The sequence below is a fragment of the Bos taurus genome, chromosome 16 (assembly GCF_002263795.3).
Source record: "Bos taurus isolate L1 Dominette 01449 registration number 42190680 breed Hereford chromosome 16, ARS-UCD2.0, whole genome shotgun sequence".
In the NCBI taxonomy this organism is placed as follows: Eukaryota; Metazoa; Chordata; class Mammalia; order Artiodactyla; family Bovidae; genus Bos; species Bos taurus.
This window is the reverse complement of record NC_037343.1, coordinates 22,634,212-22,706,300: the sequence shown is the minus strand read 5'-3', so window position 1 is coordinate 22,706,300 and position 72,089 is coordinate 22,634,212. Positions and strand designations below refer to the sequence as shown.

Genomic DNA, 72,089 nt, shown 5'->3' with positions numbered 1-72,089 from the left:
ACATCCATCGAGTCAGTGATGGCATCCAGCGATCTCATCCTCTGTTGTCCCCTTCTCTTGCTCCCAATCCTTCCCAGCATCAGAGTCTTTTCCAATGAGTCAACTCTTCACATGAGGTGGCCAAAGTACTGGAGTTTCAGCTTCAGCATCATTCCTTCCAAAGAAATCCCAGGGCTGATTTCCTTCAGAATGGACTGGTTGGATCTCCTTGCAGTCCAAGGGACTCTCATACATAAGTATATATACATATACCTAAATACAGTTATTAATGTGTGTATGTATATACATAAATTCATCCCCAGTTCTTTCCACTAGGTCCTGAAAACAAATATCCTAAAGAATGAGTCTACTCAGTGTTCAGATCTTCTTGGTTTCTGGATTTTATGTTACACTAAATCAGAACCAGGAGTCTTTGGAGAAATAATTGATTTGGTGGCTTGGGCAAGAAAAATACAGGATGTGCCTGATACATCTTTTGTGAGCTGTAAAATAACACAATGTTCAAAGAAGGAAAGGAACTTGTGAAAAGAACATTGAGGCCAACTCAAAAAGGCACTCACTGGCCAATTCTGGGAAAATTTTCAATATCCAAAGGAAATGACAGCATCATATTACAACCCACCGAATAATATAGGAAGCCATGATTTGATTTTAATATAAGCAAATAAACTAATTAAAACTTTGATGAAGAATAATACATTGTCATGGTTTCATATTACCTCTTCCACAAAATACTTATTAATTGCAAAATGTACAAAAGCGTTGGACTGTGAAGAAAGCTGAGTGCCAAAGAATTGATGCTTTTGAACTGTGGTGTTGGAGAAGACTCTTGAGAGTCCCTTGGACTGCAAGGAGATCCAACAAGTCCATTCTAAAGGAGATCAGTCCTGGGTGTTCTTTGGAAGGACTGATGCTAAAGCTGAAACTCCAGTACTTTGGCCACCTCATGCGAAGAGTTGACTCATTGGAAAAGACTCTCATGCTGGGAGGGATTGGGGGCAGGAGGAGAAGGGGACAACAAAGGATGAGGTGGCTAGATGGCATCACTGACTCAATGGGCGTGAGTTTGAGTGAACTCCGGGAGTTGGTGATGGACAGGGAGGCCTGGCGTGCTGCAATTCATGGGGTCACGAAGAGTCAGACATGACTGAGTGACTGAACTGAACTGAACTGAACCTTATAGTGAATAATACTTAAGTCACCCTACTGATAAAATGATCAAAATAAACATATCTAAATATGGGCTATATTGAAACCATTAGCCATTTGATAAGATACAATGAGGAGTAAACATTGACAATTGTATATTTCTGCATAAGAGTAATTAGCCCAAATGTAATTGTGAGGAAACATCAGAATAACTCAGTTTACAAGAATAACTGGCCTATGGCAACCCACTCTGTTCTATGAAATCCCATGGACAGAAGAGACGGGTGGGCTACAGTCCATGGGGTAGCCAGAGTCAGACTTAGCAACTAAACCAGCCAGGAACAGGGCTGAAGACCAAGACCAATCAAAAGCTTCAAGAGTATCAAAGTGTCAGAAGTCAAGGAAGTCATAGGAACTTCTCCAGGACAAAGGCAATTAAAAAGACATAGTGACTAAATGTAATGAGTTATCTGGTGTGGATTTTTTTTTTCACTATAAAGGATATAATTGAACACTTCATGAAACTTGAATGGGTACCTAATCTAATGAGAATTAAATAGAAGTAATGTATTATTTTGAACTTCTCAATTAATATGGTTATATGAAATTCTTGATTATTATGGATCTGCAGAATGTTTTTGTTTGTAGAAAATATACACCAAAGTATTGGAAATGATGGGGCATCTTGTTGGCAGCTTACTCTCAAATAGTTCAGGAAAAAAGTTATTTGCATGGTACTTGCAACTGTTTTTTATATAAATTTAATATACACTGATCTGTCCTACCTTCCTAATTGTTATAACTCAATCAGAAGACACTAAATTAGTTTTCCAAGTTAACTACTTCTTCGTATACAAAATTTTAACTGAACAAAACTCTTCCTTATTTATTACTTAAATGTTTTTCCTAGTTAACTCAATTCCTTATGTGTGTTTTTTTTTCTTATATCAACCATCCAAAGTAGTTTGGAAATTGCCTACTTGATGATTGAATAGATAAAATGAGGGGGAAATAGTTCGGTAACGAATAGTCACTAAAAGAAGGATACCTGTTGAATATCTACGTCATGCAAGACACCACACAAAATATATCACATGGATTTCGGAGTTGTTAGCCACGAAGCTGGACCAGGATTTCAGTTCAACCTGTATTCAGTTCACCCTGTATTTTTTAACTCCATATCAGCTCCATATCAGCTGCCAACATATTCAGGATATAGTGGCTCCTCGGAGTGCTGTGTCCAGAAGGGGGAAGAAGCTACCTGGCTTCTCAGGGAAAAATGCCTCGCCTGATGGTCCATGTCTGCTGGGGTGGGGTGGAGAGGAGAATGCAAGCAGTATATATTTACCAACATTTTGACTGTAAAATGTTGTCTTCCTAAAAATTAAATCTAACCTCATGAGAAACTAATGTTAAAGAAAGGACCATATCCCTGAATCCTTAGTCTTTTTGGCCATGCTGTGCACCTTATGCGGTCTTAGTTCTGGATGAGGAATCAAACCTAGGTTCTCGGCAGTGAGAGTAGGGAGTCTTAACCACAGGACTGCCAGGGAATTCCCACTAAGTTCTTATAAATAAATGGAAAAGGACATCCAAAGAAATCTAACACTTAAAGAAGCCAGCAGGAAATGGTAATTATGTTATCAGCCATTTATATTGCTTTTCTGTTGTCTGTTCTTTTTCTATTGCCAGTCACTTTACTAGGTGTGAAAGTCACTCAGTTGTGTCTGACTCATTGTGACCCCATGGACTGCAGCCCTCCAGGCTCCTTTGTCCATGGGATTTCCCAGGCAAGAATACTGGAATGGGTTGCCATTTCCTTCTCCAAGGGCTCTTCCTGACCTAGGGATCGAACTTAGATCTACTGCATTGTAGGCAGATTCTTTACTGTCTGAGCCACCAGGGAAGTACTGAAGAAGAAGAAGAAAAAAAAATACCCCTTGCCTTTGAGTTCAAAATTCACAGTTGGTGGGACCAACATACAACAAATAAATACAGAAATATGCAGAACACAACACGTTCTTCTATCAAAGACAAGTGGGCAAGGATTGGGCCACTCAAAATCTGTGTCTTAAGTGTTAAGAGTTTGTCAGTTGAAGGAGGAGGAGAGAGTACTCCAAGTGGAGGTAAGAATACGCTAAAGGTAAAGCTGTGCTAAAGGTAATAGGTAAAGGAAAAGTTGAACTGTGGTGTTGGAGAAGACTCTTGAAAGTCCTTTGGACTGTAGGGAGATCCAACCAGTCCATCCTAAAGAAAATCAGTCCTGAATATTCATTGGAAGGACTGATGCTGAAGCCGAAGCTCCAGTACTCTGGCCACCTGATGTGAAGAACTGACTTATTTGAAAAGACCCTGATGCTGGGAAAGATTGAAGGCGGGAGGAGAAGGGAATGACAGAAGATGACATGGTTGGATGGCATCACTGACTCAATGGACCTGAGTTTGAGTAAACTCCGGGTATTGGTGATGGACAGGGAGGCCTGGCATGCTGCAGTCCACGGGGTCACAAAGAGTAGAACACAACTGAGCGACTGAACTGAACCAAAGTTGTGAAAAGGTTTGGTGTGTTTAAGGAATTTTGGTGTGGCAGAAATATCGTGTGTGAGTGTGTGTGTCTGTGTCTGTGTGTATTCACATGCCCTGTGACTTGGGAGAAAGGAAGGGCAGGAGATAACACTGAAATAGTAGCTAGGTACTATATTGTAAAGTTAAATGAACAGGGTGACAATATATAGCCTTGACGAACTCCTTTGCCTATTTGTAACCAGTCTGTTGTTCTATGTCCAGTTCTAACTGTTGCTTCCTGACCTGCATACAAATTTCTCAAGAGGCAGGTCAGGTGGTCTGGTATTCCCATCTCTTTCAGAATTTTCCACAGTTTATTGTGAGCCACACAGTCAAAGGCTTTGGCATAGTCAATAAAGCAGAAATAGATGTTTTTCTGGAACTCTCTTGCTTTTTCCATGATCCAGCGGATGTTGGCCATTTGATCTCTGGTTCCTCTGCCTTTTCTAAAACCAGCTTGAACATCAGGAAGTTCACGGTTCACATATTGCTGAAGCCTGGCTTGGAGAATTTTGAGCTTTACTTTACTAGCGTGTGAGATGAGTGCAATTGTGCGGTAGTTTGAGCATTGTTTGGCGTTGCCTTTCTTTGGGATTGGAATGAAAATTGAACTTTTGCAGTCCTGTGGCCACTGCTGAGTTTTCCAAATTTTCTGGCATATTGAGTGCAGCATTTTCACAGCATCATCTTTAAGGATTTGGAATATCCTCAACTGGAATTCCATCACCTCCACTAGCTTTGTTCATAGTGATGCTTTCTAAGGCCCACTTGACTTCACATTCCAGGATGTCTGGCTCTAGGTCAGTGATCACACCATCGAGATTATCTGGGTCGTGAAGATCTTTTTTGTACAGTTCTTCTGTGTATTCTTGCCATCTCTTCTTAATATCTTCTGCTTCTGTTAGGTCCATACCATTTCTGTCCTTTATCGAGCCCATCTTTGCATGAAATGTTCCTTTGGTATCTCTGATTTTCTTGAAGAGATCCCTAGTCTTTCCCATTCTGTTGTTTCCCTCTATTTCTTTGCATTGATCCCTGAAGAAGGCTTTCTTATCTCTTCTTGCTATACCCTGTTTATTTAACTTCTATGCAGAGTACATCATGAGAAACACTGGACTGGAAGAAACACAAGCTGGAATCAAGATTGCCGGGAGAAATATCAATAACCTCAGATATGCAGATGACACCACCCTTATGGCAGAAAGCGAAGAGGAACTCAAAAGCCTCTTGATGAAAGTGAAAGTGGAGAGTGAAAAAGTTGGCTTAAAGCTCAACATTCAGAAAATGAAGATCATGGCATCTGGTCCCATCACTTCATGGGAAATAGATGGGGAAACAGTGGAAACAGTGTCAGACTTTATTTTTTTGGGCTCCAAAATCACTGCAGGTGGTGACTGCAGCCATGAAATTAAAAGACACTTACTCCTTGGAAGGAAAGTTATGACCAACCTAGATAGCATATTCAAAAGCAGAGACATTACTTTGCCAACAAAGGTTCGTCTAGTCAAGGCTATGGTTTTTCCTGTGGTCATGTATGGATGTGAGAGTTGGACTGTGAAGAAGGCTGAGCACCGAAGAATTGATGCCTTTGAACTGTGGTGTTGGAGAAGACTCTTGAGAGTCCCTTGGACTGCAAGGAGATCCAACCAGTCCATTCTGAAGGAGATCAGCTCTGGGATTTCTTTGGAAGGACTGATGCTAAAGCTGAAACTCCAGTACTTTGGCCACCTCATGCAAAGAGTTGACTCATTGGAAAAGACCCTGATGCTGGGAGGGATTGGGTGCTGGAGGAGAAGGGGACGACAGAGGATGAGATGGCTGGATGGCATCACTGACTCGATGGAAGTGAGTCTCAGTGAACTCCAGGAGTTGGTGATGGACAGGGAGGCCTGGCATGCTGCGATTCATGGGGTTGCAAAGAGTCGGACACGACTGAGTGACTGATCTGATCTGATGTTGTAAAGGGATTTACTGCTTAGATAAAAAAAAAAAAAAAAACTTTAATTTTTCTCTAAATACAGTGGGAAGCCTGCCCAAACAGCGGGGTTGTTAGGTAGAAGAGGTGGCCATTAACTCCGACGGCATGCTGGAGAATGAACAGACAAAAGAGACCAGAGGCAGACTGATCACCAGAACTAAGGCAGAGATGATGAGGTTGGTTTAGAGGCCAAAACGGAAACATCTCTCATTGATATAACATCAGAAGGCTTTGTTAATTGACTTGATGAAAAGATGAGAGAGGGGGAAGAGTAGGGATGACACAAAGATATTATTATGCAGAAGGAAGGTCATGGAAAGCAGATCACGACAGAAGTAGGTTCTAGAGTGGACAACAAAGTAATAATTTTCCACTTGCTGTGCTGGGCTCTTTACATATAATCTAACAAATCCATTTACAGGTGAGGGAACAGAAACTTGGAGATATTTTTTTTTTAATTCAAATCACATTTGGAAAGTGTGAAAATTTTGCAATGTTTTGAAAATACAAGATGTATCTTGGCTGTCTGACAACCAGGTGGGAAACTCCAGCAGGAAGTGTAAAACACAGATGTGGAGTGACAATGAGAGCCTGGGACCAGAGGTGTAGCTATGGAGCCAGCTTTTCAAAGCCATAAAAGTAGAAGATCACCCAGAGAGAGAATACAGTCTTCAGGCTGGAAGACTTGAGTCACCAGAATCAGGGGTTAATCAAAGTGTCACGTTCTATGAAGATATCAAATAAGATAAAGACTGGAGTCAGTTATGGGATTCGGAAATTAGAACTCTGATAGAAATGGCTCTGATGTAAAGATAGAAGTCATTACAAAGTCTTAAATCTGTGCCAGTACTTAAAAATGAGGCTGAGTCTGCTATTACACTGAGGCAGAGACCACTACATTCATTTAGCAAAATGGTAGAAATGGGGCCAAAAGGAGCCTGAATAGGAAATGTCTACAAAGGAAGGAAAATGACTCTGAAGCTAAACTGTTTGAAATTTATGTGAATATTTAGCTATACCTTCTGGATATAATGTGGCATAATGAAAGTTTCGGTCCTGCTTATTCAGGACTATGTGTACATCACTGACTGTCTCTGGATCTGTTTCAGTATGTGTAAAACCATCATCTCTGAATTCCCTCCAGCACAGTAAAAACTCCTTGAGGCTATGGCAGAACCAAGACAATGTTAACTGGCTGCCTTAAAACTCACTTGATGTTTTATAGGATAATTAAGAAATGTTAATTAATTAAGTTAAACTTAATTAATTAAATGTTAATTAAGTGAAACTTAATTAATTAAATGTTAATTAAGGAAAAAAAAGAATTTTAGCTACTACTTGAAATCAGTATATTTTTTCATTTGTCATTTAAAAATTCTGGTTTGAAATTTGACTAGAGATTTATTGCTGTTGAAGTGAAATTTTTAAAGAGAACCATTTATTTGCTTCTACAAATTGCATGCTGTGAACTTAGGTTTTAAAACTTCTCTCTTGCTATATGATAGAGAAAATGGCTTAATACTTAATGCCCAAGGGAAAGACTTCTGTTGCTCAGAAACACCCGCACCCAATTTTTAAATAATTTCATTGGCAAAAGAAAGCATACCAGAAGTGGCCAAAATTAATATGTCAAGTAACTAATATGTCAAATGTTTCTATAATTTCTATTGGACAAACCATCAACTGACTAGAAAAAAATTGAAGTGGGAAGAAAGAAACAGAAAATGAAAACAGAGTGAATTTTTAGTTAAAATAATACTATGGCCTTAAGAGTAGGTAGTGAAATGCCAAAATAAAACAAACAAATAAGTATGAATTTTTTAATAATAACAAAAACTGAAATAACAAGCTGTTTTGAAATCAGCTCTAAAGTGAATTCAAAATAGAATAAAAAAGCATCAAACTTTCTCATCATTTCTTAAAAAAAAAAAAAAAAAAAAACGAAAGAAAGATCCCAGAGGCTCTGAACTAAACTATTGGCAAAAACATGTCTCTTATGGGCATTTTGCCCAAAATATGATTTCTTCAAAACAGGATGTCCACTATTCATCATAGACCCATTAATTCTATTCCCAATATAAAAATCACATATGGCTTTGCAACCAATCCAGGACTAAAAGGTCCAAATCATATCACAAAGGTAATGTATATAAGCACAAAGAAAGTGTATTTTAAAATATTTTACATTTTAGTAAAATATCCACCCAATATTTCAAATCAAATTTCACTCATTTTCTAGAAAGGAAAGAACAAAGCTTTGCAGGGTGGTGAGCAGAATTTGAGGGAAGTCCAAGGGAAATGGCAGCAAACACACTGAACAAATTGTATGGTCAAATGGTCTTCCAGTTTAGTTGCTCTGGACAAGGAGAAATTACATAATAGAGAGGAACAAACCTGACTCCATATTGGATCTAGTCTTCTTCCTGTGCCGAGTCATGCTGGCTCTGCACCACTGTTGCCTATACCCTGAACTATAGAGGACAGTCTATTCTCAGGGCTCTGACCTCTGTTTACAGAGATAAAAAAGTTGCAGAGCAGAGAGTAACAGTTGTCTTGTTGGAGATTTATAGGAACATACTGACCTGACCTACATGGGCAGCTGCAAGAACAGAGGATTCCTACACCAAGAAGTTTGCCACAACTAACCACACCCCTCCCTCACCTTGCCTTTAAAAGTGTTTTGCTGAAACCCTTCAAAGAGTTTGGAGTTCTTTGGCCACAAGCCACCTGTCTCCTTGCATGGCTCTGCAATAATGAATGGGATCCAGACAACTATCCAATTGGTACCCTGTTCATCGCTAATTCTCCTCCAGTGGAAGGACCTTGGTCAATCTCAGTCGTGGGCCCACCCCTTTAGAATAACTGATACTAACATTCATTCTGTACGAGCAGAAGGATCTTTTCTCTTTCAGATAACAGTTACAGAGACAAGTACCTGCCTTGAATATAAAAGGAGTGAAATTCACAGTTCCTTTGAGGAGATTTCAGGCAAGTCTTTAGAATGTTCTCTGGTTCATCTGGTAGATGGGGAGGATCCTGCACGGATGCTCCCTAGGGAGGAAGAGAACAGCTGGGCTGGCTTATGGCTCAGACCGTCTTGCAGTCTCTTATGCCAAACTTAGATCTATTTGAAGAAAGGAGTAAAAGGCCTTGGAGCTTTGTTTTACTTTTTTGCAGTGGGCCCTGCCTGCTTTCAGGGAGCTTTGGCCCTCTGGGAAAATTTCTCTGAGACTATTTCCCATTGGAAACCACAGATAGGTCATTGACTGCTATTCAGGCTTCTATTGTCTTACACTTGGTTGACAATGCTAATGAGGTTGATCCCCTAAAGACCAAGAAACAGACTCCAACAATCTAAATTAATTATTGCACGCCTCCCAAAACTGAAACGTGACTTCTTGACTGCTACTGCGTGGAGTCAGTCTCCCTCATCACACCCCTGTGACCCTCCTATCTCCTTTCACTCAGCTGATTTAAGGAGCAAGACGGTTAGGGGCTAGGTAACATTGCTGTGTTCCCAAAAAGGATGAGAAGTCACAATCTATCAAATAGGTTAGGGAATGTCAGGAAGAGAAGCAATTCAAACTTTTGTGGCTCTAGTGGATACTGGCAACTACCTTACCATTCAACTGGGTCCCATCAGTGAGTGTATGGCCAAATTCAACTGCTGGGGTTTGGACAGAGTTCACAGTAACAAAGGGAAGTTAATATGACCCACAGAGTGGAGTCCTCTGTGTTGATTCAATGTATTATTGAATGTATTCAATGTATTATTATCTGGCTTCCACTGCTGAATGTGTAATTGGTATTTATGTTTTACATGCTTATATTGTAAATGCCGATAAGATTCAAAAGGGGTTCTTCCTGTTTGGGAAGAGCTCCATGTTGAGAGGTGCTGATACTTCCAGGGCCCTACATCTTCAATGATCCCTTTGAGCTACAAGTCTCTGTGACTGATGCTGCTGCTAACAGGAGCTTCCAGCAAAGGGAGGTGGCCTCCACGTGGAGGTGCCCCTTAGGGGTGAGATTCATTGCCTCCCAGACACAGCTACCAGCTTTATCTCTTCTGAAAGCAACTGCCAGCTTACTGTTGAGCTCTTATTGAAACTGAGTGCCTGACCCCTGGAGGAACTGTGATTCTCTGTCCTGGTGTTTCCATTTTGGGATAGATCGACAGACTCGGTGACTAACAAAGTGAAAAGGATCCAGTAATGGAAATGGTACCTTCGAACATGCAGCCAGCCTGGCCCCAGAAGCATCTTGGCACGACATGAAAAAATGGCAGCTATTCCACTCCCCACCTGTAGCAAAGTTGCTGGCTCAACAGCACCCTTGATTCACAGAGGTTCCCCATAATGTCTGGGCCTGCTTCACTGATGGTTTGGCTAAGCTGACATGTGGTGATGTCCACTGGGCAGCTGCAAACGGTCAGGCTCAGGGCCAGCTTATTCAGAATTCAAAGTGGACAGGGTCATTCTGCTCAAGAAACTCAAGGTCATGATTATAGCTCTGGCAAATACGACACTTGATAAATCTCATTATATTTTTACTGATTCTTGGGTTGTGGCCATGGCCTGATTATTTGGACTGTCACTTGGAAAAACCACAGACTGGAAGATTCAAGACAAACCCCTTTGGCACTGCTAACCTAGGAAACAAATAGTGCCTGCTGATTGAACTGTCTGAGTCATGCATGTAGGGGGACCCATTTGCTGCTGAAACTGACTGGAATCAAGCTGCTGGTTGAGCCTGCACTGCCAGACTGTCAGCGTTGCTTACTTGAACCGTCATTAGACGAGACAGGTGACACATCAACCATTATGTTGGACACAAAGTAAAAGAACTTATGTTTTTGATCCACAGGCTACCCTTGCATGCCAAACTTCTGAGTCCTGACTAAAGCTGACCTAGTTATCTGACAGCAGAGGCAACCACATGGCCAGGGCATCGCCCAAACTTGGTCCTGACACACTGATTATAGCTGACCTTTGACCTCTTCTTGGGGTTATCGGTGGTGCCTCACTGCTTACTAATACTTCTTTAGCCTATGTGTTACCGTTTCAGTGGGTCATGAAACTAATTTGTTTTATTTTGGCTTATATTTCTGGATGACTTTCAGTCTGGCAATGGGGTGCCTTTTGTTGCAAAACAATTCAACAATGGGCTGGTAGTCAGGTATTCGGCAGGCTTTGAACACTCCCTGCAGTTCAGTGGGATTTGGTACTGTTGAGAATTCAGGGATTCTTTCTTGTCAAAAATTGACTCAAAAGATGTCTGGCTCTGCCTCCTTCATTTTCTTCTGGTCCATACACCTTGGTAAGGCAGTCTGGTCAAGGAACACAGTTGTCCTCAAAAAGGGACCATCTCCTCTCAGCTGTTTCCTGGGTAAAGAATAAAGGGTCAGAACAAAAGTGTTGGGAGATTATATAAAGCTCTTTTGAGATCCTGAAGTTCTTCTTGACCACTGAGTGTGATGCTTCCTCTTTTCCCTATTGGCAATCAGGCAAGTCTGGTTGGTAAACCTTCTGGAGGCAGCATGTAAAAGCAGACAGGGAATTCAAATTACTCTGGTTTACAAAAATGGGTTTATTTCGATGACATGATCTTAGATAAATATGACTAATTGGCTGAGCACAGTGTTTGCTGAGTCCCTCTGTAGTGGGGAGCCAAAGAGGGGGGCATGACGGGTCTCCGTAGGTTTTATAAAAATACCTTTGTCCTGCTTGTACCCAACCTGCCTGGATGAAAGGTCTGGGTGCAAGTAATGGTCAGCTAGCGAAAAGATGAAGTTACAGCTGCTGGAATAGGATATATATTATGAATAAATGGAGAGAAAGCAACAGGAAAGAGCATGTTTAACTCCAGGAACTTATGGGGATGAAAGGGACATTGATTATTGTCTTTCAGGACTACCCCTGGAGCTTTCCTCAAGCTTAAAAACACCCTGGTGAGGTTTCCCAAACTGTTACAAGCATCTCAAATTCAACTGACTGCTGGGCCTGCCACCTGTCTATCTCCTGCCACCTTCTTGAACCTCACAGAAGATTCAAGACTTGCTTACCAGTCTTCTTTACCAGTCAATCCTAAAGGAAATCAACCCTGAATATTCACTGGAAGGACTGATGTTGAAATTCCAATACTTTGGGCACCTGATGCAAAGAGCCAATTCATTGAAAAAGACCCCGATACTGGCTAAGACTGAAGGCAAAAGGAGAAAGGGGCAGCAGAGGATTAGATTAGATAGCATCGCTGACTCAATGGTCATGAATCTGAGCAAACTCTGGGAGACAGTGAAGGAGAGAGGGGACTGGCATGCTGCAGTCCATGGGGTCACAAAGAGCTGGACATGACTCAGTGACTGAACAACTTCTTAACCTTACTAAGTCTGTGAAAACAGCAAAGGATGGCCCCCAGATCCTGAAGAAATCCTTCCTTAACAAAAAACACCTGTCAGCATACCCCAGGCTTCAAGTTCTCTCTCCTACACCCCTTCTCCTAACTGTCCCTTTTTCATTTGTGGTATGGACAAATGCCACACACCCGGTGGTGTGGATAAAGGGCACAGGCTGGGTGACTTCCCTCGGGGCATTTTCTGCAAAAACAAGGACTAAACTCAATTGTTAAACTGAACTGAGAACTCAGGCTTCTCAGCTGCCCAGAAGGTCATGCTGGAGACACTGTTATCTGTGCCGTTGGCTGATGGAGGTCCCATTTGAAAGGCCTAACAATTGTAATGTAGGTATTAACTTGTATTGCTGGAAAACAGAGTGACTTTCACCTGGCATAATAGGCTTTCAAGTGCATTAGGAAATACCACAAATAGCTCATGCAGGTCTAGGATGATTGGAGCTTGCTCCAAGATGAAGCTACCGTGATTATTTGGGTGTGCTTACTAGAGAGATGATAACCAATTTGTTATTTACATACAGCCTAAGGGATGTGACCTTACAATGGAAACCATCCACCTTGAAAAACTGGTATGAAATTTGTGCCTATCTTGAGCTAAAATGATCAATGATACTATTTCTTTCCTGCAAGTTTCAGGTCCACTTAAATTCACGTGGAGGATACACTGTCCGAGATTGTGGCCTCACAGGCCAAGGTGGAGTCTGTGCAATTGCTCCTGGAATGCCTGGGTGAATGCTTCAGTCTGAGTAGGAGGGTTAATGCAGAACCATAAGGACAGCTGGCCTCCTGAGGCACATCCTTACTATGTCACATGATTTGTCTGGCTGGATTGGACCACAGCCCTGGGATGCACAGCTGAGAGCAGTGCTGCAGGTTGACTTCATTCTGGTATTTGGAATCTTGTTCACAGTAGTCTTAATGCAATGCTGTATGAAACTCACTGAGCTGATGTGGTTGCAGCTAAGTGGCAGAATTTAACAAAAATGACACAGATAACACATGTGGGGGTGTGCATCTTATCCTCAGTGTAGGAATATGCTGAAGCTACACTTCCCTTCAGAAGACTATACCCGTGTATACCCACAGAAACTATTTCTAAAGGGTAAATTATAAAGTAGAATCAAAATATACATTAACAGTACATTTGTTCTCTGTAAATATAATTTTAGCTTTTCTCATGTTAAAATTGTATACAAAGTTTTGTGAAGCAGCTGTCTTTGTGTATTATATAAACTGAGTTTTCTTGAAATGGTTGGATGGCTTTGGTAATTCTGTTCTCCTTTTGTGTATCAAGAAATTCCTTTTATATGATAAAGACTTATGGTTTAGGCAAATTCTGGCTGAGTGATATCTGGATATTTTATTTTACATATCAAAGTACCATAAACTGTCAACAGCCAAATTGCTGGTATGCTTCATGCTTCATATTTTGTTCTTAGTACATTTTGCCATATTTTAACTGAAGTAATTAACTTCCTAGAAAGAAAATATTTAACTTTCTAACCACTGATGGCGAGCCTTCCTGTTTAGTCTTTAGTTGAGAAAAAATGCCATTAATAAACATTTCACTTCAAGGATTAAAAAACCAATAAAGCCCATTATAAAAATTCAAACATAAGAAATACAGAGTAAAAAGTGAATGTCTTCCTTCACTTACATACTAGCTTTCTCTCTCCTCTTTTGCAGAATTCCAATCTCTCCAACAGATAAACACATATAATTTACTTTGATACTGATTTATGCTTTCCTCTTGCTGCCATTCTTCCTCTCCCAGGTAAGAAAGTATCAAGACTATTTCAACTCTATCGCCTTAGGGGATGTTTATGTGGGTGAAGCAGCAGAACAGGAAGAAAATGGCTGAGTAGTTTTAAGAGACCACTTGGCTTTAAGAGACCACCGTATGGGTAATAGTTATCTCAAGGTGGGTGAGCACTGGATACTGGAGGACTCCCCTGAAGATACTGCTCTATGCAAGGGGCCCCAGACTGGCATAATTTGGAATGAGGTGAAACAGTAAAAGATAACTAAGGCTGAATATCCTATCAGCCTAATGGGCAGGGGAATAGAACTGGATGGAAGACTATCTATATAAAATATTTAGATATATCTTCTACGTGTAGATCAAACTGTGAAGACAGATTTATAACCATTACATGCACACATCCCTCTACCTCTGGTAAAACAAGTCTAGCAATACCTTCTTTCTCTAACTTTTTTAAAGGTTTTTACATACGCTATAAAACTTGATCCTCAAACACTTTTACAAAGGAGTATACTGTGGCAGAGGCTGAGATTTATTCCAGAATATATAATTAATAAGGGTTTCCCAGGTGGTACAGGAGGTAAAGAACCCGCCTGCCAACGCAGGAGACGTAAAGATACGTGGGTTCAATACCTGAGTCGGGAAGATCCTCTGGAGGAGGGCACAGCAACCCACTCCAGTATTTTTGCCTGGTAAATCCCTTGGACAGAGGAACCTGGTGGGCCACAGTTCATAGGGCTGCAAAGAGTCAACACAACTGAAGCGACTTAGTACACATGCACATAATTAAGTTCTAGGACAAACATTCACCAAAAAAAAATCTAGATTCCTTTCTTTTATACTGTATTTGGTATGTATATACTCAACATATATAAGCCTGACACCCTTATCTATGACAGGTACATACGTTACTCTTAGGGCAAACTGCAGCCATAAGGGCTTTCAACATGAGAACATGAGTGATACCATGTATATTCAAGGCAGACCATTTAAAATTTCAAGAAGCTGAAGTTCATTAAAGGCTTAAGATAATTAAAACACTGCAGAGTCTTCTCTGAGGGGATTTTGGACTTCTCAGTCTCAGTCTCCCTTCTCTCCTTCCGTTTCTTCCTCGATCCCTCCCTCTTCAAATGTACAGTTTATAGCTTCAAATATAAGGAGAATAAGGGACTTCTGCTTATAACTAAGATAGCCAAGATGGAGTAAGAGGGACCAGGTTTAGTTTTTGACCTGAAACAACTAAGAAGCGGGGCCACATTTGTATTTTCAGATACTGGGCACTGGTACTACAGAACAGTCATCTTTTAGGAAGGATTAAGTGCCCAGATTAATGTGAAGAGTTTTTTAGGCCACAGCGTGGAGAGGAGACTCAGAGGGAGCTGAGGGAGTCCAGAAGATGGAGAGGCTTAGAGTTACAGGACAGAGTATTAGAGAGTTCCAAGATTGCCAGGGCTCTGCAGAAGGCCCTCTCAAATCTTTAGCAGAGTGTTTACCATCAGATATGTGTAGGAAAAGTAAGAGCCACCTAAAAGGAACAAGCACTGGGGCGCAGAGAGGGCTGGGAAAAGGCTGAGTTCCCACTAGTCAGTGTGTAAACCTCACAATCCAGTATCAGCTAGGGTCTAAAGGAAGCTAGAGGGGCTATAACAATATCACACAGTGAATATTTCAGAGCCCCCTCCCCCTCAAAAAAATCTATCAGGGATAAAGACGATCATTTCATAAAGAAAAAGAGGCCAATTCATCAGAGGAACATAATCGTCTTACATGTTTATGCATTTAATAACACAGTCTCAAAATACATAAAGCAAAACCTGAAGCAATTGCCAAGTGAAACAAATTCACAGTTACAGTTGGAACTTTCAATCCTCCTCTCTCAATAATTTATAAAATAAAGAGGCAGAAAATAGGTAAGGATACAGTATATTTGAACAAAAATATCAACCAACTTGACCTGACTGATATGTATAGCACATGCCACCTAACATGAGCAGCATGCGTGGTTTTCAGGGGTACACAAAACATTTTTTAAAGTCACAATAAATTTAAAAGGTTTCAATTCATATAAAGAATACTTTATTAACCATACATTAGAAATGAACAGCAAAGATCTTTAGAAAATTCCCAGTATATTGAAACAAAATAATACAATTTTGAACAACCCAAAGGTTAAAGAAGAAATCAAAAGGGAATTTAGAAAGATTTGACCTGAATGAAAGTGAAAAGACAAAATATAAAAATTGTGGGATGCTTCTAATATAAAACTTGGAAGATTTATAGCACTAAAGGAGTGTTTTAGTTGAAGAAAATATGAGAAAATTTTAATGACCTTGGCTTTCTTAAGATTGCTTAAATATGACTTCAAAAGCAGAGTATAAATTTAAAAAAATGAATAAACTGGACTTCATCAAATTAAAAACTTCTGCTCTTTGAATTACACTCTAAAGAAAATAAGGCAAGCCATGGATTAAGAAAATATTGGTAGAACATCTATCTAACAAAGGATTTTTACCCAGCATATATAAACAGCTCTTACAATGCAATAAGAAAAACAGCCTAATAAAACACACATGAAATATTTGAACAAAGATATCATCAAAGAATTTATATAGATTGCAAATGAGCATATAAAAATTGCTTTAAGAAAAAGCAAATTAGAAACACAAAGTGTTATACTATATACCCACTAGAATGGACAAAATTTTTAAAAAAAGACTGGCCATGCTGAGTACTGACTAGGATCTGGAGAGCAACTGGAACCCTAAAATTGGAGCAGAGTAGCAGTCTGGGTTCATAGAATGGGAGCTCTGCTGGGACCAGACAGCCTGGATTTTAGTCTTCACTCTTGAGGCTTTGGGAAAGTCTGTATTCCTTCTGTCACTATTATCAAATACCAGTAAAAACTGGTTCTGTTTACTTCATCAAGCTCTAGTGATGATCAGGTGAGATAATGGGAAACCATTTTGTAAACATGGGGTACAAGGTTATTTGGGCTTTCCTGTTGGCTCAGTGGTAAAAAATCTGCCTGCCAATGCAGGAGCTATGGGTTCAATCCCTGGGTTGGGAAGAGTCCCTGGAGGAAGAAATGGCAACTCGCTCCAGTATTCTTGCCTGGAGAATCCCATAAGCATGACAAAGAGCTGGACACAACTGATTGACTGAGCACACACGCACTAATGTTATTCTTTCAAAAATAAAATTAATGTGAATACATACATAAACATATTTTTAAAAAGGCAATTTAAAGAAAACAATAATGAAAATATCATGCTAAAATATTTTCATGATTTCTCATTGCTGTTAAGCTAGTTTAATTATTGTAAAATTTCAATATTCAATTACTTACAAGGCCTACAAATATTTACAAAGAATTTAAAAAATAATACACAGATGTTTGACTAAATTAATGTTGACCATTAATAAGATCACACTACTATCTATGGTGCTCAGTATGTCAAAAACAAGTAAGTCAGTAAACTGTTGATATTTCTTAATATTTTAATAATTATTCATCAAATCAGAACTAGACAGTAAAAAACACTTTTTATAAAGACATTACTTGCATATTAACACATCAATCTTGATTTAGTCCGGTAGCTTTGTAAGAATCCATGACTTTAGTTTCTCTAGTTCCGCTTTGCTTAACTCATGGTAAACACCTGGGAAACTATGAAACTTTGTGCTCACTCCTAGAGATTTTAACATTGAATTTGTCTCTTCACCCCAAGAATGAAGAACTAACTCATCTGCAGTACCATGACACTGAAATAATTCAGGAAGAACACCGTCACTTTTCTGAAGAGCCTAGAGAAGAGGATATAAACATGGAGAAGTTTAAGAAATTCATTTAAGAACAGTGTACGTTCTTGGAAGTCAGGGAGGGCAGAAAAATGTCAATTTAACCAAAGCTTCAGGGGAAAAAGCAGTAGTGGCAGTGATGTCCGAGGTATATATTGATGGACTAAGCTCAGGAACTTAGCTGGTTGATAGCACTGCAGGAACTGCAGTTGTGTGGGACCTGCATTTACTCTGAAGAGGGCTGTTTCAAAAACAGTCAAAGCATTTCCTGAAGAAACCTTGTGTCTTGGGAAGACAACCCTTTTCACATAGAGTGGAGAGAGGGAGGAACACAAGGGAAAAATGGCATTCTTGTTCTCGTTTCTGTACCTGCTGGTTCTACTCCTGGTAATGAGGGTGTATCACTATTATATTCCATTCATAAATTAGGAATAATGCTGCAAAATAGGTGTCAGCCATATAACTTATCCTTTGGTTTGATTAAGTCATAATTAGCAAACCTAGCTATAATCATCTACATTTTTAATATGTATACAGGATGCATATATATTATATACATATTTTTTATCCTTTCCCCTTTGAGACTTTGATTAACAATACTCTTTGTACAAAGCATTTCCTAAACAAGAATGACCAGGTGGGATTAATCAATATAGCTCATTTGCCCATGAATTCCCAGGAATGCTCTGTGAAGCAACCGTTATTGTGTAATTATCAATGTTGTTTTAGTTTCAATGTGTGAATGCCTTATTTTTTTTCTTCTGTTTTGCTTTTAAAATCTGAAACTTACCTGGTAAACAGCAGATGCTTTATTCAGAAAACTAGACAGAGCAAATACTCCTGCCACATCTTGATGATTTCTATATGCTAAATGCATTGCCATGCACCCTCCCATAGAAAATCCTCCTACAAGAAGCAAAAATTCACTTATCAGTAAAATCAGAATAATGCTAATTTGGAACAAGATATAGCTATGCCAATCTTCCATAAATATCTGGAGACCTAAAAGAGATACAATGCAAAAGAAAAATTTAGTCTACTTTACATCTTACCAAAAAAGACCTGCCATGAGTAAATAACACTATTCCATCTACGTCATCACTAGTAAAATAATTTGTTATAAAAGGAACTAGAATTGCACAAAGAAATAAATAAATCTGGGTCATCAAGTAAAAATATTTATCATAATTAAAAATATATGAGTCATAACACAAGTGTTATTTACTTAAACATCTAATGTGTACTTATATTTTGTTAATACTTATAGGAGTACTCACACTACAATTAATAACATGCCCCTTTTTGTCTTAGTTGTCAAACTATAAGCTAGAGTTTTTCATATAACAGATGCTTAGTGATCTTTGAATTAGGAAGGATGATCAAAAATTTGGTGAGCTAGTTAAAGTATCTTTGTATTATCATATTATTTTGGGAACTAACTTGTGATGGTACAATTAAAACATATATACTTAAATGTACTTTTAAAAAAGCTTGGAAAAAACTTATTCACTTAACAAAATTTTATTGTCTTTTATGAGCCAATCACTGTCACTGGAGTGACACTAGTCACTGGAGATAATACATATTAAAATACATGGATCCTTCTGTACGAGGAGAAAAGAGATACATCACAAAATGTGGAGATGGGGACATGACATGACACAGCAGAGAGAGTGGCCCAACTTAGAGATGTAGTGTGATATTCCCTAGCTTGACTGAGAATTAAAAAGACATCTCATGATTTAAAAGAAATCTGCATGTTATAGACAGCAAGCCTGCAGGAACATAGTTTTTATTTTTGGAGAAATTCAAGAGCGTAAATAATACTTTTGCCAAATGTACCTAAGCAAAATATTGAATGTGACTAGTGTGACTGAGGAACTAAATGTTAATTTAATTTTACCTAGTTAAATTTGGAGTTTAAATACTCACATATGGCTAGGGGCTATGCTATTGGACAATGACGTTCTAGATAACCTAAGCTGCATACCAATGATTAGAAAAAAAGCTTCAAAATTCATAAATTGAGCAAAAATGAAACTAATGTTTCATTAAGAAAATAATGTACCCTAAGATAATTAAATTTGATATTTAAATCTAAAGTGGTAAAGATCTTTAAAAAGTCATACAAAGACAAAATAGGTTGGTAAGCAAAAATATATTTAAAAATTATTGTAAAAGAACACCTACTGAGAAAATTTTACACCTTAAATGCACCCAGCCCATTTTTATTAACTAATCACTTATGTGATTTCAGAGTTCCTTGATGGGTCCAATCTAACAGCAATAACAACAAAAACTAAAAAGAAAACACTTCCTCACATATGAAATGTCATTATCAAAGGCATCCAAAGACATTTAACCTCAAGTTCAATTCTCACAATTTATAATGAAGAAAAATGTACTCACTGAAAATTTATTATTTTAAGATTCAATCTAAGTCCCTTATCCATTTATAATCTTGTGAGGTAGTCTGCAATTCCTCACCAGTGATCTCTGACAATAGTCACTTTTAACATTGTGGACACCAGTGTGAAAAGGGACTTTGTGCATTTTTTTCTTCTGATAGAAGAAAACTTAACACAAAGGACTAGTTATTTGAATTCATTTTCCATCTAAGTGTCTAAAATGCAATATAAAATATACTGTTCAATGAGTAAATACGAAATAGTAAACTCATTGTAAGTAATACTTATAATGTATATTTATAGTTGCTGGCAAAGTATTAAAATGTCAAGAGTTAACATTTCAACATACATTTAAGATTAACAGGCTGAATAAAACATGTTAAAAAATAATAAACCTAGCTTTTATGAACTCTTTAAATGAAATAAAACAGTAACAATATATAAAAACTACACTGGGAAAACCAAGCTAACCTATCTGAAAACAAAGTTGGGGGCAAGGGGATGGGGAACTTACAATTCAAGTTTATCATCAGTTGAACAGGATTTTTAAAATGCAGTAAAATCCACCCTACATTGAAATTTCAACAATTTTCCCATTTGATTTATATATAATTATTCTTCAGACTGAACTGTGATAAAGTTTCAAAAATTTGGGAACATATAAATTATGCCAATCATATTTGTATATTTTCTCTTATATAAAGTTTATAGGATAAATAGAATATTTATCATCTTCTATGGAAAGCTATTAAAACAGCAATCCCAAGTCTTAAAAGTTCTGAAGATTGTTGTTGAAGAAACACAAGTAAGGATTTCCCAGGCAAGAATACTGGAATGGGTTGCCATTTCTTTCTCCAGATCTTCCCAACCCAGGGATTGAACCCGGGTCTCCCGCATTTTAGGCAGATGCTTTACCGTCTGAGCCACCAGGGAAGTCATTCAAGACATATATATGTTGAAAGAAGGTAGAAAGATGCTACCACTTTCCAGTTTTACCTCTAAGATCATCAGAAGAAACATATATAATGTCAGGAAAGTGAGCCTGGAAATTGTAGGGCTAGGTTTCATCTTGGTAACTGCAACCAATCCTTCATTTTAGTTTTAAATCTTTTTTTAAATTAATATGCTAATACATGCCCACTGAATAAAGTATTTTCATCATATCAAAATAAAATGGGTTACCCAAAATATCATTACTCATATATAATTCTGACATGTTTTAAAAATTTATTTTAGCAGTTAAACTCACTCTATATGTAAATTTTATACCTTACTTTCTTGTAATACTGATTTGAATGTCTTTAAACAGAGTTATGAAATTCTATAATTATTTTTTTTTATTCATTGAGCACATACTAAATATACCAAGTGCCTTCTAAATGTGTATATACAGTATATATCAGTTACATAACATTCAATTGTATTAACTAACCATTATTGCCTTAACTACTTTCCTCATAATGGGCTTTTACAGCATCCATGTAAAATATTTAGGTGTAATTCCAGAAGCATATGATTATCCATGCTTCAATTCTGCTAATACGCTCATATTATAAAAATTCTTATAATCTGGTCATTATCATTTGTCAGATTCTATACATCCTAGATCAAATTTAAACCTAAATTATGTCAATTTTCTCTTAACAAATTATCACCACCTAGTGGCTAAAAAAGGAATCTCATTATGGGACAAAGTTTCTGACTAAGTCAATAGATCTGGGTTCTAGTCCCAACTCCATTTTAGCCAGTAATCTCTTTAAATTTTACTTTCTTCTTATCTGAAGGGTGAGTAATCATTTTATATCTTACCTATTAGAAGGATCAAGAAAGATACTATATGAAAATGTGTATTATTTAAATACTTTTTAGTGTTAAACTGAATTTTAATAATTTTCTCAGAATGCAGGATCTGAATCCAGGTTTCCTGAATCCAGGAACAACTATGATGCCAAATTCAGAAAGTAATTTAAAAGTCACTAATTACTGCTTGTGTTTCCCCTAATTTTCACCACACACTCTGAAGAATTATATGTGGTATAAATATATAAAAATACAGTTTCTTGTATCTGATATTCTTAATGTGCAGGGTGAGGATTCATGAGTGTCTCCAAGGAACACATTTAAAGATTTGGCGCAGATCCTCCTATCAAACCAAAGTTTATTCTTTCCATTAAGAAAGAAATATATTCCCACTGATGAAAATAAGCAAACAAAGAATTTCTTTTCTCAGCTAAAACCTGCAGTTGAGTGCAGGGTCCTCAAGTGTAACCTTACAGCCTTGTGTTTCCGAAGTCTTGAAACACTGTGCTGGTCTCTCATTCTACTGGATCTGAGGCCTCTTCCCCAGGCCTTCAGCCTGCCCACTGTTGTCAGTGTGTTCCTCTTAAAATGCTCATCCGACTGAGTCATTCTCTGTATGTAACTCAGTAATCCTAGCAGTTGAAGTGTACACCAGACTAGTAGTTCCTGAGACATTTTAACGTGTCCCTTGTTTTCCTTCATGAATGTGTTTCCCTTCTTGTTTACCAGCCATATTCTCATTCATTTTTTAAAACTCGGTTGGAAATTCTCTCTTCTAAGAAGCAAGTTTTTGTGTTCATTCCTCACTGTTCATAATACTTGGATTGTATAAAACACTTTACTTTTGTTATCTCCCTCATTATAATGTAAAGTTTTTGATTCTTTTTTTTTTTTTTTGGTACTCCAGCACTTAAAAATTCTATGAATAATTTGGAAATTAAATTTAGTATGAGAAGCATCATTTTTGACCTGACTAAGCTGTGTAAACTACTGGAAAAGGGGTATATCATATACCATAAAAACATTGTTTTTAAACTAAATTTAATATAGTAAAATACCACTAATCAAAATAAAACCAGAAAAAAAGAATGGGCTGCCACTTATTCAAATATAGAGAACAGTGTTGTTTACAAAACTATACTGGTTAAAACCACAATCTCAGAGACAAGGGTTCCATGAGGACACAGTGTATGATATTAAATCTGAAGTTTTATCACATACTAAACAAAATTAATAAGGGTAATAATTTTGTACTTATTATCTTCATGTTTTCCTCTTTAATCCTTTAATTTTCAAGTTTTTTCTCTTAGAATTCATTAAAAAAAATAACCTAACCTCACTGTGTTGTTCATATATGTGTTTCCCGTGTCTCAAATGCATTGTTCTTTTTAATAAAAATGACTCAGCATCTCAAATGCACTTTTGACTTCTCATTGAATACCTCCTAGATAAAATGTTAAAAATAGCATTTAAATCTTAAACAATCTATGAGCAATGAAAACCAGCATGTATACCATTAGGGAAAAAGAAAACAGGTGGTAGGGAAGGGACACGGAGCTCCTTGAGAGTCTCCCAAGGGCAGCAGCGGGCCAGTACATTCTTCCTGCTGTGTGGAGAGACAGCAGGGCAGGTGGGATAGAGTGGCTAACAACAGCATCATCACCACACCCCAGGCATGTCTCTAAGTACTTCACAGGAACTGATTAATTGAATTATCACAACTCTGTAAGTACTATTATGATCACCCAAGCCAGAGGTTAAGGACACTCACATAACCACAAAAACAGGCACTGGATCTAGGATTAGAAACTTGCAATTTGAGTGCACAGCCCAAGTTCCTAACCATGTTAAACTGCTGTCAGCTGCATTAGTGTGTTCGCAATTATGATATTTATAACTTGGGAAATGCATGTACAAACATTCAAATACATAACGATATTGCCTCATGTACCACATTTTGAAATGAATTCAGAATTCAGTCAGATAAATAAGACAAAAAGAAAAATAATAATAACTACAAGAGAAAATCTGACACGACTAGAATGCCATTTCTCTAAGCATCAACAGCCAACTCATGTGAAGAATCCAGCATATGAAAAGAAGGCAGTATAACAGGTGTTTTGTTTTAATAAAAGTTAAGAATTACATATATTTTGACACACATGTTTAACTCTATAGAAATGCCTCAAAGATTTATTTTCATTGAATGGTTAAATAACTAACAGTACAGGTAACAAAGACCAACAACCTTGGATCCACACTTCTGTGTCTCTTTCATATCTCAAGCTATCAAAGAGGCTTTATAGCGTTTGATAGACTCACCTCACAAATTCTAAAAAATTTTTTCTTATATTCATATAAGTGCATATAAATTTCCTATTACATATATATTTTGTAATGAATTTCAAATTTTATACTTTAGTAGTTTATAACTCTTCTAAAATGAAATTTGTTGTTAAAAATTCAATGGAGCTATGATAAAATATCGATCATATTACTAACTGCTTAATAAATAAGATCATCTTTTAACAAAGTTTTCTTGGAACTTCAGAAACTAATTAAAACCTTTCATGATATAGTAGAAAGAAACTAAAATAAATTCTAGATGAATCAAAGAATTACAAATTTAAAAAACATTATGGAAAAGTCAGTAGAAAATCTATTGGAATATTTACTCAAATTCTAGAAGAATAACTTCTTAATCTGAGAAGTTATTTGGAAAAACCAGATAACTAAAAACAGCTTTCTCATGTCAGAACATAAAAAACAGAATTAAAAGGAAAATAAATTAAGTGTAAATTAATTGCCACTTTTTACTTATTTTTAGCAAAGATTTTTCAAGACAGTATCATTCAGCAAGGTATAATAAGATGGATATTCTAATAGAGGTGGGAGAAGCATCAACAGGTACAGTGTTTTCGTGAAAGGAATTTGACAGCATGTATTAAGAGTTTTACAAATATTCATATAAATGTTCAGTTAAACAGAAGAATCATGGGCTTTAAAATGAAGTAAACCTAGATTCAAAATTCTTATCAACTCTCTGACCCTATAACAATCCATACATAGTCTCTTTTCAAAAATGAGTAAGACAAAATAACTGATGGATACGAGGAAGGGCAAGGAATAGGGATGGGGGAAAGGACAAGCAGATAAGTATCAACAGTTACAATTCAAGGGATACATTCTTTAACACACGCACATTAAGAGCACTAAGTGTATTTTCTACTTATTCACACTGTCCTCGCAGTACTTCAGTATCTTACTATCCTATAAACATAAATTCAGGAACTGGTTCTTCCATACCCAACTTTTTATCTCCTCCCTTACCCCTTCTGTGGATTAATTTCCCTAAAGCACAGTTTTAATTAACTATATGACTCAAAGACATACTTAAGTCATTGCTCCTCAATCATCTATAGAATAAAGGATAAAAGGGGACTCAGAAAGAATTTATTGAGATTGTAAAATGAGCCAAGTATTTGACAGACACCATCTTCCAGTAAGGGACTTCCCTGGTGGCTCAGACAGTAAGGAGTCTGCCTGCAATGTGGGAGACCCGGGTTCGATTCCTGGGTTGGGAAGATCTCCTGGAGAAGCAAATGGCACCCCACTCCAGTATTCTTGCCTGGAAATCTCATGGATGGAGGAGCCTGGCAGGCTACAGTCCATAGGTCGCAAAGAGTCAGACACCACTAAGCAACTTTACTCACTCACTCAGTCTCCCAGTAAAATAGATACTGTATCATTATTCCCACTTTACACATGAGGCAGCAGAAAATCAGTGCAGGTTATTAAGTGATGAACCTGCTAGGCAACGGTGGGCTTCCGATTTGAACTATTTTTGTCACTATGCCATCACGCTCTTCCAGCTGTTAGTCACACTATGACATCAACAGGCGTTTTCCAGTCACACAACAAACTTTCTGCTAAAATTGTCTAACATCCAGACAACAACAAGCACTACTTTTTCTACTTCGATTTTACCATTCATATCACTCTCTATATCCAGACATCCATACTACAATAGTTAAAATTGTATTTGCACATCCTAAAATCTCATATATCTTTGGCACTTTTTTCTTAAATTGTTCCCTAATAGCTCCAAATACTTATGACTTCTTCATCTAAATTCCAATTACTTAAATCATCAGTTTACTGCAGATCATGCCACTGATTATAATAAATGTTCAGTTCTGTGCCAGGCATTGCAGTGGGTGCTGAGAAATAAAAATAAATATACATGATCATTCCCTTTGAAGAGCGGCCAGTTATGTATCTTTAGGGCACTTGTCGAGGCTAGTTGGCAGGACAGTTATTACAAGTACCTCATGGGCTCTTCTAGGTTGTAAGCAATTGGGGCACATAGATCCTGTTACCTGTGTCTCTTTGAGCATTCGACTTAATGCCTGACACACAGTACTTAGAAAATGTTTGCTAAATGATCGAATGACAGAATCTGTTATATACTCATGTATCTTGAGTTCTATCTTGTAACTGTTTCATGATGCCCTAGACTGAGCTGGTACCCCTTTACTAGGTTCTTCGCAGTACTCCTATAATGTTCTATATCCATCTCTGTGACATGGTGCTAAACACACAAACAGTTAAACACCGATGAGGAAACAAAGGCCCAGCAAGGTGATGTTACTGGGCCAGAGGGCCAGTTGCTTTCAACTAACAGAAGTGAATACTGAAGCCAAGACAGGAAAGAATGGATTCCATCCATTATGTCACATTGCTTCTTAACTCAAAGGATAGCTTAGTACTTCAATAAACACAAAGGCAGTTTATTAATTTGCTCAGATCCTATCTATACAGGATTTCAAAGTGCATTCTAAACTTATTTACAACATGATGGTGGTGGTTTAGTCATTAAGTCATGCTGACTCTTGCAAGCCCACAGACTATAGCCCGCCAGGCTCCTCTGTCCATGGAATTTCCTAGGCAAGAATACTGGAGTGGGTTGCCATTTCCTCCTTCAGGGAACCTTCCCAACCCAGGAATGAAACCCATATCTCCTGCATCTTCTGCAATGGCAGGTAGATTCTTAACCACTGCACTATCTGGGAAACTATGAATAGGTCTCATATGATATATAAAGTGCTCCCAAATAATGTTCCAAGTAAAATTCAAAGTATAAAATTAAAAAAGTGAATCAAAATATTTAAATTGCCAACATCTAAAAATCTTACCTACTAATATTCTGTTCTTCTTGATGCCAGTTTTTACTTCATCATCAATCAAATCTGTAAGCACCTGACACATTACATCAATTGATTCAAGGTGCTCTGGGCAGTCATTTGATATTTTAAGTCTGTCAAACCATACATTGGAGATTCCTCCTCTCAAAGGAGTATATGGCCTGTTTAAAATCAAAAAAGAAAAAAAAATTAAAACATTTTTTAATTTCTAAAATATTAGTGCTTTGAATTACAATTTCTTTAATGTTTTAAAAGTTAAAGAATTCATATTAAAGACATTTCCAAGCATATCTTAACTCTCCTATACTTACATTGGTTCTATTAACATTTATTAATGCCAGTTCACCATAGTTTCTCCATCTTTTGAGTTTCATACTCTCCAGAAAGTCCCAAAGAAAAAAGGATAATTATATTTGGTATATTGTGTGTGCATGCTATTTTTTCCACTCAATTTAAATGATTAATCAGGTCTACTATTTCTTTAAACTTCTGCCTTGATATACTTTAAAAGTGTAAGGATCAATATTTAAGCATTCACAGCTAAATAAATAATGGCTGTCCATGCGAAAAGTCAGGCCTCAAGAGCAGAAAATATGATTCACCAAAATGCTTTTAAATGATGGTTAGTTTGTAGCACAGAAGTCTGAACGCTGAGTTAATATTTAAAGGTTTCTTGATTACATCCAGGCAGATTATCTTTAGAATAGGGGTCTTCAGGTTGTTTTTTATTTTTATTTTTTTGTTTAATATATCTATCTTTAATTTTATTTTATTTTATTATTTTTTTTACAGTTAGTCCAATTCATTTTTTTAAATTTTATTTTATTTTTAAACTTTACATAATTGTATTAGTTTTGCCAAATATCAAAATGAATCCGCCACAGGTATACATGTGTTCCCCACCCTGAACCCTCCTCCCTCCTCCCTCCCCATACCATCCCTCTGGGTCGTCCAAGTGCACTAGCCCCAAGCATCTAGTATCGTGCATCGAACCTGGACTGGCAACTCGTTTCTTACATGATATTTTACATGTTTCAATGTCATTCTCCCAAATCTTCCCACCCTCTCCCTCTCCCACAGAGTCTATAAGACTGTTAAATCAGGACTTAGAGCTATTTTATTTTTAAATCTTCTCAGAAACCTTGAAATGAAAGAATTTAATGGGATACAAATATTCACTGGAAGTGCTCTTCATACAGATATCCCAGCACTGTCTGCAACACTCAATCTGGGTCTCAAATTGAGTGCTTTGTTGGACTTACAAAACACTCTATGTGATAAGATTCCCTGAGCTGGGTGTCTTGTTGAACAAGATTGATCTTATAAGATGCTTTACATTTAAATATCAGGTAGGATGGCCACAGTATCAGTGAATCTTGCTTTAGATTCTTTTAAGTATACGTGTGTGTGTGTGCGTGTGGGTGTGCACGCACATGCATGTGTGTCCCAAGGTATTCCCAATACTCTGTTTTAATCAATTACAAAGGGGTTAAGGGGTCTGGTGACAAGTCCTATGTTGGTAATGGTAAATGAAGGGAACTGAAACGCTCTTTTAGTCTCCTGTAGCAAACAGAGAGGTTTATGGGGAGATATATATGTATTTCCATATATATATGTCTCCATGAGACACACATGGAGAACCAATGGTTTCTCAAAGATGAGGAACAGGACAGTTCAACAAAAGATACAGCTCTTCACTTAGCAAATCTTGCTTTCTATTTATGAGACAGTGAAAAATGGGTTTTATGTGCTAAGAAAGGCCACAGAAAATGCAGTGACAGAAGTATACATTATAATTTGAAAGAAATCTAAAGCAATGCTGACCACAGATGCAAGGTTTCTTCTAGATCAACACTTCTATTGCTTTCAGTTCAGTTCAGCTCAGTTCAGTCACTCAGTCGTGTCCAGCTCTTTGTGACCCCAAGAATCGCAGCACGCCAGGCCTCCCTGTCCATCACAAACTCCCGGAGTCTACCCAAACTCATGTCCATTGAGTCAGTGATGCCACCCAGCCACCTCATCCTCTGTCGTCCCCTTCTCCTCCTGCCCCCAATCCCTCCCAGAATCAGGGTCTTTTCCAATGAGTCAGCTCTTCACATCAGGTGGCCAAAGTATTGGAGTTTCAGCCTCAGCATCAGTCCTTCCAATGAACACCCAGGACTGATCTCCTTTAGGATGGACTGGTTGGATCTCCTTGCAGTCCAAGGGACTCTCAAGAGTCTTCTCCAACACCACAGTTCAAAAGCATCAATTCTTCGGTGCTCAACTTTCTTCACAGTCCAACTCTCACATCCATACATGACCAATGGAAAAACCATAGCCTTGACTAGATGGACCTTTGTTGGCAAAGTAATGTCTCTGCTTTTGAATATGCTGTCTAGGTTGGTCATAACTTTCCTCCCAAGGAGTAAGCGTCTTTTAATTTCATGGCTGCAGTCACCATCTGCAGTGATTTTGGAGCCCCCCCAAATAGTCTGACACTGTTTCCACTGTTTCCTCATCTATTTCCCATGAAGTGATGGGACCAGATGCCATGATCTTCGTTTTCTGAATGTTGAGCTTTAAGCCAACTTTTTCACTTTCCTCTTCCACTTTCATCAAGAGGCTTTTTAGTTCCTCTTCACTTTCTGCCATAAGGGTTAGCCCCATCTCAAATTAGCTATATATTCTCACCCTCCAGAGTCAGTGAAATAAAAGCATAAAATGTACAACCAGAACAAAAAAATGGAGAGCTAAAAGGCACCAGGTGAGATCTGATTGTGCTTCCTTGCATATTCTTTAATGAAAAACCAAGTGGAATCCCTGCAAACCATGGAGCTAAAGCTACTCAATTTTCATTCTGTCATCCACGGTAGCAAAAGAACTCTGCAGTCTATGCAGATCTGACTGTGGGAAACAGCCAGTTAATACTATCAACGTGTGGTGTAGAAGGAAAACAGGAGAACTATACAACTGTTTTTCTGTTTAAGTCTTACCTCTCCAAAATAAATGGATATGCACTCGAGGAACCTAAAAGTCAAGAGAAATATTCTGGAAACTTTCTCAGAGAAAGCCAAAGAAGTCTAGAAACAAGAAAGTTGCAGAGTGAAGTAAGCCAGAAGGAAAAACACCAATACAGTATACTAACGCATATATATGGAATCTAGAAAGATGGTAACGATAACCCTGTATATGAGACAGCAAAAGAGACACTGATGTATAGAACAGGCTTATGGACTCTGTGGGAGAGGGAGAGGGTGGGAAGATTTGGGAGAATGGCATTGAAACATGTGAAATGTCATGTATGAAACGAGATGCCAGTCCAGGTTCAATGCAAAAAAAAAAAAAAATTAAAATACATTACTTACAGGAATTTCAGTAGAAGAAAAACAAGTGATTAAAAAATATCTATATCAGTTTTCAGAACTTGGAGAACACCGAGCAGCCAACTCACCACCAGGAACATGGAAATGAAAAACATGATCCTCTCCTTGTGATTAGACTGTAGGATAAACTCAAAGGTCTGGACATTACCTAAAATAACAGAACTTTCCAGATGGGAGGACTTGAGTGTTTCCCAATGAGATGCCTCCAAATGGTGTCTGGAGACCTGAAAGCCTGGAATTGGGGGCTAGAGGAACATTGTTAGTGCCGGCTGAAGCACTATCCACAAAAAAACCCTCAGCAGCCTGTAAGTTCCTTGGTCCCAGCCATTTGATTTGTAGGTTTGATCCCCTTTCTCGATTCTGTACTCCAAAAGCCCCCTTCTGATTCAGATTTGTTTTTCCACTTTAGGACTACCTCTAGAAAAAAGAGTACACTGGTTCTATAAGTACAACTGTTTCAGTGCATGTGAAAATTAAATTTCACTTAATAATTGAAAAAAAAAAAAAAAAGAAAGTTGCTCCGACTCAGATTTAACAAGAACTCATCTGAAGAGATTCTTTCATTTACTAAAATATACCTGTGTTATAAACTTTACTCTGTAACACACTTTCTAAAATTTGAATGTATATTACCAGTATCTATATGCCAGTACATAAAACCCTAACATTCTCTCCTAGTTTATGCTGTGCTGTGCTCAGTTGCTTAAGTGGTGTCCAACTCTTTGCAGCCCCATGGACTATAGCCCACCAGGCTCTTCTGTCCATGGGATTTTTCAGGCAAGAATACAGGAGTGGGTTGCCATTTCCTTTCCAGGGAACAAAACCGCAGCTCCTGTGTCTCCCGCACTGCAGGTGGATTCTTCATCCACTGAGCCACAGAGGCCTAATTTATGCACGTATGTGAAATGTTGCAAATATCGGATACTTTGTCTGCATGCGGATTGCTTTGATGTTGACTGTCTTACTTTTTTTTTTTGTTTGTTTTTGCTTATCTCTCCATTCCTCTTCTCCTCTCCTACCCCCTCACATATCTTGCCCTTCACTCTAGGTAAACTATGTCAACCTTCTCGAATATATCCCTCAGTGTTTTTCCTGCACATACATTAAAAGATGTTTCTTTACATTATATTTGTTTTTTAACAGCACTCTATGCTTTTCAAAAATGAAATAAGCCTATTTGGTTTTCTTATGTGCATTATACTTTTCTCCTTTAACAATACCTCATGGAAACCCTTTCATGTGATGTAGTTCTTACCCATCTTTTTAAATAGCTATATCAGTTCAGTTCAGTTCAGTTGCTCAGTTGTGTCCGACTCTTTGCGACCCCATGAATCGCAGCACACCAGGCCTCCCTGTCCATCACCAACTCCTGGAGTTCACTGAGACTCATGTCCATCGAGTCAATGATGCCATCCAGCCATCTCATCCTCTGTCGTCCCCTTTTCCTCCTGCTCCCAATCTCTCCCAGCATCAGTCTTTCCAATAAGTCAACTCTTCGCATGAGGTGGCCCAAGTACTGGAGTTTCAGCTTTAGCATCATTCCTTCCAAAGACATCCCAGGGCTGATCTCCTTCAGAATGGACTGGTTGGATCTCCTTGCAGTCCAAGGGACTCTCAAGAGTCTTCTCCAACACCACAGTTCAAAAGCATCAATTCTTCAGCGCTCAGCTTTCTTCACAGTCCAACTCTCACATCCATACATGACCACTGGAAAACCCGTAGCCTTGACTAGACTATATAGTATCTTGTAATTAAGATGCTCCATAATTTAATTGGCCATTTGCTTACAAATGGGCATTTATTTGGTACCCAAGTTTTAGCCACTAAGGACAGTTCTGCATTAAACATATTTGCGCACATGTTTTTACGTACTTAGACTTTTATTCTATGGAACAGAGTTTGTGGAATAGGCCTACTGGACTGAAAGGTATAATCTGATAATTTTATCTTAATAGAGGTTTCAGAGTTGCCTCCATGAAGGCTATAAAAATTCACCTTTCTACAAGAAAAGTCAGAGAACATCTTTTGGCCCAACAGCTCTAATTATGATAGTAACATACTTTAAAACATTACCACTGAAAGGTAGTAACTACAGCTTTAAAATCAACTTTGCTGAGATGTAATTTACATATATAAATGTACACCTTTTAAATACACAGTTCAAAGACTTTTGACAAACTATTTCCATAGTGATACAGAATATTTTCTTTACTTCAGAAAATTCCATCCTGTCCACTTGCAAGCAAATCCCACTCACTTCCAACACAGCCACTAAAGATTAAAGCTGCCTTTTCAGAACTCTACGTGAAGGAATTACTTATTCATATCATTGGCTATATTTTTCCTATTGGAATTTTGATTTTTTTCTCACTAGTTTCAAAGTGTATCTGTATATTAGTCACCTAAATACTGTTCATTTGTATTTCAAGTATTTTTTCCAAACAGATTTCTGCATATTGACATATATATATAAAGTATCTTTTTTTAAGCCAAATCAAGACTTTACATTGGATGTACTCTGAGAGGTATAATTTTAACTTAAACTAATTTAAACTAAACTTTGGGGTATTCTGATTTATTTTATTCACAATTCATACATTATTACATGTAGAATCCAAGATTATCTTCTAAGATTTTTGCTTTCATTTTTACATCTAAGTTTTGAATTTTTCTGGAATTTATTTTCTGCATGGTGTGACCTAAGGGTTGAAATTCATTTTCTCCCCTATGTGTCAATTGTGCCTGCACTGCTACAAAAACAAAAACACCTTTTCTCATAAAGGTGAAGTTCACCTTTACGAGGATTTACCTCTGCCATATTATAGTTCTGAAGAATCTAGTATCTCTCGCCGTAGGTTCTATAAGAGAACTAAACCATAATGCCTAATATATTTACTACATATAATGAATGGACTTCTCTCCAAAGCATCTAGAATGGTACTAGTTCTATTCCTGGCAAAAATCAAAAAAATGACAAGTCATTTTCTCTGTTTTTGTCTCACTGGAAGAATCCTGGTTGAGAAAGGCTCTATTTTGTTCCACTGATTTATTGATCTACTCCTGTGTTAGGATCACACTGACTACATCACAGTGGTTTTAGAGTAAGTTCTGAGGTTGAGTCAGGTGGTCCCCCTCTCCCTACCATCACCACCATGTGTCTCTCAGACTTGTCCTGCCTATTCTTAAGTATCTAATCTTCTTTCTCTCTCTAAGAAATATTAATTCAATATTTAGTAAATTTTAAAATAATTTCAAATACTCCCCCTTAAAAATCCTTTGTGGGATTTAAACTAATATTGTATTACTGCCTGAGAATTAACATTTTATGACATGAATCTGGGAGGAATGAAGATTTTGCAGACTGCACTCTTTCCAGGATCTGCCACACTCTGGGCCTTACCTAAGGCTTCTCCTGCATCATCCCCTGGGCTCTCAGTGGGTGAGATAAAATCCTGCCTAAGCTCTGTATGGGGACTCCTACAGAGCCTAAATTCTCCCTCATTCCTGTGGGCCTTCTGATTTCAGAAGCTGCTTGGCTCAAGACAGGGAGATAAATTGGAATCAGAAGGGGAGAAAGCATTCCATTCACCCCTCCTCCCAGAACCCCCTCTCAGGATTAACTTTCTTAACAGGACTCAGAAAGTGAAAGCAGGTGCTTTCCATACAGCATTAATGCCACTGTGAGACAAGATTAAATCCCAAACCAATGAAATTGCCACTAAAACCACAATGATCTTCTGAATGAAAACAATATACAACACTCAGGCTACAGCCTGAATTAGACTGGTACTCTTGTGACTTATTTCCACTTCCCTTTTCATTTTATTCTATTTCTCTTAAGTGTTTACTTGTCTGTCTAAGCACTTAAAAAAGGATGATATCATAGGCTAAAATATGAATCATTCTGGGAACTCAGCCATTAATAGAAAAAAATGACACTTACTTAACTTTTTGTCTTGACAGTGCCTTACTTAATTAGAGATAGATGCTCCATAGAATGTTAAGTTTTACCAATTTAGCAGCTTTTTGTTCTCTCAGTTCTCTAACAAAACTAATTCTGTCCAAAGGAAGATAATAGGGAAAATGTGATGAGTCAAAGAATAATTTCGATCTTTTTGTTAAGAAAACAATCAAGAATGCATAATTCTCCTAAGATGGTAGAAGAGCCTTTCAGTAAAGCATGAAAGTAAGATTGTTTTTTTAAAGCAGCTAAACAAACTGGCACATATGTTATACTCATTCGCCTTCTTCCTCAAATAAATCACTTCATTAGCTGGCATAAGACAGCTGAGACATTATTACCATAAATAAGTATATTTGGCAAAGAATGTCTGTGTGGCTTCTCAATCAATCGATCAATCAAACCATTACACACTGGTAAAATATTAAGCAGGAATAAATGTTCAAGGTCTATGAAAAGAAAAGAAGCTGCCATTCAGCTTGTCACCAAGTTTTGTTCCCTCAAAGTCATAAAATCAAAAGGTCATTCACAACCTTTCAGATGCCGTCACTAGGTTCCAGGCTTCCTCTCTCCTCATTTCACTGCTCCTCCCCCGGGATTCCCTAGGTTCCAGTCACACTCCCCTTGGTTTTCTTCAGAACCGCCTTGCTACTGATCCAAGGACTTAGCACCTGACATTTCCTCTCCCTGGAATGCCCTTTTCCACAGTGATTACCCCCAGTGCCAAGAACAAGTATTTGTTGAATGATGCATGTCGATAAGCATTTGTGATTTGGGAATAATTTTTGTCAGAAATAATAAGGATACCTAAAATTATTTAGCTTTGCTCTGAATATCTTTTGACTTTAATTCTTGTAAAAATCCACTCTGTGATTTCTAGAAAAAGGTCAAATTTTTCTTTTGTTTTTTAAAAGGACGTATTTCTAAGGAATAACATACTTAGAACACGTGTCTAACTCTTACGATTCCATGGACTGAGGCCTGCCAGGCTCCTCTCTGTCCATGGGATTCTCCAGGCAAGAATACTGGAATGGGTTGCCATTTCCTTCTCCAGGGGATCTTCCCAACCCAGGAATCGAACCCAGGTCTCCTGCATTGCAGGCAGATTCTTTACCAACTGAGCTATGAGGGAGGCCCAATAACATACTAATAGATACTTAATAACATACTTAAAATACTTACAAAGAAGTAAACTACTTCTTCAAAATACCATTCTTTTAGGACAGTTCCTTGCCAGTGAAGTGTACATGCAGTACAGATCCACTGTTATCAGGAGACAGATCTCCTAATATCATGCTTCAGGTATGAATCCTAAGTGATGGAGTAAAGATGAACCCATTACTACTAAACCTAAATCAAAAGCGCCTAACCTTGTTTCAGAATATAAGTTTACTGAAAAATATAAACATACACTTCACGTGGAAAAACAGTACAGGCACTACTGACTGAATCTTACTACTTTTAGAATTTTTCAAAACTCTAAGAAACTATATCATATAAATTATTAATAGCTTATTAAATATTATTTTTAAAATGGAAATTGTACTAGTAAACTCAAACTAACAGAATCTCTAATTACAAATACAGCTAAAGTATGTCACAGAAATAAAAATCTTTATTGAGCACTTCAATTAAATATAGTCTAAATTAACATAATAAAACAATGAAGCAACATTTTCCATTTAAATTAACACAGAAGGTAAATGCTGACTTTTACTGAATATGCCCTAGCTCAGCTGATTAAAAACATATATTAAATAGGGCTGAGAAAAGGAATACCTTATAGCCAAAGTGACAAGTCACAGTTTAATCAAACATACTAATTTGCTGTAATAAGCCACAACTGGGTATAAGCAAAATAGACTACTGTTCTCTTAAGTTCTTTAAAGCATGTATGACTGTTAGAAGCAAAAATTACAACCTTGTTTGACAGAGTTTTCAATGTATGTTGATAAAACACATACAACAAGCAGCATGTATAACATTAAGGAGGGGAAGATAAAGGAATCTATATGGTTATAAGGCATCTACATTTTGTGTAAAGTGGTAAACAACTAACTCTAAGTAGGTAAAAGATGTGATATATATGCTATATAGTCTTTAGAACAATCAGAAAAAACAAACAATAAATAATAATAAAGTATTAATTTTCTTAAATCAAAAAAAACATGGAAAAGGGAAAAAGAGAAATAAAAAGCAATAAATTTAAATGCAAACATAGCAATATTTACAATAAATACAAATGATGTACATAAATCACTTAAAAGACAGAAACTGCTAGACTAAGGAAAAAACAAAGCCCAAATGAGGTTATATATAAGAAATACATCTTAAAAATAATGGCACAGATGTTAAAAGTAAAAAAAATTAAAAAAAGATATGCTATACAAACAGTAAACATAGAAAAGCTGATAAATCCTGTATGATTATTAAACAAAGTACAGTTCAAGGAATTACCAGAGATTGAAAAATGAGCATTTTATAAGATAAAGCTGTAAGATAAAAGATATAAGATGGCTTTTAATGAGGAAGACAGTAAGCCTGCCTGGGAATGTACCTCATACAGCTTAAAACCAAGAGAGAAAAACTGGCAGGAGGACAGGGAGGAAGAGAACAATCTAAAATCCCAGTTGGAGATGACAACACCCATTCTGCGGTAACTAATAAAATGACTTGGAATCACTAAGGAAACATAAACATTTAAAATAAAAATATAAAAGTTAGTATAATCACCTTGAACTACTGACATCTATAGAACTCTATACACAATAAGAGTCACCAAGAGGGACCTCATGCACAACCATAACACAAGCCAGTGAGTATCAAAAGAATCAAATTGCTGCCAGAATACTGGCAGCAACAGAAATGAAATCAGGAATCAATAGCAATAAAACACCTAGAAAGACCCCAAATATTGGGACATTAACAAGGTATTTCTAAATAATTTATGGGTTAAAGAAGCTTGCAGAACTCTTGTTTTCCATATCTGCCCAGAAAAGTATCTTTCATCCCACCTGCTCTCCTTACAATGTGACTCAGATACTCCCGTCAAGAGGTAGAGTCAGTGTCTCTCTCCTTGACTCTGAGTGGTCCTCTGACTAGAGAGGAAATAGCACTATGCAACTTCTTCTAAGACTAGGTCTTAAAAGGCAATACAGCTTCCTTCTGGTTCTCCTTAGTGTATCTGCTCTTGGACATCAGCTTCCATGCGGCCAGGATGTCCAAGACATCAGATAGTAAAAACTCATGTAGTTGTTATGGTAACAAGACCAAAAGATCAAAGGAAGATCCCAGCTATTATCGAGTATTAAGTGCCAGATACGAGCGAATCTTCAGATGATTTTAGTCATGCCCAGACTTCAAGTTTTCCCAGCAGAGGCCCCAGTTATCACAGAACAGAATCAAGACATTAGCACTGTGTCTTTTCTGAATTTCTAACCCACGGATGGATGACCATACTAAAACTGTAGTTTGGGGTGCTTTAAGATTCTCCTGGAGGAGGGCATGGCAACTGACTCCAGTATTCTTTCAGAGAAGGAATTGGCACCCCACTCTAGTATTCTTGCCTAGAGAGTTCCATGGACAGAGGAACCTGATGGGCTACAGACCATGGGGTTGCAAAGAGTCAGACAGTATTGAGCAAGTAACACTTCTGCTTTCATGAGAGCTTAGAAAAGATTTCAATATATTAAAAATACAAAAGAGGAAATTAGTGGGAATTACCTAAGGCAGTGATTAGTGAGAAATTTAGAGCTTTAATATAAATGGAAGGAAATAACAAATGTAAAAGCAAATATAAATAACAGAAAAAGAGCACAAAATAACCAAGCCAAAACTGTCTCTATGAAAAGATTAACAAAATTAACAACCTTTGACAAGATAAAGCAAGAAAAAAGATATAAATTATTGATATTGGTAATGAAATTAAAAAATATCAGCATAAATCCTAAAGGCATTAAAAGAGAATATCATGAACAACTTTATATCAATGAATCTGGTAAATTAGATAAAAGATACAAACTCTATGAGAAACACAAATGATCAAAACTGATACAGAAAGAAACAGAAAATCTGAATATTCTCATTATATGAAAGAAACTGAATTTATTATCAAAACCTTCACAGAAGAAAACTTCATGTCCAAATAATTTCACTAGTGAATTTTACTGAACACTGAAGGAAAAAAATAATACAAACTCAGAAAACGGGAAGGTAACATTTTCTAACACATTTTAAGGGATCTAGGGAAAACTTTCATGCATTGGAGGAGGAAATGGCAACCCACTCCAGTGTTCTTGCCTGGAGAATCCCAGGGACAGGGGAGCCTGGTGGGCTGCCGTCTATGGGGTCGCACAGAGTCGGACACGACTGAAGTGACTTAGCAGCAGCAGCAGGGAATTCCCTGGCAGTCCAGCCGTTAGGACTCAGTGCTTTCACTGTCGAGAGCCTGGGTTTAATCTCTGGTTGGGAAACTAAGATCCTGCAAGTTATATGGCATGGCCAAAAAATAAATAAAATAAAAAGAGACAGTATAATCTAGATAAAAAAACTTTATAAGAGAAAACTACAGATCAACAGCCCTCATGAATGCAGATTAAAATTTCTCAACAAAATCCTAGCAAATCAAATTCAGCTATACATAAAACAAATAATACATTATAACCAAGTGGAGTTTAAGCCAGGAATGAAAGGTTGGTTTAACATTTGAATGTCCACCAATGTAACGAAAGATAAAAACCATGATTATCTCAAAAAATACAGAAAAATGATTTAACCAATTAAGAAAAAAAAACTCAGCTAATTAGGCAAAGAAATAAATTTCCTTAATAAAAGGTGTGCAGAAAAAAACCTGTAACAACATCATACTTAACGGTGAAATACTGAATTCTTCCCTTCTAAGACTACACAAGAAGGCATTCCTTGATTCTATTAAACACTTTATCCAGACGTTCAAATAAGCACAATAAAGCAAGAAGACAATAAAGTAAAAGGAAGATTGGGAAGGAAAAAGGAACACTGCCTTTATTTACAGACAGTATTAACGTTTACACAAAAAACATAAAGAATCTACTAGATAACTACTAGAAATAAGTGAATTTAGGAAGACAGCAAGATATAAGAGTAAGATCCAAAAATGTGTTTCTTATGTAGAGTACACAGAACTGTATTCAATATCATGTGATAAACCAGAATGGAAAAAATTATAGAAAAAGAATGTATTTATGTATATAACCGAGTCACCATGCTGTACAGCAGAGACTGTTACAGCGCTGTAAATCAACTATACTTTAATAAGAGAAAATTTAAAAGGTGTTTCTATGTACTTGTAACAATCAAATTAGAAGTCTAAACTTTTTAAAAATTCTATTTACAATACAATGAAAAAACATGAAATATTTGTGACTAAACTCAGCAAAAGATCTCTCTACTGAAAATTCTATATCACTGCTGATAGAAATGAACAAAAATCTAAAATGGTGACATACCATGTTAATTTCCTGTAAATAAACCTGCTATGGATTACATGCAATTCTAATAAAAATCCAAACAGGTGTTCTGTAAAATTGGTAAGTGGATTCTAAAATTTACATATAAATGCAAAGAACCTAGAATGAAAGAATGCTGAAAATGAACTTATATCACTTGATTTCAACATTTTGCTATAAAGCTGTATTAATCAAAACAGTTTTGTATTGGCATAAAACTAGATAAACAGACCAATGAAACAGAACACTCTAGATAAGAAGTCATTAAAATATGTTCACAAAATGTTACACAAAAGAGCTTATAGCAATGATAATCATTGTTTTTAAAAACTGGAAATAATCCAGATGTCTATCAACAGTAGAATGCATAAATAAATGTATATTCACACATAACATCTACTCAAAAATTTTTAAATGAACTACTGATAGGCACATAAACACTATGTTGAGTGAAAGAAGACAGACACAGCAGGTTAAATTATCCCCATTTAGTTGAAATTCAGCAACTGGCAAAACTATCCTACGGTGATAGAAATCAGAACAATGGTAACCTATGTGCAGTAGGAATGGATTGGAAGGAGGCACTGGGGTGATGGAAACGTTCCTGTAATTGAAGCAACTCAACAAGAGCATATATTCATAAAAACTGATTGACCTGTATGATTAAGGCATTTGCATTTCACTGTAAATTTTACTTGTAAAAAACATACTAGGACTTCTGGTCATAAGATGTCATTAAGAGAGTGAAAACGCAAACCAGACAGAGACAAGATGTTTGAATCTGTGTTTTAAAAAAAGCTTTAAGAAATTAATAAATAAAAGACAAACAAAAAAATGGGCAAACAATATGAGTGGATGTTTCTTTTGAGGATATACAAATGCTCAATAAATATAAGAAATAATACTCAGTAGCATTAGCATTAGAGAACTACAAATGAAAAGCAGAAGATACTACTACACAGCTGCTAGACTGGCTAAAGTTAAAAAGACTGACAGTGGAAACTGTTTATGTGGATGTGAAATGAATGGGACTGTCAAGCATTGCTGGTAACAGTGTAAACTGCTCTAACCTCTGTGGAAATATGTTTGGCATTCCGAACCAGAGCCAACACAGCTAAACCTGCTTCAACATTTCATTCTTACTCATTTCCATAAATATCTAGCTTGGGTGAAGTTACATAACAGGAAGCATCATTTCAAAGGTGGGAGACTAGATCCATTCTAGGACAAAACTGTGGTGAACAGGTCATTTAACCCCGCATACCAATTAGGTGGCATCAATGGAAAGATTTAAAAAGCCAGATCATATTTTCAGCATACTCTGGTAAGAATAACTTAGTCAACAAAATACTACAGTCGAGAAAAACTTACAGGTTTGCAGGTGATGGAAGGCAAAACAGGAGAGAAAATAAATACTATAAAATTTGGACAATGTCAGAAAGTGTGCAGGAAAATGTCAAAGCTTGAAAATTTGCTGCAGTTTTAAAGTTTATTAAAATTAACTTTCACCATGTACAAATTACATTAAAAAAGAGAGTTAAGAAAGGCATGCATCTAACACTGCCTCCTGATGCTATCTGAAAAGATAGTAAACAAAGGAGATGACACAGGACTTTCTATGGGCAGCTTAAGAAAAGTGTTACAATAGATGTAAAGCAGCAGCTACTTTGTGTTACCAAATGAAGCCATATTATGCTACAAAAGCAAGGTCAATAAATCTGTGCCCAAACTCCCTGCCTAAACAGAGTAGACTGTTTGGAGTATCAGTCAGAGACCTTGAAACAGCAGAGTACACTATAAACATCAGATTCTTCTAATAACATACAGTCAAACAGCCTTCTAAGGTGTGGAATCCAAACTAAAAACTACAAACTTAGTAGCACTATAGGCTTCCTCAATTTGGGACTTGTTGGTGAAAAGTGGTCCATGATGCTTTACAGACAGCAAGTCACTGACCTCATGCTCACTCTAGATTAATCCTATTACTGGTCAGGTCCTAGAATGAACAACTGAAAACTCGTAGGAACTACACTTTTACGTCATTTACTGCAACAAAACATACTTTTAAAAAACTCATGTCAGCAGTTAAGTCATTACACAGTGAAAATATCAGTACTGATATAAATATCCATAGTTACACATTACTAGAACAGTATCCTTAATTATATCAAATTCTGTAAAGTCCTTCTAATTGATGCTACTTCATAAACATCGTGCCAGTGTGCTAAATTAAAAAGGCCTCATATAAAACACTGCATAATCACTGTATGTACAATCAATCTTTTAGGTTTCCTGTCTCAACATCACCACCTTCCCATTCCCCCTTATTTTCAGTTTCTCCCAGTACCTGCTCTATATATCTACAGTGAATTGACTGCTTGTCTTACATTTTCACAAATGTCCTGGATGAGGCTTTCATGATGGCTAGACTATCACATCTCACTTTTGGCTGTGTACTAGAGCTCATACTAGAATGAAGCTTTTAAAATATAAAAAAAGTCTTTCTGTTGTGGCCACATCCCAAATTAATTGAGTCAAACCCTGGGGGTAACAAGTAGGTGGAATTGTAGCTAAAATATAGGACACCAATTACATTTTAATTTCAGATAAAGAATGAATTAAAAAATTGTTCTGGAAAAAGAGGACCTCAATTTAAAATATAAATACAGAATTAAGCTGAAAAAACATCCAGCTGCTGTGTGTGTGTGTGTATAATGCCACAGAGTTACACTTAGTAATGATTTAAATGACTGCATACCTTGGAGGAGCTGTTGGATAGATAACTTTTATGTGCTGGAATGTTAAATCTTGGTTTAAAACTTGCTTGATCCACGTTCTCAATCCTTGTCCAGAATCACCTGATGAATCACAAAATCGAGATTAAGTTAAAGCATTTTGCCAGCACAGTGTTTTGACAGAACAGTGTATTTAAAAGCAGTCTATAACTTTCAGGTCACATAAGCTGGAACAAGAAATAAAAAAACTCTTCATAAATAAACTGTACAGAAGCCAATTTATCAATGTGGACTGACTGACCAAGCATCAATAGTTAGAAATAATTCTGATTATTTTACTCCTGACTCCACCCACTGATCACTTTAAAGCCCTCTTTAAGCTTGAGTTTTTAAGTTTCCCCATCTGTTTACAGGATATAATAGGAATAAATAAATTAAATTGATTTTTCTAAAAAAAATTTACATATCTGATTTTAAACACTGTCATTTCTTATTTTATTCTTAAAAATAGTAAATTCCTAAAGTGCTTATAAACTTTTGTAATTGGAACAGTCTAAAACAATTTTCTTCGTTAAAACAATAAATTTCTTCAAAAGACGTATTCAGCATACTTTTATTTTTGAACTTGAAGAAATGAAAATTTAATTTTGACAATATGTTTACATAATCTAAAATAATGATCGTACATCCCATGGATGAAAAATAACCAAGCCTCATGCAAGAATGGATATACATGTATTTCCATAAAAAAAATTAAACTATAGGTTCATTTTGTGTAGTCTTAAAGAGAAAAATTTCAAGTTAACAACTCTTAGATTGTAATCAATCAATTCATTAAGACAGCAATTTAAAAAATATCTACTGAATACCTATTAATGTGTGAGACACTATGCTTACTGCTAGAGGGGCAGTGACAGAAAGGTGATGGAGAGAAAGAGTTCCTGCGCTCACAGAGTGTATAGTTTATTGTGAGAAACAGACATCAGTCAAATAACCATATACAGAAATGTGAAAGAAAGTGGCTGCAAATGTAACCACTGCAAAAGAAAGACACTTGGTGCTTCAAGGATTTCTTATATTCAGAATTACCCCCAACAAGATTCAGAGATAACTTCACTAGAATATAAGCTCCACAAGGAAAGGTTCATTTTGTGTTTAGCCCGTGAGTTATTTGTTCATCTGATGCCTAGAACCGGACTGACACAAACTAGGCATCCAGTAGATAGTTGTGGAATGGCTGGAACTGAGATCTATGGGATGGTAGAGAGTCACGTGCAGAAGGAAAAGCAGCTCAGACAGAGTAAGGCAGATGCTGAACCCTTTACAGGAAGGAGCAGTATGGCATCGAAGAACTGAAAGGCAGAAAATGAGAGGAAGAGCAGTGAGAACATGGAGAAGCCAAGATGGTAATTTTTTGCAGAAAGGAGGCACACTTCTAAGGATTATTCTGGAATCCTTATTCTGCAAGCTGTGTGAAGACAGGCCTGAAGGAGGACAGACATGTGGAAGGATCCGTCAGGTGGCTGCTGTTCAGATGACAGTTGCTTAGACTATGGAGTAAATAGATACCAGACACAATAAAGAGATGGAATTAACATCTCCTGCATTGGCAGGTGGATTTTACCACTGAGCCACCAGGGAAGTCGGTGAAATTAACAGAACCTGGAAACAGATTAGTTACGAGGGGTCAATCGTGACAGGTTTCGAGGGGGACAGCAGAAGTGTTTGGCCAGAAAGGAAACACAGGAAGCAGCAGGTGTGTAGATGCCGAGTATGAGGTACCAAGGGCTGAGCAAACCACAGCCAGCTGGAGGACAAAACCCAGGTCCCTAAGGGCTGAGAGCTAAGGCTTTTTAAAGAATTAAAAAAAAAAGAAAAGAAAGAAAGAAAATGGAGAAAACAGAAGAGAAAAAGAAAAATATGTGAAGGAAAATTTGTGCAACCTACAAAACTTAAAATGGTTACTACCTGACCCTTTACATAAGTCTGCTGATCACTGCCCCACACTATCTGCCGCCAGAATCCTCCTCAGGTATCTTTTCCTGCTCCTATCACTGTAGGCATCCTAGCCTTATGGCCATTCCTTGACTGTTCCTGGTCTTTCCCTTGTCTGTACAGTCTAACCCAATATTCACATGATTCACTCAAGTCTAGCAGCTAAAATATCTTCTATACGGTGAAATTTACTCTGATCACCTTACTTAAAACTGTAATCCCATCATACATCTCATTCTCCTAATCTTGGTTTCTTTCTTTCCGAAGAATGTACTATCATTTACCATTAATACTTCTTCCAGTAGAATGAAAGGCCCTTGAGAGCAAGGGTTTCTGTTGTTTTGTTCATTGTTGTATGCCCAGAATCAGGAACAGTGCTTTGCACAGTGACCACATAATAGGTATTTCTTCAGTGAATGAACTCATGCATGCATGACTATTAGGCAATTGGATAAACAGGTCTAGAGCTCAAAGGAGATCTAAAATGAAGACACATATTTGTTTCACATGAATGGAGATAAAAATAGAATCTGTGGGCTTGCATGGAATTTAGCCCGGGGAGAAAAATGTAGAGGGAATAACAGAAGAGGAGCGAGGACTGAATTTTGAGGAAGTCAACATCAATGGCCAGGGAGAGGAAAATGAACGTGCAAAATAAGCCACAAAGAGCAAACAGCAGCAGAAAGAACCAGGAGGGTTTCAAGAAGAAAGCTGAATGCTGCTGACAGTTCAAATAAAAGGATGACTTGAAAAATCCCCATTATATTTAGCAACACAGAGGTTACTGGTGACTTCAGTAAGAGCCAACTCAGTCAATTCAGTAAGACTTACTATAGGGGGAGAAAGCAAGTCATATAGGGTTTGGGCCTACAGACATTAAATTAGGTGAAGCATATAACAGCGTGAATTAATCTAACCTGAGAAGTGAATAAAGTTAATTAAGTTATCATGCTTTCATCATCTTAAAAGAAGGTATTGGTATTGTAGTAACTGGAAATGCTCAAATTAAGTTGGCTATATATAACACATTCCCACATGATGTTCTATGGTTGTCATATCCTATAAGAGAACCTCAAGTTTTTAAGATTAAAAAAAAAAAATCTGCCTCTAAACACTTTTCTACCTTGAAAAGCAAAACTAAATGCTACAAAAGAGCATGGATCCATCCATTCACAAAGGCCAATCCTTAAAAAGCCAGCACCTGATTCTAAGAGTATAGAAATTGTTAAAACTGGTTTGCCACATTTGTATCAATCAGAAGTCAAGCATACACTGTAACACAACCACATATATCATTGTCTAATGTAAAATCATATTCCCAGTAACTTGGAGCACAAAATACATAGGAATTGCATTATACTTGCGTAAGTGGCAGGATTCTTTGGATAAACTCTTTGTTGAAAGTACAAAGGGAAAAAAAAATAGCAGGTATAAGTCTGGGTTTCAGATACATACAGTCACAAATTTAAAAATGTCAGTAATTTGAACCTGAAAGGAGTAAGGAAAGTAACTTTAAGCACAGTGGTCCAGGTGGAAACAAAGAAAAGTCTCAAGAGTTTTTCCTAAAGATATTGTGAAATAATTTATTTGTTAAAAGGACTGTAGCACTGGGGAATTTCTGGGTGTTTATAAACACCCTTGCAGCCCCACATCCTATTAGTCTCTGAGTTATAGGCATCGCTGTCATCTTAGGCCTCTCATCTTCTAAGTATATTTCATCAGTCAAGTATGAAATATATCTTGGCCCTTTTCTTTTCTATTTCCAAAATGATATACACTAGATCACAATTTTTTCACTTTACCTCTCCAGAGCACTGATTTTGGACTCAGAGATTTGGGTTCAAATTCCAATTCTACCACCACTGATAGTAATAGCCAAGTAACCTTGGACAAACTATTTAATCTACCAAGACTCATTTTTAAAATGAGAGTAATTCCAGGTTTCCATCCTGTACCTTTGCAATCCCCTCCACCATCCAATCACTGTCCTCTTTAAGCCTACACAATTTTGGCTCAAAGACCATTCCTCTGTCAAACCTAACAAGCTCTTCATCTTCCAAAAGGTTTGATAACGCCTAACCATTTTTTCTTTCGCCTTAAAATTCACTTGGCAGTAAATCATGCCATCTTGGGCTCTCCACTGCTGAGTCAAACTAAATGAATTGTTTCTACCTTTCGGTGGGCCCCCTGAGGACACAGGCTGCGTTTCATTTCTTTAAAAAACATTCCCCCAAAACTTACCCGAGGCCGCACTAGGGATGCAAAAATTGAAACAAGAGTTTCAATCTCTTAAGAGAAAGAGAAAGAAGGGAAGCGGGGAAGACAGGAGTAACTACCGGTGAGTTTAAGAAACGCTATACAGAATTTGAGTACCTTTATGAAAGGCAGGCAGTGGAAGGAGAACCTGCCCCTGGGGCTCCGCTTTATTTTGGGGGCTGAATGACAAGAGGGGTAAAGAGGAGAAGGAAGGAAGGGGAAGGCGAAATGGGCGGGGGGCGGGGGCGGGTGCATTTAAGCAGTGGCACAATGCCTCACAGAAAGGAGTACTAATCCACTGCGGCCAAAACTCAAATCACTAATAGCTGACTGAAAAGTACTAGATAATGTATCTGTCTCTAGGAGAAAACGTATCTAACTTGCTCTGTTTAAACTTGGGGGAAGGGAAGAGGCGGGGTGAAAGGTAAGGATGTGTGTGGCCAAGGGCTGCAATGGAGAATGTGAACTGAGGGCTGGCCAAGTGACGGGGCACAAAGACCAGAAGCGAGGACCGCGGGGCAGTGGCCGCAAGACAAGAAAAAGGAAGACAAGCGGATACGGCTGCGGACAGGTTACCAGCCCCTGGGTGTATCCGCGGGGGTTAGCAAGGAGGCAAAGTCACGCGTGCCTCCACGAGGGCAACACTGGGGGAACCGAAGAGGGGGGCATTTCCCATGCTGCAGTAACCTGGACAGAAAACTGTAATCCACCTGAGCCATGCAGAAAGATCAGCGAGGCGCTGTGCCTCCCAGCCGGCGAAACCATGCAGCGTCGCAGGCGTGCTGAGCCCGACGGGGCCGCCATGACTGCCGCCTGGACCAGAGCTGCGCGGGCCCCGCCCCTACGCCGTCCTGCGGGCACGCGCACGTAAGCGCGCAAGGGGCGCGCCTGGAGACGTGCTTGCGCAGCGGGGTTGCGCAGCCCTGCCCCTGGGTGAAGTCTGAGGCCGGTTAGGCTGTACTGAGGGTTTGGATTTTCTAAGACTGGTGTCATACAGGTGACTCCTTTGGTAAGGCTAGTGAATATACTTATTTGCTGTAGGATTTTTCAACTGCAGTCCTAAAACTCAAGGTTGCTTTTTCATTTGGAGACATATAGGTGTTAGGATTTACCACTGGGCCACCTGGGAAGCCCTGTGAGAGTATCTGAAATAGGCAGATTCATCAAGACGAGTAGAGTAGTGGTTACCAAGGGCTCAGGGGAGCAGGGAATGAGAAGATATCGTTTAATGGATAGAGTTTTTGCTTGGAATGATGAAAATTTTCTGGAAATAGTGGTGATGGTTATACTACATGGTGAATGTATTGTATTTAATGACACTGAAACTTATCACTTAAAAATGGTAAACATTTTGTTGTGTAGATTTTATCACAGTTTTTAAAATACCAAAAAAAAAAAAAAAAAAGCTTAAAAGCTTTCTATATCAAGGCCTAACAGTAGAGATCTTTTAATACTGATGGCTACACCCCCAGAAGGGGCTTCCCAGGAGGTACCAGGGGTAAGGAATCTGCCTGCAATGCAGGAGACTCAAGAGATGTAGGTTCAATCCCTGTGTTGGGAAGATCCCCTGAAGTAGGAAATGGCAGCCCACTCCAGTATTCTTGCCTGGGAAATCCCATGGACAGACGATCCTGGTGGGCTATGGTCCAGGACCCACACAGTCAAACATGACTGAGTAGACTCGTATGCAGCCCCGGCAGGTGGCTCCTGCCTCCTGTAAAATTCAACAAGAAACTGTAGAACTTTTCAGATCAGATCAGATCAAATCAGTCGCTCAGTCGTGTCCGACTCTGCGACCCCATGAATCGAAGCACGCCAGGCCTCCCTGTCCCTCACCAACTCCCGGAGTTCACTCAGACTCACGTCCATCGAGTCAGTGATGCCATCCAGCCATCTCATCCTCTGTCATCCCCTTCTCCTCCTGCCCCCAATCCCTCCCAGCATGAGAGTCTTTTCCAATGAGTCAACTCTTCGCATGAGGTGGCCGAAGTACTGGAGTTTCAGCTTTAGCATCAGTGCCCTTAAAACACTAGCCTTCCATTCACTGTGGACTGCACCATATTTAAGCAATTGCCACTTTTATTTGCTCAAGGTAATTTTGTTACTCCCAGTTGACTAAACTGCTTATCTTCATGGATCAGATGCCAAGTAAGCTCTAAGCTATCACAGTGTTATACCAATGCTGTCCATGGGAATGGCCCTAAATGCCATTAGTTAAGCAGATCAAAAAGAAGCTGAGTCATTTCTCAAGTCTCTAGATCTTCAGCAGAGAATACTGAGAACAAAGTAATTAAGGAGGACAGGCTGGGATGGACAGAGCTCTGATAGCCAATTCTCAGAAATTGCTTCTGTCTCTAGAACTGCCTTCCCCACTTGAATTCTGAATAACTTTCAAGAGCCAGGTGAGAAAAGGGTGGTGTTATAGGAGAGACCACTGGATATATGCCAGGTAAGGCTTTGAGCTCTACTCTTAGAACTCCATTTACTGCCTGAAAAACTTTGCTGTGCCCTACCCCCATGCTTTTGAAATGACAAGAAAAATCAGAAACATAATTATGATGATTATTGTTGCTAATGATAGTAATAAACTCCTGAAATTCATTGGGACTTACTAAGCGTGAAGCACTATCATAAGTAAATTCCTGTAAAACTGTGACAAGCTGGAACCTGGAGCCTGGGACCCTTTGCTGCAGTGCTTGCACCTGGATAGATACCTCCTCCAGCAGCAAAATATTAATACAAAGAAACTATAAGGGACTAAAAATAACTGTGTGCATGTGCAGTTGGGGAAAATTATGGAAAACAAGATACGGAAAGACCAACTGCCACTTATGAAGAGCTAGGAGTTAAAGCAGGGGACTGCATATGCTTCCTGCACATAGCACTATCAAAGCAGTAGGCGAACCAGTTAAGCCACGCCTCCAGCCCAACCCCTGGGCACACCCCTACCCTCTCCATATATAATGAGCTAGTTCACCTCCACCCACCCTCCCCCTACCCCCAGGTGAGCAAGGGAGTAAGGAAACCTGTTGCTTGTTCTTCCTCCCCTCTGCTGCAGCAGGGCCTCCAATAAAGCCTTGTCTGAATTTTTTGTCCAGCCTCTTATCAGTTCCTGTTGATTAAGGAGCCCACAAAACCTGGTTGGTAACAAAACTGCGTACTATTACTATCTGTTTTGGCCAGTGAGGCTCAGAGGGCTAAAGAACTTGGCTCAAGGTCATACTGCTAGTCATTTGTAGAGCCTGAATTCATATATTGGTTCTAGATAGATAGTGAAGTCGCTCAGTCGTGTCCAACTCTTTGCGACCCCATGGACTGTAGCCCAGCAGGCTCCTCTGTCCATGGGATTCTCCAGGATCCCATGGACAGAGTGGGTTGCCATTTCCTTCTCTAGAAGATCTTCCCGACCTGACTCCAAAGTCCAGGACTTTAACTGTTACATACATTTTATACATGAGTTCACAAAAATCAGTGTATGTTCCAACTATTTTATTTTAGAAAAAAAAAAAAAAAACAGTGCTTCTGGGAATTAAACTATAGCTCTTCAGAGTCTTAATCAATTAGGAGTTCCTGTGTTTCTTCAGATATCCCCAAATGTCCTGGTTTTAATTCCTGATTTGCTCGTATACCTTGAATGAGCATCAGTTCACCTTGAAGGAGCATTAGTTTAAGCAGGTACCTGAATGTGCTGGGATTCTGAGTTTCACCTAAAACTTGAGCCTTCCCAGATTTAGGATCATTATTGGAATAAGCCAGATTTTTCCAAACCTAATCAAAATACCCCTTTGTTTCCAGTGATTTCAATGCTTAGCTATTGTTGCTATTCCTTTCATCTTTATTTATAGAACAAACAGAAGGTTTTAGATTACTGTATTTAGAAATGCCATCTGGTAGGCAACTATTGAAAAAAAATAATGTTTTGTGCCTTTCATGTAACTTTGTTTTGTAACTTTCATGGTCTTTTCATCCATGACTTTGAAATGTAATTAAGTTTCAGGATGGTTGTTTGCTTCTTTTTATGGTGGATCTTTTGCCCTTTTGAACTTGGGGGAAGAGTTATCCTTGGGAGATTTTTGTTCATACGCTCTTTTACTCTTTGTGGATCTCTTCTTTTTGTTGTTGTTACTCATTTCCTCTCAGCTAATCTATATGCCTTTTGCTGATACCCTTTTGGTAACTTCATTGTTTAAACTCAGACGAACAGGTAAATAAAAGCAAAAACAAAGTAAAAACAAAAAACCAATAACCAACCCTCCCTTTTTGCAGGGTTTTAAGCCCAATTTGGATCTAAAGATATAAATGGTAGTGTTGGAATTTAGTTTGCTGCTATATATTTAGAAATCCTTAAGAACATATTTATTAGTTTTAAAAAAATAGATTGAAAAATTAGCCATTTAGAGTAGTATATTTGGTAGTTTCATTTTTTTTGAATTTTATTTTATTTTTAAACTTTACAGTATTAGTTTTGCCAAATATCGAAATGAATCCGCCACAGGTATACATGTGTTCCTCATCCTGAACCCTCCTGCCTTCTCCCTCCCCATACCATCCCTCTGGGTCGTCCCAGTGCACCAGCCACAAGCATCCAGTATCGTGCATGGAACCTGGACTGACGACTCGTTTCATACATGATATTATACATGCTTCAATGCCATTCTCCCAAATCTTCGCACCCTCTCCCTCTCCCACAGAGTCCATAAGACTGTTCTATACATCAGTGTCTCTTTTGCTGTCTGTTACCATCTTTCTAAATTCCATATATATGCATTAGTATACTGTATTGGTGTTTTTCTTTCTGGCTTACTTCACTCTGTATAATAGGCTCCAGTTTCATCCACCTCATTAGAACTGATTCAAATGTATTCTTTTTAATGGCTGAGTAATACTCCATTGTGTATATGTACCACTGCTTTCTTATCCATTCATCTGCTGATGGACATCTAGGTTGCTTCCATGTCCTGGCTATTATAAACAGTGCTGCGATGAACATTGGGGTACATGTGTCTCCCTTCTGGTTTCCTCAGTGTGTATGCCCAGCAGTGGGATTGCTGGATCATAAGGTAGTTTTATTTCCAGTTTTTTAATGAATCTCCACACTGTTCTCCATAGTGGCTGTACTACTTTGCATTCCCACCAACAGCGTAAGAGGGTTCCCTTTTCTCCACACCCTCTCCAGCATTTATTATTTGTAGACTTTTGGATCGCAGCCATTCTGACTGGCGTGAAATGGTACCTCATAGTGGTTTTGATTTGCATTTCTCTGATAATGAGTGATGTTGAGCGTCTTTCCATGTGTTTGTTAGCCATCTGTATGTCTTCTTTGGAGAAATGTCTATTTAGTTCTTTGGCCCATTTTTTGATTTGGTCATTTATTTTTCTGGAGTTGAGCTGTAGGAGTTGCTTGTATATTTTTGAGTATAATTGTTTGTCAGTTGCTTCATTTGCTGTTATTTTCTCCCATTCTGAAGGCTGTCTTTTCACCTTGCTAATAGTTTCCTTTGTTGTGCAGAAGCTTTTAAGTTTAATTAGGTCCCATTTGTTTATTTTTGCTTTTATTTCCAATATTCTGGGAGGTGGGTCTTAGAGGATCCTGCTGTGATGTATGTCAGAGAGTGTTTTGCCTATGTTCTCCTCTTTATAGTTTCTGGTCTTATGTTGAGATCTTTAATCCATTTTGAGTTTATTTTTGTGTATGGTGTTAGAAAGTGTTCTAGTTTCATTCTTTTACAAGTGGTTGACCATTTTTCCCAGCACCACTTGTTAAAGAGATTGTCTTTAATCTATTGTATGTTCTTGCCTCCTTTGTCAAAGATAAGGTGTCCATATGTGCGTGGATTTATCTCTGGGCTTTCTGTTTTGTTCCATTGATCTATATTTCTGTCTTTGTGCCAGTGCCATACTGTCTTGATGACTGTGGCTTTGTAGTAGAGCCTGAAGTCAGGTAGGTTGATTCCTCCAGTTCCATTCTTCTTTCTCAAGATAGCTTGGCTATTTGAGGTTTTTTGTATTTCCATTTGGTAGTTTCAAATGATGACAGTTAAATGGAATCACTTTAGTCATGAAGACAAGACAGTTTTTATATTTGCTTTCATCATTCTAGAGCATCAAATCTTACCCTCTCCATTGGTTGGTTTTTATCTGTTGCATTATTCCAAGGGACAGAGAAACACATACACACACACACACACACACACACACACACACACACATATATAACTGATACATAGTGGACAGAATGTCTCAACATTAGGTAACTTTGTAAATTTTGTAAGTTAGCAAAGTAAATTCCTTTATACTTTCTCCTTATGTTTTATGAAAGAAAAACTAGAAAACACTTAAAGGTCTTGAATTCTTATTAAACAATAAAACTGAACTTTTAAATGAATGGCTATATGAGATTATAAACTTTAGTATAGTTATCTTCTCAATTCTAGGGACCTTAAATTTTTTCAGTTTAGTGCTTCTGGATATAGATGTGAGGAGTCCTCCTACTTTACCCCACTATTCCTGCTAGATATACATGGCATACCTACATGGGGTCTTTGCAGACCAGGAGGTCAGCGGGGGCATTGTCTATTGGGCTGAGGCAGCATGGTGGGGATGATACATGACTTACTCAAATGTGGACTAAATACAGTCCTGGAGTATGGGCACTTACCTCTCCTGCTGTATTGTTGACAGTCAGAGTGATTCACATCAAAGCAGTGTCTAGGCCTTGGGTGAGGACAGTGGAAGTTTCTGCCTCAAACATAGGCTAGGTGTCAGTCTATGTGACTGGACACTGGAACAGTGTTCTCTGCATTGCCATATGACTCTTCTTTAGGAAAGGGATCATCTCTCTTTTGAGCTCTTTCTGTGATGAGTTTCCGTATTTCTAGGCTACTTTCTGGAAACACCTCCTAGTCAACTTCCTCTAAGTCCTTATACTCCTCTTGGGAATCCCTCTATTGATCTTCATAATGTCTGTGGACTCTCCCATCCATTCTTTACTCTTGCATGACAGATCCTGATGGCTCCTCAATTTCAGAGAAAGAGTTATTAGCAATGCCTAGCCAGATACTACTCCCTTGAGGGCAGGGAAGGCTCAGTCTTCAGACTGTCCCATGGGCTGGGGGGGAAGATGATGCATGCCATACATGTATATTTTTTGAGAAAAAAAAAAAGGAAAGTAAAAAGAGCAATTTCCCTATTAATACAGTCTGAACGTTTATATCCTGCACATTCATTTAAGAACAGATGAAATATAGATGTAATCATAATAGCATGCAATGAGCAGAATATTGAAGTGATATTCCAACTTCAGGAGTAACAAGCTATGTAACATTATACAGGCCATTTAGTCTCTTTGGACCAATTTTTCCAACTATGAAATCAAGGAGTAGGGCTTGGTAAGCTCTCAAGTTCTGTGATTCTATGATCATGAAGGAATTTAAATTTGTGACACATGCCACTTCTATAAATATATTTAATTATGCTTTTAATATTATGGCTCAAAACTCTTTATTATACTGCACATACTTTTGTTGAGTAGTGTCAGAAATATCAGCAAATATAATTTTCCTTCTTCCTTGTGTGGCTGATTTTAGTACCTTTAGTCTCTACTTTCTTCCTGATGGTTTCTAAAAACCAGGAAAAGGAGGGTTTAAAGGATCTTTTAAAAAAACAATCAGATCATACCAATCCATCTTTGCAATTTATAAAGTAAGTGCAATTTATTCTGAAGTGAACTACTTTCTAGTTATCTATATATCTCTATCATTGATCAATGGAAAATATTTATGTAAAAGTATGACAATGGATTTTCTATTGTCATATCTATATTTTATTAGAATATACAGAAACTGTAAAATCCTCTTTAATTCATATTCTAAAGGCAAATACCATTCCTTTGTCTAATTATACTTTCAGAGAATTTTTTAACAAAATGCTGGCAAAATGTGAGCCTTTAAGGGAAAATTTTCTTTGTATAGGTTAAAAATGGATACAAGTAAATATATTAAAAAAAAAAACTGAAAGCAGGGTCTTGAAGAGATAGTTGTACTCCTATGTTTATAGTAGTAATATTCAAAATGGTCAAGAGATGGAAGCAGCCCAAATGTCCATCAAGAGATGAGTGAAGACAAAGTAATGTATATAATACAATGGAATATTACTCAGCCTTAAAAAGGAAAGAAATCCTGTTACATGCTATAACATGAGAGGACCTTGAGGACATTACGGTGAGTGAAATAAGCCAGTTACAAGGGGACACATACTCTATGATTTCACATATGAAGTACCTAGAGTGGTCAAATTCATAGAAACAGAGATTAGAATGATGGTTGCCAGGGGCCAGGGCAAGTGAGAAAAGAAGCATTGCTGCTTAAGCATGCTGTGCTGTGCTAAGTCGCTTCAGTTGTGTCCGACTCTTTGTGACCCCACAGACATAGCCTGCCAGGCCTCTCTGACCATGGACTTCTCCAGGCAAGATTACTGGTGTGGGGTGCCGTTTCCTTCTCCAGGGGATCTTCCCAACCCAGGGATGGAACTTGCAGTTCTTATGTCTCCTGCATTGGCAGGCAGGTTCTTTACCAGTAGCGCCACCTGGGAACCCTTAATGTGTATAGAATTTCACATTTAAAAGATGAGAAAGCTCTGGAGACTTACTTCACAGCAATGTGACTATACTTGGCACTTCTGAACTGTACACTTAAAAATGGGTAAGAGGGTAAATGTTATGTTATGTGCTACTGTCATTATTTAGGTAAATAGATGCAAGGGACAAAACAGGAGTTTTAGGCAGTGATTATTCAGAAAGTTAATTTGGCACTCATTACGTATTTTCATTTGTATGATTTTGTTTCATTTGCCTTCACAGAGTTTAAGAGAATATAAGAATTTATGTGAAAAGATACATTTTTATTAAACAGTGTTGAAAATCTACAAATCCACACACAATTTCAACTAATTTAAACCAAATTGTCAGTGTTGTGTGGTGAAAGGTGCATTTGGTTTGAGGTACAAAACCTAAATTTAAATAGTTTTCCTCTCAGCCCTGTTACCTGCCGCTGCTAAGTGGCTTAAGTCGTGTCCGACTCTGTGCAACCCCATAGACGGCAGCCCACCAGGCTCCCCCATCCCTGGGATTCTCCAGGCAAGAACACTGGAGTGGGTTGCCATTTCCTTCTCCAACCCTGTTACCTGCTAAACCATAATTTCCTTAGGTGCAAGACCTATTTTACTTGCGAGACCTATTTTACTCATCTTCCTGAGAATGGAATCCTAAATATTACTTGTTGGAATTGAATTATACTTTTAATTGAGTTATATTTTGAAGAAAAAGTATGAAGGAGGGGTAAAACTCAACAACCCAGTAGAAATATACCTGGTGTTGGTCATATTGGCAGTAGCCAGGAAGAGCCAGAAATGTGGACAGCCAGACAAGGCCGAAGCCAGGATCACAATAAAGACCAGTCTCCAGCTTCACTTGGAAAGCAGAACTTTTTGAAAAATCACAAAATGCCTTGTCAAGAAATTCTGTAGTAGGAATAAAGCAAACCTAAGATATGAACCTGAGTGAAAGGAAGAACTAGGTCATAAGGACAAGGAAAAGAATGAGCCATAATCCAGAAAGGGTGGTTGCTTAAAATGTGGCATATGTGATTGGAGCACACAGGTCAACCAGCCTGTGAAGATAGGACGTTGTCCTGTGACAAGGCTGTTAAATTGATGGTCATGTTGGAGAGGGGATGGTCATGGTCTCTTTTAAGAGATTGTGATTCAGCTTAAAGTTATGGGCCACCTCAAGTGAAAGGGAGACAAACATACCCCAGTGCACTTTGGGGGTTTTCTGAATCCACCAAACGACTCCCTAGAAAAGTGTGGACCTCAGGTGCTCCATGCTCTTCTGTGTTTAATTATGAGATTAATGTTGACAATATCCATCCTGTTCCCAACAAGCAGGGCTTATGAGAATCCTCTGCTTAACTCCTCAGCTAAACCTTAGCACTGTCCACCTCGCGCTAGCTACCATATCATCCAGCTTCATTGGTAGGAGAAACATGATTAACTTCTATAGAGATTGTCTCCAGAATTTTTTCATTATATGTACTCTATCACTAAAAAGATTTTAGCATATCTCTTATATTTATGTATGTTATATAATGTATTATTTAGTACTTCAGTATATGCATATGCAACATAAATAAAAGTAGAAATCTGAAAGCTTGGGATAAAAATAAGATATAAGCAATTTTCATATCTTCTTTCTGCAATCCAAAGGACTATCCTGTAAACTCTTGAGATCAAGTTACCCTATTTAGAAAACTCTTTTTCTGGAAGATGATACTTGCATATCTGAGCATAGCAAGAACAAGGAAATGAGGTCATTTTTATGGGAATGCTTCATTTTAAGAAAGCGTGATATACATCTTCAAGTCTATATATATCAGACAAATTAAATATGGTATAATTTGTATTTCAATGAGTGTCTATTTCTTTGACCTTTTGGAAGACACATTGGGTTTTTTCCATCTTTCTCTTCCCAGTGCCTCGATAGTAAAAAGATTCCTCACAATTCTTTCTTTCAAAGGTGCTTTTACATCTAATATAAAGTTTGCTTTTACAAAAGGAGTTTTCAAAACACTCTTCAGGAACACTCTCTATTTATTTCCCTGTTTATTCCTGGAGACAACCAGTCTGTCCTACTCTTTTCATCGTGTTGAACAGGAAGAGTTCTCCCGATGTGCTGTGCCCACGCTGCGCCCCTTCCCCTTTTCCCCTTCTAATCTCTCACCCAGGGATATCTCTCCCCTCCTTTACTTGCTCATTCATTCTTCAAATCTCAAATCTATCTTCTCTTCCTTTGTCTGATCCTTATGGAGCCCAAATGCCCCACCTACCTGCTCCTCTGGTACGCATGGCCACCACAAACCCCACATTTACACATTTGACCATTTACTTTCCTGTCTCCCACTTCCCACTCCCCCATGATGGCCCTAAAATACCAATGAAAATAAAGATCTTGTCTAGCCTGGTTGCTGTGTGATCACCGGAGCCTTCGAAAACAGATGAGGAAGGCAAAAGACCCGGTGGATGGATGATGCAGAAGGGATGATGCAAACCTTGAGAATGACTTGACTCCCCGTTGCTGGCTTTCAAGCTGGAGGCAGGGGACTGTAAGCCAGAGAATGCAGGCAGCCGCCAGAATGTGAAAATAGCTGACAAGAAACTGGGAAACTCAGTCTTACAAACACGTGGAACTGAACTCTGCCCCACAGCCCGAATGAGCTTCAAAGTAGGTTTATCCTCAAAACCTTGAGAAAACCTTGATTTTTGAATCATAGAGCAAAGAACCAGCTGAGCCATGCTGTGCCTAGACTTCTGACTTAATAAATGGCTGTAATTTTTAAGTCAAAAAATAAAGAGCTTCCATTTAATGTTGCCACTGTGCTAAAACCTGTGCAATGATTCTTCACTTGAAGGCAGGCTGCAGTTGTGTATTTGTGTGTGTGTGTGTGTGTGTGCGCGCGCGTGTGGGCATGTGCACACGCATCCGCACATGTGGGGATAGAACTGTTGTTTAAGTTTTTCTCCCATTCTCCCCATTAGTTTATATTTACGCAATTATTATAGAATGTGTAATAGACAAAGGATGTTCGCAAATATCATTCACTACAGCTGTGTCATTAGGAAAAGCACAAGAGAGAAATAAGCAATCTACTTAATAATTTCCATTTTTAAAAACACTGAACACTAGCTTTTGGAACTTTCACTGGCAAAAATCACAACTTCTTGCTTCAATTTGCAACAGTGATGGTCTTTGAAAAACTGTTTATCCGGGTAGTTTATTTCTTTCTTCTAACAATTTGTATATTCTTCTTACTAGCATGGAAGTCTAAATGGAAAAACATTAATAATATTCTGTTTATGAACACAAGTGGGTTGACTCTAATAAAAATATTGATTCATGTCTTCCTTCTCTGTGAGAAATGCCACCCATAAAGTTAGCTGGCACTTGCTTCTAATAATAATATAATTTCATGAAAGCCAGAAAAAAGTACATACCTTCCACTTGCAAAAGTGTGAATTATTTATTTTTCTTAACAAAAAAAATATAAAGCACATCAGTGTTCAACGTTAGCTGAAAACAATTTAGCAGCAAATTTTGACTAGACTATGAAAGACATCAAAAAGGCTTGTCATAACATAGACTGTAAGAATGTATATCCCTTTCTATAGAGCACAAACATAAAATTTTAAATCTAAAATTTAAAAGATAAGGAATAACCAGCTTTCATTGTTTATTTCCTGTTTTAAAAAAAGATTCACATATGCTATATAGATTTAAATCTTCCTCTTCTCCACGAAAAGTATCCCATTTATGTAGGTTTTTTACATCATGCAGGTGGAGTTGATAGACAAAAAAGTGTGCTTCATGGTTATGAAAATCATCACATATACTAACAATTCCCATCACTTACCTCTCTAGTCAGAGAACATTTCTGCTCAGTCACATGGTTAACATCTGGAAACCACTTGGGGTAATAGCTACCACCAATTTGTTGCTTATTCAGGGAAAACTTGGTAGAATGGGGCTAGAGAAAGTAAATTCCGAGTTTCCTTCAACACACACACACACAGACTCAAATCTCATCATTGTCTTTAAGCCATTCGTTAGACCAGAAAAAAGACTGAACTATCAATAAATATATTCCTTGTCTTAAAACAAACTTCCAGAAAACATAAAGACATACTGCAAATGAAATGTCTTGATTACTTCAGTTCACACAGGTCGTGATTTTTCATTTTGACCCATGGCCCTGGTCATAAACACAAGGTACATGCAGTTTTTCTTATAAGCTGTGCATTGTGCAAAGCGCTAAGCTTCCCTCATCACATCATTCAGGGGCTTGTTCATTTCTGAGTTAGGAAAAGAAGAAAACCAGGGAGTGTGGTATTAAAACATCAGCCAGACTCTTTGTACCTAATGGCAGCCATTTCTTAACTGTGTCCCACTGATCTCCAAGGCATTTTCAATAGGATCAATTCAAGAAGCCTCTCTAGGGATTTCATTTCAAAGATTCACATGATCTAAAGAAGAAAGAAAGAAAAGACACCCAAGTCCTGTAAAGAAACGTATTTTTTCCCCGCTTTTCTATAGTGGTCCATGTCACAAGTTAGAAAAAAGGTTTCTCTTTATATTCAAGGGTTATGCTAATCATGCCAATAATTTGGGGATCTGAATCTTAAAATGAAGTCCTTTGAAGAGAGAACTTTAATTTGTGGCTATGGCTGTTGTTCTCTAAGGCTGTCATTGTTTATAATTATTTTCTTTCTTAACCTGTGGTTGACTAAATCCAGTCCTCAAAAGATGTCACCACATGCCACATGGCTACAGCCCAAGCTGCTCTGCTCAGCTGTCTTGACTACCTCCTACATTGTTTGAAAAAAAGTGCTTTATTTATCCCTAAGAAGGTTTTTGTCTGGCCTGGCTGTTTTGCTGTTGATTCACTTAAGCTCATTTAAGCCTTTTGGTTATTTTGTGCCTAGTCCAGTGAAGTTGCATTGTGATGGCTGTCATTTGAACTCAAGTAGAGGAAAAAAATCTCATACTAAGTGATACAAAATCAGGGATTACTCACATATCCATGTGTCTCATTAATTTAAAATTAGTATTCACCACTTCTCAAAATGAAATCAAAGTCTTTTAAATATATATATATGTATATACACACACACATATATATTATTATAATATAATAGTATATAATGACATATATATATGTGTGCGTGTGTGTGTGTGTATATATATATATATATGTATATGTATATGTATATATAATCTTCTCTTCCAAAGTTTAGCCAAGTTAGGTGGTAATGGTTTAGTCGCTGTTTTGTCTTACTCTTGTGACCCCATGGACTGTAGCCTGCCAAGCTCCACTGTCCATGAGATTTCCCAGGCAAGAATACTTGGGTGGGTTGCCATTTCCTTCTCCAGGGGATCTTTGCAACCCAGAGATCGAACCTGTGTTTCTTGCGTGTCCTGCATGGGCAGGTGGATTCTTTATCACTAGCACCACCTGGGAATAACCTCACCAGAACACCGGCAGGCAGTCATTTTTTAGATTATGTCCTATACCTCATCTCCAATTCCAGAGAGTAACCCAGTCCTGACCCATTATGATTTCCCAATCTACCCTCACCTCCATCCTGAAAATCACTACCTAAATTCAGGTAGTCTTTGTCTCTCCCTAGTCTATTAAAAAGGACCAATGAGTCTCTCCCTATAGCCTCTTTCAATCTACCCAATCAGTGTCCTTTAAGTTATTTCTATGTTGCCAGAGCTACCTTGTTACATACATGACCATGTCACTCCTTTATTTAGAAAGAAGAATCAGCTCTGATCTGAGATGTTTCTAAAAGTTAGCTTGTCGTTTGTGTCTTCCCAAGTTAAAATATGGTCTGTGTATAAAGGCTGGTTGGGATGACCGGGGTATAACTTTTGGCCATGTGGTTTTTACTTGAGAGATTGTTCTTATTTTCTTCTGTTGTTCAAAGTTCCAAGTGACATATGTAAAACCATTTCTTCCTCTTTCCAGATGCAGTTCCCTCTGCTCTAAAACAGGTTTCTCCATGTAACTGGTCACATCCTAGACCCATTTGCCTGCTGTTGCAGTTTCCTTGTACCTCAAGGAAGCCATGTTAAATGATGGAATTTGGGTTTCAGTGAGTTCTCTTAAAGATGCCTCATTTATTTCCATAGAATAATCTTTTCACTTGGCATAAAAGTTAATGTCACTTTTATAAGTGCTTGTTGAAATGTCCAGTGTGCTGGCTTTCCACCTGGAATAAAATTAGGATTAGGATTAAAAGGACTCACTACATTGAAGAAGACCCTGGATTTTTAAAATTATCTTAGAAGATTTCCTATTGTTATTTTGCATTAAACATGTGCAAACTAAGCTATGAAGCCAATTAAAGTTGCTTCTGATTGACTGCACATAAACATTCTTATTCACTATCAGTGCCAGCTTGAGCATTGTCCAAGTCTTAACGCATGGATCTCCCCACTCCAGCCACCACCAATCATAGCTGGGAGAATATGATCATATTTTTCAAGCCTTGTATAGGATTTGTAAAGGCTCTTCTACTCTACCTCTCAGTGTAAAGTATTATTTCATAGAAGACTGAAAGCTTGATTTTGTGTTGATTTTTAAGCCTTTCACACAACATAAATATAAAAAGCTTTATCTGAGTTTACTTGTACTGTCTCACTCAAGATGGATCTTAAAAATGCTTTAAGAATCTCCTCCTTGTTCATCACGTGTTAGGGTGTGTGTGAGAGCAGGAAAAAAAAAAAAAAAAAGCCAAGGATTAAGTTTGTTTATCTTAAAATTTTTAGCTTGTCGTCAATCATTTCATTTTAATGTGCTACATCATGCTACAGTAATTGTTTTAACCCATTTTCTGCTGACCATACCAAACCTTCTGTGAAATCAATTTAAAGTTGTTCCTTTTGAAATTTCTCTCCAAAAAACAAGGAAAATATAGCTTTGAAGTGATTATAGGAATAATCACAGTAAAATCCAACTATTTAAGTACAGTTTGAACTTATATTTTTCTCTACTGGCTCACAATTTCTAGCATATTTGTCATGCAAGGCACTAGGTTATATATATATATTTTGCAGGATATAAAAACACCCAGATTAAACGGGTCAATCAGTTCATTAACCAATTAACTAACTTCCTACCTCACTTTTTCTCTATTTACATAGGTGTTTATATTTGTTTACGGGAGCCAAACATGATATCCTGAAAATCATTCTCATAAGCTATTTACTCCACATAATAGAAGTTTTGTGATACAAAATCACACAATTATAATGTTCTTTTAAAAACACACACACAACCCTTCCCCCATCTAAAAGAAAAGTTATAAATTTAGGCCAATATAAACTTGTCAGAGTTCTCGCTCTCAATTTCACACCAGGGCGTGGTGCTGCACAGCTGGGGAGCTGAGCTAATAAGTGTTGAAAAATGAAAAATGCTGCTTTATGGCATCACATAAACTGGCAAAAAGAATACTTTTACCTCCACCCCATTTTTGACAAACAAATGGCAAAATGTAGATGCTGTAAGAATGAAATTTTATGGTATTAGACCCATGGGACAAACAGAACGGTCTTGTGGGATTTTCTTTTTATTGAATACTATATGTAATAAGAAGTGTCATAACATTTATAAAATCTAATCACTTTTGTTCCATTTTTGAACCCCAAAGGGGTCATTTCTAGGAAAGCTGTTGGAAACACTGAATAATGATCTATTTATCCAGTAGTGAAACAGGATTATCCCTTTTACAAGGAGACTGAGTTTTCCCTAACAATGCAAATGCTATAATATGAATGCACACATTGAGGTTTTTAAGGAACACCAGGTACAACAAACATTTATCAAACACCTATAATGGCATTCAGAAAGTAAGGCTGAGTCCTCTTAGGTAATTTACATTCGATACTGAAATCAGGACGCAGTTGATCTTCTTGGGTTGATTTTGTTTCCTGTCTGCTGGTCATTCACTCATTCTCACTCATCAGCCATTCCTTCAGCACTCAATCTGCAAACATCTAGTGCAGGCTTACCATGTCCAAGTGCATAAGCCTACTTGAATGTCTAAAGTCACAAGAATGACACCATTAAAGCAAGATGACCCACATTTATCATGAGCAGAAATCCCTTTATGCAGGAGCTAGGAACCCACCTGACAGAGCCAGAACAGGGTTAGCAAGGAAAGAGCCAAGAGCATGCACAGTCAGGGTACATTCCATCCCCATAGAGAAACTCTGGACTTCACTGAAGGGAGGCGACAGAGCAACTCAGGAGCCTCCTCTAAGGCTTCTAGATATTGCTGGGGTCCAGTAGCTGGGAATTTCCAATTACATTTAAATAACTATGATTATCTATTTTATATATACCTTCCCTGATTTTCCATAGCTAGAAATATAATGTCTCTCCTCTAAACTTGCTAAAATTGTATCTGAAACCTTCTTAAAGAACTCCTAAGGGTAGGACTAAAGTTTGATATATCCTTTACTCACCCACAGTATTCAGCACAGTGCATTCTGAATATTCTATCATTTGGTTGAATAAGTATCTTCAATGGAGTCAAACATACATAATCGAGTATAGCATCAGATAATACTACAGTAGTAAATAAAGGCAAAAATATAAATACTAATTGAGAAAACTAGAAAGCATGACTACTATTGGGAGGAGTACCATTCAGGCACTCTAAATCATGTGCTAACTAATAAGTAATAGGACAAATGAGGGAACTCTGACTATAGTTTTTAAAATGTGGAAATACATGAATAAGTCACTGAAAAGTGACTTTCCCCAAATTCCCCAAATATTTTGAATATACTTTATAGGACATAGCCAAAGACTATAGTTACATGTGCAGTCATATTATCATTTTTATGTTTCATAATTTAATAAAATGCATCACTGGAGTATTTCCTCACAAATGCAAATTCTGAAATTCAGATGATTTCCAGGAACCATTTCCCCATCACTGTTATTAATCTCAGTGTTACTACTACAAGTTATTACTGAATCTACAATTACATACACTGAAATGGTAAAAACAAGAAGGATTTTAGTCAATTGCAGTAGGTTCTAACTATTAAGTAGGTGGCATTGAAATGTATTTTTTTCTCATCACCCTGCTTTATACTCCAGGCTATAGAGAGGAACCATAAGTTCTTTAAGAATATAGACTTGTCAGTTATCTTTGTTTTAGCGCTCAGAATATAGCTGGCAACCTACCAGTGCTATTGACAGTTTGTCTTCCCTGGTGGCTCAGCTGTAAAGAATCTGCCTGCAGTCCAGGAGATGCTAGTTCGATCTCTGGGTTGGGAAGCCCTGGAGAAGGAAGTGGCAACTGTTGCAGTATTCTTGCCTAAAAAATTCCATGGACAGAGGAGCCTGGTGGGCTACATACAGTCCATGGGGCCGTAGAGAGTTGGACACAACGGATCAATTAAACACAGCAGTAACAAGTGTAAAAGACATAGAAGAAGGACTAGGAGTAAAGACAATGAGTCCACCTTTGCCCAGGTTATTTGGGGTGTCAGCAGCAGTTGGTGACTGTTGGAAATACGTGTCTAAAGCTTAGACCGAGGGTGGAAGTAAACTTTGGGAGTCATTAGTATCAAGGAATCAGATAAGACCATGGGAATTGAAGAAATTACTGTTAGAGAAAATTGGTAGTAGGAGGGAATAGAAACTAGGAAAAAACACTTGTTAAAGACCCATATTTAAAATTATCAACCTAGAATTCTATGGCTAGGTAATGTATTCTTCAAAATTAAAGATAACTAAAAAATTTTCATACGAACAAAATTTGAGGATTTGTCTTCAAACAGATACGCTTCATGCCAATGGAAGTACTCTGGAAGAAGAGAAACTACATCAGATGGAAATCTATATACAAGGAGAAATGAAAAGGAAAAGGTAAATATGTGGATAATTTTAAAAGATGGTATTTTCCGTCTATTAATTCCTTGAAAAAACAACTGATTGCATATATGTAACACTACTGAACTATACACTTAAAAACAGATAAGATGATAAATTTTATATCTGCTTTTTACCACAACAAAAAGAAGAAAATAACTACCTAATGAAAAAATTATAATATTGTACTATGGGGATTGTAATATATGTAGATGTAAAAATTTGTAACAACAATATCATAAAGGACAGGGCTGCATGTGGAAAAAAAAAAAAAAAAGACTAGGCCAGGGAAGAGAAATCAATAAAAAGTTCTCAGGAGGAATCATGAAGGTAGAAGGAAATATGGAGGAATGTCATGAAAGCAAAGAAGACAATTATTTTGAGACAGTTATTTAGGTAAACACCTGTGGGTGCTATAGAATGAAAATGAGGCCATTGGATTTAATAGTTAGGAGGGAGGTGACCAGGAACATTTTTTTTTTCTGTTTTATTGCAATATAGTTGACCTATAGCACCATATAAGTTTAGGGTATACAGCATAATGACCTGACTTACATGTATTGTAAAATAATTATCACAATAAGTTTAGTTAACATACATCACCTTATATAGATACAAGACGTTTTTCCCTTATGGTAGGAACTTTTAGGATTTACTCTCCCAGCAACTTTTAAATATACCCCACAGCAGAGTTAACTATAGTCATCGTGTCGTATGTTACATCCCCAGTACTTATTCATAACTCAAAGCTGGTACCTTTTGGACCACCGTCACTCAATTCCCTCACTGCTCATAACTCTGGTAACCACAAGTCTAATCTCTGTTTCTGTGTGTGTGTTTGTTTTTAGATTCCACACATGAGTGAGATAATACAGTGTTTGTCTTTCTCTGTCTGACTTATTTCACTTCATATCATGTCTTGAAGGTCCATCCCTGTTATCACAAATGGCAGGCTTTCCTTCCTTTTAGTGGTTGAATAGTATTCTAATGTACGCTTATACATTTTGGAGAGCATTTTCCATGAAGCAGTGAGGCTAGGCATCAGGTCGCTCAGGTTCAGAATCTGGACTGGAAAAGTGAGCACAGCCAGTGTCGTCTTTAAAAAGTTTACTTGTCAAATCCAGAAGGAGACAAAGCTTTAAAAAGGGGTATTTGAAAACATGGGGGTGGTTTGAGCATATTATACAAGTTGATAAGAGATGCCAGGAGAGGGAGAACAATGCTTGGACAAGAATTCAAAAAAGATGGAAGAGGAAGGGAACAAGAGCCTCATAGAGTAGGAATGCTCTTCCTGGAAGACTGGAAAGGAGCATAGGCACGTTGGAGCATGGGGATCGTGAAACCGCGCATGACGGTACCTTATAATGGCCATTTTCTAAGAATGAAAAGAATAGGGCTTAATAAAATCTGTAAAGGAAAGGAAAAGGCAGCTGTGTAAGAATGGGGGAGAATTACTAAGTAGTCATAAATGCATATAGAAAATTTAAAGGAGCTGATATACATTGTCATCAAATTTGTACCCGTAGCTACTGAAAAGAAACCAAAGAAATGGAATGACATATTAATCTTGTGTGGGAGTTGGCAAGGCAGAGGGTCAAGAGGAGATGGGACTATCGATTGAACTGATGAGACTGTCATACTGTATAAGCTAAGTAGGGACAGCATCAAGTTGAGAAAGGGCAGGTAGACTGGGAAGATAACGAGAGGATAAAGCCCACAGATCCCAGCAAGGTCTCTGAGCCAGTTTAGTGAGAATGAGGGACCGAGAAAGATGGAAGGACAGGCAGTTACATGTAATTAAGGACTTTGAGAGTTAAGTATTTCAGAGGTGGAATATTATTATGTGGAGTAAAGTAGTGTGAGAAGACTCCCTGAGGAAGTAAGACTGAGCAGGATCTTTAAGAATTAGTAGAGGGTTTTTTTTTTGCTTGTTGTTTTGACACAACAGTGGGGAAGAGGGAGGACATTCTGTGCTTAAAATCCAAGAAGAACTGGGGGCAGGCTGAAAGGGTCATCATGCTTCCCCCAGTTAGAAAGGCCCACTACTGTCCTGGAGTTTACAAGAACAAGCCAGACTGAGAGATACATTGAATTACATTACAGAAGAGTTTGAAAACCCATTATGGGATTAGCACTTTGATCTAGTGGACAGTTGGGAACCATAACAAAATATTAAGCAAAGAAATGCCGTGAAGCGAGTAATGTTTTAGGCACATATGCCTGGACGGAGACTGTGGAAGGGATCTCAGAGGGGAGGTGTGTGTGCCCAAGGGTGTCCTTGAGCAGGCTCAGGAGACAGAAGCTGGAACCATGACATGAAAGGGGGTGGCTTCAGTCAAGAAGTGAAAGGATTTGGTGACAAACTAGAGGCAGGGAACATATGGAAGAAAGATTTCAATGGTCCTCAAGTTCCTGGGCCAGGACACCAGAAAATAGCCCTACAGCTGAGGGATCTCAGGAAACTGGAAAGGAGGGCGGCGTGGAGATGCAGAGAGCGGGACATGTGTACATAGGAGAGTTTTCCATCCAGGAAGACCTGCCCCAGTGCTTCTTGTTTGTGCTGTGAAAAAATAAGGTCCTTCTGAAGCCACTGGATGTCAAAGGCTCATAAGCACAGCTATCATCATGTTATTTGCTTTATTAAAACTGACGTGTCATGGAGCAGTGCCCTGTTGAGAGGTGGCAGTAGCAGGCATCAGCCTGGCATGAAGGAGTCAGAAGTTGGGTGGCTCCTTTCGTCACTTGGAGCAAAGACTTCTGGTGAACAGGCTCTGTTAATGATGGCCGCGTTCCAATTAAAAAACCTTTAAGGGAGGATTATATGAAAAAGACTGTTTAATCACACCTTGAGTTTTTTCAGTCACAGCTGCACACGGATAGTGAGCACCATGCTGGGAGCACTACCTTTGATTGAAAAGCATTAAATTTTTACAGGTTTTTTTTTTTCCTACTAAGTTAAAATTTGAGGGTCTCTTCTGTGTTATTCTTTGGGTAATAATCTAGGACAAAATAGTCAAAAATGTATAAATGTGCCCAGTTAAAAATATGTTTTAAAATATCATCTTTGATGGTCCCTAGTTATTTAGGTTGTGGAAAAATATGGATTAATGAATATTTTAAATAAACTTTACCATGTAATAAATGCAAAACTGGGCTAGATAGATCAGTAGTAACTGAGAGTAATGAAAATATTTCTGGAAATGGTTGTTTGATGGCAGAAATATGACAGTATTTTATTATATTTTTGAAATTCATCTTTTCTAATATATTTCCTTTAAGTTCTTTTTTTTTTTTTAAATAGACTGTGTCTTTTAATAGCATGCTGTTTTATAATTACAGGGAAGTATGCTACACAGGGGAGAAAAGTCCCTCAACTCTTAACTAGATTTTGTTCTCATTATTGAACCATCAAGAGTGAAAATAAATGTTGCCCGGTAATGACTTTGTTTTTTCCATGTGGAATGTGATTAGTAGAATTTTCTCCCCGTATAGAGTGCAATTTATAAAATTTTTAATTTAGTTCTAGATTTAGAATGTGATTCTTCAGTAAATTCTAAACCCATTGAAACACCTTTTCTAATTCTTTATGGAATAAGCAGTAAGAGTGGTGGATTAGTTCTCTAGGGCTATTCTAAGAAATTATCATAAACTGAATTGCATAAGAAGACTTAAGTATATTCCCTCACAGTTCTGAAGGCCTGAGGTCTGACACTGAAGTGTTGGTAGGGTCACCCTCATTCCTAAGACTCTAGGGAGTCATTCTTTCTTGATTCTTCCAGCATCTGGTAGCTCCTACCATCCTTGGTGAGTCATGGCCTTCATTTCTGTTTCTTTGTCTCTGGGTCTGAATCTCCCTTTCCTTTCTTTTATAAGGACCTCAATCATTGGATTCCAAAATCTAGTATTTTATCTCAAGATCCTTAACTAGTTATATCTGTAAGACCCTTTTTCCAAATAAACTAATATTCTGAAGTTTTGGATAGACATTAATTTGGGAGGGATAATATTCAACCCATGATAAGTGGTAATAGTCATGTCTCAGGCTTGCATTATTTCACGTCTTAAAAGTGCTCAGCCAGACCACCTGTAGCGGGGAGGGCCTGCCGGGATGAGTGGCCAAAAATGTGGAGGCCTCAGGATATAGCGCGGGAAGTGATCTGGCAGTCAAGCCATCCCTTGGGCCTTGCACGTTCCATGATGGAATGTGGATGGGCTACAGCATCCTTGGTCTTGTGAAAGTCTTCCAAGGTCTCCTGACTCTTCCCTACATGGGCACATAGTCAGCAGCTTCTGCTCTGATGTCTAAACCTAATTCATGACATACTGGGTTAGACCAAGAAGAAAATAATGGAGCAGACCAGTCTAGTTATCTAGGCAAGGCTATCATTTCTTAATGAATATTGCTAGTAGCATCTTGCATGTATAGTCGATTAATTGTGTCCAACTCTTTGCAATTCTTTGGACTGTAGTCCACCAGGCTCCTCTGTTCATGGACTTTTTCAGGCAAGAATACTGGAGTGGGTTGCTATTGCCTCCTCCAGGGGGTCTTCCTGACCCAGGGATCAAACCTCCATCTCCTGTGTTTCCTGCATTGCAGGCAGATTCTTTACCTGCTGAGCCATCAGGTAGCCTCTTAACACTTGTATGAAATGCGTTTTCTCTTTGAGACTCACACAGGTCACTGAGGTAGGTGGCTAAAGCAGGAGACACAGACTTGTGAAAGACCATATTGCTCAAGTGAGTTCAGCAAGTGTTTTATTAAGCATGTGTTCGGTTCTAGGCTCCGGCCAGGACGTCCCTAAAGTAGAATAGAGCGGGTTTGCTGGTCACTGGTCCAGTGCTGTACATTAGATCGAACATGTTGTGCATGAGAGGTCATCAATAGAGGTTCTGGGCCTGGAATCTCAGTTCCTCCATTTACCTCTCTGAGCCTCAGATATTATACATGCAGAATGAGAAGTAAAAGAACTCCTTCATAGGCTTGTGGTAAAGAGTCCATCAGTTTATATGAGTAAAGTATTTAGAACAGTGCCTGACACATAGCAAGTGTTTAATAATGTTCAATTACTCTTACTGCTGTATGCAAGGTACTTAAATTGAACAAGTGTTTATATAATCCTCAACTTCAGGGAGATTATTGTTATTAATACAAACATACTTACATGGTATTTATAGCTTGGTAGAATCTTCTTCCAATTCTTTCAAAACCCCTTCAATTTAGTTGATATAGTTGTAGGCTAGAAAAATGGACTTGCGTGAAGTTAGGTGACTTGTTTAGTACAGCAAGTTAATGGCAGAGGTGTGCACTCAAATCTATATGACCTATTGGCCACATCTTAAATATTAAAAAGAAAGGAAAAATGTTGGTGGATATTCAGTAACTCTATTCCAGGCTTCAGTGATACGGTAAATTGAACTGAGAGGCATCCTGTGGAATGGAAAATATACTGGTTTAAAAGTCAGAAAACTTGCATTTTAGCCTCTTCTCTGCCATTTGAGCCTGAAAATGATGTTCATGCTTTTGCAAAGTATCCTCACTATTCATGAGATAAATTCTCACCCCTCAAGTCCATGTAATATATTTCAAGTAGTAGAGCTTTGAGTTGTAACAGGCAAATCCCTTTTTTGTTTGCTTAGTTTGTATTTCCTGGAAAATGACAAGAGTCTAGCTCAAGAAGCAAATGTGTTTGTATAACATGTTGGTTGCCATGCATTCTGGAGATGATCCCATGCACTGCTGTTGATGCAACAAGGAGGGGGCTGTTCAGTATTGGTGCTATGAAAGTTTAATGCAACTGGACTTGGACAGGTTCCTGAACCACACCAACCATCATATTTATTTTGCTGTTAAACAGTTCAAACAAGTTCACTTGAAGGGCTTTGAACTTTCTTGATAGTGAATAACTGAACATTTCATTTTATGTATGTGATGATATTCCTGCTGAAAGCTACTTTTGTTGCATATTTTTTGAGAGATCTTTTACTTTTGTCAATTTTATGTTTAGGATTTGCTTTGAAAAGTTATCCTACTTTGTTGAGGGAGAGAAAAATCCTTTTATTCTTTTCTTAACCTTATCATGGGATTTTAATCAATGTTCAAGGTGATCCCTCGGAAGAATGATATACTTTGTTTTTTCCCTGAGTTTGTTCACCAGATCTAGTGACTAGGATCTGTCTTATTCCCATGACTCTGCCGTATGACATACCCTTCCCTATGACCTGCAGGAAATTCTCCCATGAGAGACTAGCATTATGCCCAGCATGTAGCGGGCATTCAGAATGTGCTTGATAAACACTTGACGTGTGTGTCCATCTCACTAACACAGATAGTTCTGGGTCTTAGCTTCCTTTTAAACTAACCTGTTCCCCTGACTACAAAGATAATGGTCCTCATGTCTTTTGGGGAACAAGCAGAGCATTAGGAAGCTGTCTCAGAAAGACATATCTAACATTATATTCCTCTTGTTGATGACAACTTGGTGTCACAACTAGCTCTGCCTTGTCTTAATCTGCAAAGAAAGTGAATGGACCACATCCTTCCTCTTCCAAAAGGACTGAAGTGTGAAGTAGGCTTCCCTGTAGCTCAAATGGTAAAGAATCTGCCTGCAGTACAGGAGACTTGGGTTCAACCCCTGGTTCAGGAAGATCCTCTGGAGAAGGGAATGGCAATCCACTCCAGTATTCTTTCCTGGAGAAACCCATGGACAGAGAATCTTAGC

General features: G+C 37.9%; 1 protein-coding gene across 1 annotated transcript; it reads right to left on the bottom strand.

The window, feature by feature from the left end:
• Nucleotides 1-15,620: 15,620 nt before the first annotated feature.
• Nucleotides 15,621-47,713, bottom strand: LYPLAL1 (lysophospholipase like 1). The gene is made up of 5 exons (NM_001099059.1): nucleotides 47,581-47,713; nucleotides 42,643-42,742; nucleotides 27,064-27,233; nucleotides 18,451-18,566; nucleotides 15,621-17,666 (listed from the first exon to the last, which is right to left on the bottom strand). The coding sequence occupies exons 1-5, from the start codon at nucleotides 47,672-47,674 to the stop codon at nucleotides 17,448-17,450; spliced, it is 699 nt and encodes a 232-aa protein (NP_001092529.1). The 5' UTR covers nucleotides 47,675-47,713; the 3' UTR covers nucleotides 15,621-17,447.
• Between the last annotated feature and the right edge of the window lie 24,376 nt (nucleotides 47,714-72,089).

What these genes read in the sequence shown, in the direction of transcription:
- LYPLAL1 (NM_001099059.1), bottom strand. Translation starts at nt 47,674, where the DNA reads ATGGCGGCCCCGTCGGGCTCAGCACGCCTGCGACGCTGCATGGTTTCG. An exon ending in GAAGAACAGAATATTAGTAG is followed by an intron (nt 18,567 to 27,063) that starts GTAAGATTTTTA and finishes TGCTTCTTGTAG; the next exon opens with GAGGATTTTCTATGGGAGGG. An exon ending in AAGCATCTGCTGTTTACCAG is followed by an intron (nt 17,667 to 18,450) that starts GTAAGTTTCAGA and finishes CCTCTTCTCTAG; the next exon opens with GCTCTTCAGAAAAGTGACGG.